This window comes from Balaenoptera ricei, chromosome X (genome assembly GCF_028023285.1).
Source record: "Balaenoptera ricei isolate mBalRic1 chromosome X, mBalRic1.hap2, whole genome shotgun sequence".
NCBI lineage: Eukaryota > Metazoa > Chordata > Mammalia > Artiodactyla > Balaenopteridae > Balaenoptera > Balaenoptera ricei.
In genome coordinates this window covers 40558019-40630107 of record NC_082660.1, presented here as the reverse complement: position 1 = coordinate 40630107, position 72089 = coordinate 40558019, and the positions used below count along the sequence as shown (strand labels likewise).

Genomic DNA, 72089 nt, shown 5'->3' with positions numbered 1-72089 from the left:
CGCAAATTATGTAGCTGGCTCTGATGTCCCCTACGGCATTTGGCTAGAGTGTGTTTCAGGGAAGTGGGTAGAATTGTCAAAGGGCCTCTGTGTTCAAGGGGTCTTGAAATTAAATTCATGTCTCTGGTTCCAATGACTAAAAAAACCACAAGACATAGTCCTTGCAAGTTTGTTCTTTGTTTTTGTTCCTCACCCATACTGGATGTGTGGTCAGGTCCGAGGGATTTGAATGAACCACTCACATCCTTAAAGGTTACAATGACAATCACTTTTGTTTCTATAATATTCACCAATGGCACCTGTGCTAATAGTTACGTGTGAAATTAAGTCAGGAACAGATGGAGTTCTAAGGCCAACTGTGGCCAGTCATGGAAAACCTGCCCTCCTTAAATAGCCTCTGGTGTAATTGTCTGCCCACACTCTGCCCACTTTTCAGGTTTAAATACAAGGCGACATTTGGTATGCATTTCCTGTAATAAAGAAACATGTGATGATTATTCCCAAGATGTTATTTTTAAGACTGTTGTTAACTTTGGTCTGTCTTTGGTTTCTCAGTTAAGGAAAAAGCAACTTGACTCAAAGCATCTTTGATTCAAGCTGGGCAACCCCAGCAGAGCAAATCTCCTGAAAAAACGTGAATGAGGACACATCCCCCGCACCCATTTTGTAGACAGTGAGGTATAAAATAAGTTGGTGACTCCTGGGAGAGATCAAAGCTTACAATGCCATGTACAACATTGGGAATGCAACTAACACATGAGGCTCTCTGTTTCTACAACAGTCATAAATAAATATATAGTTATTTGAATATACCATTTCGAGGATAGGCAGGCACCTGCAGCCTTGGTTTTTCTTGCTTTTTATTTTTATTTTTTTCTTGGTTTCTACTTTTAGTATTAAAAAAATAACTTGAAAATCAATCACGTTGAAAGGTAATAGCTAATTTTTTCTCTCAATATGAAGGAAGGAAAGACAACACAGACTGAAGCCATTAATTAAAAGAATAAGACAATGTTTGCATTTAAATTGGGAAGGGGTTTGTAATAGAAAAGAAGTCTACGGTCATGGAGTCGGAACATAGTTGAGTCTGACTCATGCTTAGGTCTTCTGTCTTGTGCCCAATGCTTGTCTTAAGAGATGGGTGCCAAAATAAGCAACGAGAAGGGTTCAAGTAGAGGCTAACACTCCCTGGGGAATGCTAAGAAATGCCCTGCAGTCTCATTCCCATTAGTAGTGAGGTGGTGCCTAAAGGGTGAAGAAAGACCTGGGCTCACTGCAATTTCCAGGAAGGCTTTGAATCTATGAAAATGATTGCAATCCATTTACTCAGCCCTGGAGTGGACATTCCCAGATAAGTGTGTTGGAGATTAAGTGCAGTTTATTTAAGAAGGTATCTGGCCAAGGTTAAGAGTGAGGCAGGGCCTCTTTAAATCTGTATTGTATCTATAAAATCCAGCCAATGTTCATAATTAGTGTTAGGTTGAACCATATGAAAATGCTGATGGAGATGTCATATGGTTCAACTTAATACTTAAACATTTCTACTTGCTATTTTCGCAAAAGGATACCTTTATGCTGAAAAGGGAAATGTATTTGGATTGTACTCTGTTTCTGCTCCCCCAGTGTTAATTGTGCTGGCAGTAAGGTGAGTAGTTTTTCTCATACAGTCTTATCCTAAGTCTCATATGGTTCTGTGTCACCCTTTCAGGCCATTCTGGTATGTAATGATCAGTTGTCGGATATATCGCAAAAAATTTATTGTTAATAATAGCTAAAGTGCTGACATTTGTGGATTTTTAACTTTTTTATTTTTAATAAAATAAACCAGAATTAATGTTATGCCTATAATGATGATACTCTCAACCAATTGCACAACAGGCTTTCTTGAGTGGAGGAGAAAAGGCTACCCGCGGAGTGATGCCCATGGGAGAGAGTCGCACATGTGACCCTCATATGATAAGAGTTATGGCAGAAAAATCTTGGAAACAGTAAGATGCTTGCCCCGGTGGTACAGTGTCAGGGATATAAGTATGATGGTGGTTTGCATTAAGAAGATAGAGATGGGAATGGAGCAAAGAGGCTTGGATTGAAGTCTCTAGAAGTAGACTCTGACATAAGGATTTGTGTGCAAGTGGATTTTTCAGGAAACTCCCAGAAGATGTCAGCAAGGAAGTGGAGGAAATAGGACAGTGGAGAAGCCAAGCGTGGTGGGTTTGTGGGCAAAGTCCCATGGAGAACAGCCGCCCTTGATCCTGTGGGGAGCTCTGACGAGTAGGTTATACCTCAAAGTCGGCTCAGCTCAGGGCAGAGAGGCTGTACTTTCATACTCCCATACCTGTTAGTCTTTGGCTAAGGTCTGGTTGGGCAGGGTGTGGGTTGAAGCTGGGAGGGATGGAAACTCCTAGACACTTCCAGCTGTCGTATTTGGGCAAAGCCCTTCAGTAGCTGGAGGATAGTCCTTTGAAGAAGAGTCACAAGGCCATTATTGGCAAAAGCACAGCACAGCCAGTAGATAGGCACATGGGCATAAGAAAAAGGGCTTGAGGGGATCTCTGATCACCCATAGTGTCTGCTACACATCTGAATTCAGAAATACACCATAAAGAAAAAGGAAAAGGGCACAGCTCTAAGCAGTGTTCTACAATGCCCAGGGTGCTACAGAACTTGTGCTGTGTCAATCATGTCCTCACAGAAAAACAAATATTTTCAGTCAATCCACTTTGCTCCACTGCCATCACTACCTCCTTAATGCAAGCCACTGTCATCTCTCACCCTACCTGGCTGCCAGACGTGGTGATTTTAAAAAATACAGTGGTGATGCCTGGGGATGAGAGTGAGTTGAGTTTGAGGCATTTTAATCAGCCCATAATCATCACTAAACCTGCCCCCTCTCCACATCCTTTGGTAGACACAGTGGACGTTTTCTCAACTTTATGCAGCGGTATGCAGCTTTATGGCACCTCTCATCTCCCCCCTGCCCACCAACCCTCCTCACCTCCCTCCAAATAACTCCCCTCGTAAGCATCCTACCACTTTCAAATTCTTTCCATGTAGAAATTCTGGAACCACCAAAGTTAAAATGTAAATCTGGTCGTGTGGCTCCCCTACTTAGACCACCTCAGCTGGCTCCTGTCCCTCCAAGGGGTGTTTTTTCCCTTCCACTAATGTGCCAAACTCCCTCTCACCCGACTGTCTCTGCCTTTGCTGTTTCCTCTGCCCTGAACTCTCATCCTCTTTCTCCAATTTGGTTTCACCTCAAATGTCCCCTCCTCAGAGAGGTAGTTCTCCATAATCCTTTGACCACTACCTCTGTCCAGCCCCCTTCGAACATGTTACACCATTTGATTTGCTTCACAGAACTTACTGCTAGCTTGCCCATGGATTCGTTGTTTATTGTCTGTCCCCCTGGCTAGAGTGTAAGCTCCAGGGGGCCTTGTCTGCACAAGGTCTGTAGACCTCTATAGTAGCGCCTGGCACAGCTATAATAGGTGCTCACTAAATACTTGCTAAATCTGAAGTCAGGCTACCAAAGAAGCATTTGTTTCTAGGCCTGGGCAAAGATTTCACAAGCTTTATCATCAAATCTGTGAGAAATCATTTTTACCGCAGCATTTCAGATGCAGGTAGATAAAGAAGGATGAGTCCTTCTTAGAAGTCTTTTGACAAAGGTAACTGGACATAATTGGATGCACCAACTTCCACACACCCTACTGGTCTGAGCCTACCTAGAGAATGGTGTTTATTTCCAATGGTCATGCTTTATAATAGGAAAGGTGTCCACAGTCATGTAGCTGAGTAGAGTCAGCCAACAGGCTGTAGCTGCCGCATCTTTAGAATCCACTGCCACATTCACACTCTGGCATGACTGAGCACAGCAGGGGTACTTCAGTTGGGCCGTTTCAGCCTAACATGGGGCATCTCTTACAGGAAAACTTTATTCTAACTCTCTCCATCTGCTGAGACTTTCTCAGAGCTGCGCTGCAGTTTGTGGCTCCTGCTACCCAATATTCCTTCCTTCCCGCTCTCCCTTCATAGGTATAAAACCCGCCTCTTGGTCTAAGCCTCTCCCCACCTACTCCTGTTCCCTTTCCCTTTTTGCTTTCACACAAATTTCCCTCAATAAATCTCTTGCACATCGACTCTTACCTGAGCAGCTGATTCCTGAAGGACTCAAACTGTCTTAGAAAGCCTAAATCTTATGGAAAGAACGTATTGATCCTGCGTATGGAATCATCTGTAGAGCTGAAAATATCCATTCGCTTTCTTTTTCTGCATCAATGAAAGTACACTAATATTAAGATCCTTGAAAATCATGGGTCCTGAAACCCATTTTTTCTCCTATCTGGGATCCCAGTATGGTAGAATTGCTCTAAATTAATTCAGTGAGAATCAATGATTGTTTGGCCAATAGAAAAAGTTGGTTCAATCTGGGAATCCTAAAAATGATTTGTACATTTCTGAAGCTTTTTATTTTAACTCAAAACATATAAATTTGCATTAATCCCCCAATCCTTTGATGAAGGACCAAGGCTTTTTCTTGAGTGTCTCTCTCCTTGCACAAACCACATTCTTCTTTAATCTCCACTTGTTTCTTTAAAGTGAAGCAGAAACTAAAAGATACCTGTCATGCAATCAGAGTGCAAAACTTTTTCATATTTTCCTTAAATTTCTACAGTTATATAAAAAAATCACGGAGCCTTAATTAAGAATCTGAAGAGACTCCAACTTTGCAACTTTCTTTTTATGCTCATATTTAATCAAATTTTCATGTTTTTAACCAAATCACAGAAATATAATATCTTGACATGAATAGGATGGGCAAGAACCATCACTGAATCTTGGTATGAATCAACTCCATGGGTGGGACCAAAAGTGTGGGATAGTGCTGGGCTCAAGGCTGAGGCAGCAATGAGTGTCTTTTATAGATGAAACAGAGAGCATTGCTTAATTTGGAAAGTTCACTAAGGAGTGGTCGATCAAGAGGACTTTTACTACATGATGCTTGATATAAAATGCTTTAAATTATTAATGGGGAATTCCCTAGCGGTCCAGTGGTTAGGACTCTGTGCTTTCATTGCCGAGGGTGTGGGTTCAATCCCTGGTTGGGGAACTAAGATCCCGCAAGCCACGTGGCCTGACCAAAAAAAAAATTATTAATGATATTACTTCTGTAGTTCCTTTGGCTCCCTGAGCTGCCCCCATTAGAGGCGGACAGTGATTGATGCTGAGTCTATGGTACTAGAACATTCTTTTACACTAGTTAGTCTTGTTCTTTTTTGGCTCATGAATTCTGTTGGAAATCTGATGAGTTATAGATCCTCTTCTAAGAAAGATGTACATTCACACACACACATACAAAATTGTAGATGGGGTTTTGTCCCTGAATCTCATTTGAAAACTCCTTACTCATAAATTCCATATGCTATAGACTGAATGTTTTTGTACCACCACCACCCCCAATTCATATGTGGAAAACCTAATCCTCCATATGATAGTACTTTGAGATGGGGCCTTTGGGAAGTGATTAGGTCATGAGGGTGGAGCCCTCATGAATGAGATTAGTGCTCTTATAAAAGAGACTCCAGATGGCTCACTTGCCCCTTTTGCCACGTGAGGGCACAGTGAGATGGTGCTGTCTGTGAGGAAGCAGGCCCTCAACAGATACCAAATCTTCTGGTGCCTTGATCTTGGACTCTTCAGCTTCCAGAACTGTGAGAAATAAACGTTTGTTGCTTATAAGCCATCCGGTTTACGGCATTTTCGTTATAGTAGCCCAAACAGATTAAGACACCATATTGCATTATTAAAACATACAGAATAAAATAGGCAGTACACTAGCTTGTCATTTTCTAACCTGGGAAATAAAGCATGGACTGTATTTGCCTGATAAGATTGATTCATCGTAAATGTCACTGTCTAACTCTTGGAAAAAGACACACCCACATGCACACTCACATTTGCTTAGTTCCCACAGAGAGTGGCAAGAGTCATGCCAATCTGATTCATCTTTCAGGAAGGAAGAGGGAAGTGCAGTGTAAAGCCACAAGCAAGGCCGCAGAGAAGACTTGGTCCTGGAGAGCAGCAGAGGTTGGGGCCATCCAAGGGCAGAGCAGTGGTTGTCAGTTGAGTAAGACTGTGTCACTGAACCCCAGATGGACACAGCCTAACAGGGCCTTGGAGATCATCCAGGCCAGCTCATTCCATAACTCAGTCCCATCAGATGCAGACTGTTACAGAGTTACAAACAAGAGACCATTCTCTCAAATCTACTATCAACTCTAGGAGGAGCAAGAATTGCTTTCCTGGCCTTGATTAGCATGCAGGTAGTTGGCGCCAAGTGTCTTCCTCCTTGTCCTGAAGATAAAATTTGAAGGCATCATGGTTAGTGCCTACAAGTTAGTGATAAAAGCTGTGTGGGAACTCAGCCCTTCTCCTTCTCTTTCCATGTTCTTGCTACCAAATCCCACTGCTCCAGGCCTTGAGGATGCTTTTGCAGTTTAGCTAATCTTATTAAAATGATTTGAATGTAAAAACATTTCAAGGACATTCTCATTCCATCCCCACTCTCCTCACTTGTTCCTCTGTTCAGGAACAGCTTTGAGGCCTCAGGCATAACTTCCCAAATCACAAATGACATTACTGCTTCTATTTCGCAGGCCTGACAGATCAATCTGAATGATGTTGAGTTCCATTTCATAAGAGCCGCTACTAACTTTGTACAGAGTGCCAAAACCCCAAAGTCAAGTGGTTAACACTTGCAATCAAGTGCAAGGCAGCTTAAAAGTGGTTAGGATTGCCTCCTTCTTTTGCTATCTTTTTCTAGGGCATTGAAGTGTGACTCATTCATTTATAGACTAACTTAAAATGAACAAGCGATTATGTACAAAATGAGGTGATAATTGGTAGAAAGCTTCTTTCTCAAGTACCAATCCTTGAGCTGAATAAAGACCTGATTTAAGAGTAGGCATAGAGGAAGCCCAGTGGTAGAAGGAAAGCAGACTTTTATTTGTGCTTTTGGCCACAATGGAAGGAGGATAAAAATGGGGGTTGTGGTAGGTAGAATAATGCCTCTCCCAAAGATGTCCATGTCCTAATTCCTAGAACCTGTGAATATGTTATGTTAGATGACAAAGGGGAATTAAGGTTGCAGATAGAATAAAGGTTGCTAATCGGCTGATCTTAAAGCGGAAAGATTATTCTGGTTGGCCCAATGTAATCACAAGGGTCCTTAAAAGTGGAAGAAGTGGGAGGGAGACACAAGAGGGAGGGATATGGCGATATATGTATACGTATAGCTGATTCACTTTGTTATACAGCAGAAACTAACACACCATTGTAAAGCAATTATACTCCAATAAAGATGTTAAAAAAAAAAGTGGAAGAGGGAGGCAGAAGGGGAGAGTCAGAGGGAGATGTGACCATGGAAGAGGTCTGAGTGATGTGATGTGAGAAGGACCTGATCTGTAGTTGCCGGAGGAAGGGGCCATAGACCTAGGAATGTGGGTGGCCTCTAGAAGCGAGAAAAGACAAGGGAATATATTTTTGCCCTAGAACCTCTAGAATGAATGCAGGGCTGGTCACATCTTGATTTTAGCTGTGAGACCCATGTCAGACTTCTAGCCTATAGAACTGTAAGAAGAAATTTGTGTTGTTTTAAGTCACTAAGTTTGTGGTAATTTGTTACAGCCGCAGTTAGAAAAGTAACGTGGAAGTGATGAAAGTAAGGGTGAAGGAGATGTTCCTGTTTTAAGTATGTTTCAGGCAGGCTGCTGCCCCCAAGAGAACTGAGGAAGATATACCAAGAGTTGAGGGCCCACAGGCAAGGGTGGCTATGAGACTAGAAAACTGGGAGGAGAGACGCAGAAGGAGCTTGGGATAGGGGGCAACCCTTGGAGATTCAAAGACCCTAATCAGGAGTGACCTCCAATGACCAGGGAACAGCTAAATAGATATGGAAACCAGCAGATATAATGATTCTTATGTGCTACTAATTCACTTCTTTCTCTCACTTTGGTTAAGAATCAACATGCAAAGTAGAAATAGCCCTGACCTTAATATTCTCTTGCCAAAGAGTTACACAAGAAACAATATACTTTTACAAGCATAAAAACACGAACTGAGGTGTACCAGTTACACAGGGTGGAAGAGATGGTTAGTTGTCCCCCATATTTGTTTTTCTCTTCTTCCATCCTAATACAGTTTTTAAGCTGGCACAGGGTGACCCAGGCTTACTTGCTTAGGGGTACAGCCGTGTGACTAAGTTGTAGCCAATGGCATGTGAATTGGTGTGACAAGTGGACACTTGTAAAAAGAAGAGTTGTACCTGTCACTTTTCCTCCTGTCCACTGGCTGAAACGAGGATGTGGTGGCGAGTTGTCTTGGACCCTTCAATGAGGGCAACACCTGGAAATGGTGAGGCAACGAGACAGAAGAAACCTGGACCCTGACGGCTTCTCACAGAGATCCCCCTATGTACTTAGGTTTTATATGAGAGAGAAATAAAATTGTCTCTTGTTGGATCCACTATTATTGTGGGTCTCAGTTTCCATGCCCTAAACAATACCGAATATTTCCCCAGATAAGTTGGGTTGAGGTTCTTTCAAGTCAAAATCACTGTGATTCTCTCTGCTTTGCCCAGAGGTAACTTAGACTTTCATAGGCTCTGACTTGACAAAAGAGTTTTGCCACTGTTAGTTTTCTATGGCTGTTGTAACAAATTACCACAAGTAGTGGCTTAAAGCAACACACATAAATTACCTTACAGTTATGTAGGTTAGACATCCGACTTGGGTCTTACTGGGTTAAATCAAGATGTTGGCAGAGATGTATTCCTCTCTGGAGGCTATAGAGGAGACTGTGTCCTTGCCTTGCCAGCATTTAGAAGCCATCCACTTTCTTTGGCTTGTGGAACCCTTCCTCTACTTTCAAAGCCAGCAATGTCAGGCTAAATCCCTCCAATGCTTCCATCTCTCTTCTGCCTCCCTCTTTGCTTCGAAGGATTCTTGCGATTACATTAAGCCAACTTATCAATCCAGGATCATCTCTCCACCTGAAGGTCAGCTGATTAGCAACCTTAATTCCATTTGTAGCTTTAATTTCTCTTTGCCATGTGACCCACGATATTTAGTTTCTGATGATTAGGTCATGGACATCTTTGGCAGACCATTATTCTGCCCATCTCGGTCTTTTTTCTTTTTTCTTCTGTGCATTCTCCAACCTCCAAAAATTCTGTTTTATGTATATATATGTATGTTCATATGTATATACATACATCTATTTGCTTCCTCTGTCCAATGAGAGGGTCTAGAAGCAATGACACTGTAGTAGCAATTGAGTATACCTTGCATGAGAGCTTTGGTTTCTATCTCCAAAAAAGAAATCTGGACTCCTTGAAGAAATAGGTGATTCCAGGGTGGAGCAGAGAAAGTACAAGATGAGTCTGGAACATCTTATTATGCCAGAAAGTAACAAAGTGCTCAAAGAGCTGTGGAGACAGGTCAAGAGGACATAAGAACTACCTTGAAAGGCCTACCATTAGCTAATCTGAGACAATTTGAGCTTAAAATAAACAATGATAATAAAGGCTTATAAACCATTAAATAAAATAAGAATCCATGTGTCCATGTGTCTAGTAAAAACTCTCTGTTTTCCTTCATTCTCACACTGAATATTTCTGACACCAGATGTGTGAGGGTTTTCCCACACTGACCAATTCTCTGACATCAGCTGGGTGCCCTAAAATTCAATTCAGTTCTGACCCTAATCAGAGTTAGTACAGACCCCGCAGGTTAAGGGCTCAGTTCCACAAGACTGCCCCCCACTCCAGATGCCAATTGATAGTCCCACCTCGTCACCTGTACTTCTGACTAACCAGCTACAAAGCAAAGGTTTCCATGACCCCTTCTCGGGTTTGATAACTTGCTAGATTGGCTCAGAGAATTCAGGAAAACTGTTTACTTACTACTGCCAATTTGTTACAAAGGATATTTTAAAGGATGAAAAGAGCAGCCAGATGAAAAGATACATAGAGTGAGGTCCAGAAGGGTCCCAAGCACAGGAGCTTCTGTGCCTGCAGAGTTGAGGTATGCCACTCTCCTAGCACATGAAAGTGTTCACCCACCTGGAAGCTCTCCTGACTCTATACTTTTGGAGTTTTTATGGAGGCTTCATCTCATAGGCATGATAGATCATTAACTCAATCTCCAGCCCCTCTCACCTTCCCAGAAGATGGAGGGTGGGGTTGGAAGTCCCAAGCATCTAATCATGGCTTGGTTTTTCTGGTAAACTGTCCCTATCCTGAACCCAAAGCAATCTACAGATTTAATGCAATCCCTATCAAAATGCCCATGACATTTTTCACAGAACTAGAGCAAATAATCCTAAAATTCACATGGAACCACAAAATGCCCCAAAATGCCAAAGCAATCTTGAGAAAAAAGAACAGTGTTGGAGGTATAACCCTCCCAGACTTCAGACTATACTACAAAGCTGCAGTAATCAAAACAGTGTGGTGCTGGCCCAACAACAGACACAGATCAATGGAACAGAATAGAGAGTCCAGATATAAACCCACACACCTATGGTCCATTAATCTATGACAAAGGAGGCAAGAATATACAGTGGAGAAAAGACATTCTCTTTGACAAGTCGTACTGAGGAAAACTGGACAGCCACATGTAAAACAATGAGATTAGAATATTTCCTCACACTATATAAAAAAATTAACTCAAAATGGTTTAAAGACCTAACTGCAAGAATGGAAACCATAAAACTCCTATAATAGAACATAGGCAGAACATTCTTTGACATAAATCATAGCAATATTTTTTTGTATCAGCCTCCTAAGGCAAAAGAAATAAAAGCAAAAATAAACAAATGGGACCTAGTTAAACTTACAAGCTTTTGCATGGCAAAGGAAATCATCAACAAAAGGAAAAGATAACCTATGGAATGGGACAAAATATTTGCAAATGATGCCACTGACAAGGGGTTAATATCCAAAATATTCAAACAGCTCATATACAACTCAATATTAAAAAACCAAACAACCCAATCAGAAAATGGGCAAAAGACCTGAATAGATATCTTTTCCAAAGAAGACATACAGATGTTTAACAGACAAATGAAAAAATGCTCAACATTGCTAATTATTAAAGAAACACAAATCAAAACAACAGTGAGCTATTATCTCACACCTGTCAGAATGGCTGTCACTAAAAAGTCTACAAGTAAGAAATGTTGGTGAGAATGTGGAGAAAAGGGAACCCTTGTACACTTGGTGGGAGTGTAAATTGGTGCAGCCATGATGGAAAATGGTATGGAGTTTCCTCAAAAGACTAAAAATAGAGCTACCATATGATCCAGCAATTCCACTCCTGGGTATCTATCCATAAAAACTGAAAACGCTAATTTGAAAAGTACATGCACCCCAATGTTCATAGCAGCACTATTTATAATAGCAAAGACATGGAAGCAACCTAAGTGCGCATCAACAGACGAATGGATAAAGAAGATGAGGCATATATATATACAATGGAATGGTACTCAGCCATAAAAAGAAGAGTAAAATAATGCCATTTGCAGCAACATGGATGGAACTAGAGAATATTATGCTTAGTGAAATAAGTCAGATAAAGACAAATACTGTATGATGTCACTTATATGTGGAATCTAAAAAATAATACAAATAAATGTATATGCAAAACAGAAACAGACTCACAGATAAAGAAAACAAACTTGTGGTTACCAAAGGGGAGAGGGAAAGCGGGGAGAGACAAATTAGGGGTATGGGATTAAGAGATACAAACTACTATGTATAAAATAGATAAGCAACAAGAATATACTGTATAACACAGGTAATTACAGCCATTATCTTGTAGTAACTTATAATGCAATGTAATCTGCAAAAATACTGAATCACTATGCTGTACACCTGCAACTAATATTGTAAATCAACTATACTTCAATTTTTTAAAAAAGAACGCAGCAGAATAATATTCATAGCGGCATTATTCACAATAGCCAAAGGGAGGAAAGAGATGTCCATCAATGAATAAATAGATAAACAAAATGTGGTATATACATGCAATGGAATATTATTCAGCCTTACAAAGGAATGAAATTCTGACACATGCCGCCGCATAGATGAACCCTGAAGACGTTATGCTGAGTGAAATAAGCCAGTCACAAAGGACAAATACTGTATGATTCCACTTATGAGGTACCTAGTATAGTCAAATTCATAGAAACAGAAAGTAAAATGGTGGTTGCCAGGGGCTGTGGGAGGGGATAATAGGGAGTTAGTGTTTAATGCGTAGCGTTTCAATTTGGAAAAAGTTCTGGAGATGGATGGTCGTGATGACTGCAGAACACTGTGAATGTACTTAATGCTAATGTACTTAATGCAATGTACTTAACTATATACTTAAAAATGGTTAACATGGTAAATTTTATGTTACGCATATTTTATCACAATAATTAAAAAATAAGTAAAAGGAATAAAAGAGCCTTTCTCACTGAAGCCCTCAGTGGCTGGTCAAGAGCTTAGCATCCAACAAGACCGGAGGCACAAGAGGTGCTCAGGGAATCTGTGTTAGGTGCACAAGTCAGTGGTGTCACAATATGTCTATTCTCGTTTGTATTTCAAAGGAACAATCATTTCCTGAATTAGCAAACATTTTGTACGATTTACAATGCTCCCTCTTTCGTAATTTTGGACATTTGAGGATGATGTGCAAAGCTTATTGGACAGAACATTCTAATTGTAATTGTGATTGCAATAGTGGCCCTGAATAAACCACGCCTCCCTGTACTCTTGCCTTGTGTAGTCCCTTTCACATTGACCCTGGGCTTCAGCATATGACTTGCTTTGGTCAGGAGGATATTGTCAAGCTCTACACAGGCAGAGGCTTGATAAATGGTTGCACACTGTGGCTTTTCTACTTGGAAAGCTCGCTCTAAGAGCCAACCGACCACCATGTAAGAAGTCTGACTATCCTGAGATCACTATGCTGTCAGGAAGCTGGCCATGTGGAGCAGCCAAGGTACTCACTGTGTTAAACAAAATAATGGCCCCTGAGGAGGTCCAGGTCCTAATCTTTGGAACCCGGGAATATGTTAAACTATGTGTAATGTTACATGTTATGTTCCATGTTAATGTCATACAGCCTATCCGCTGTGCTGGTAGGAACAAAATGTATACATGTGTAACAGGCTGTAAAATATGAATAGAGTAATATTACTGATTTTTCATATGAATTAAGTGCTCTTGTATGTGCATTAAAAACTGGTATTGCACAGTATAAAGATAAATGGTGAAATTCATATCAGTAATTTAAATTTTAATTTTTTGTGACAGATCTTTTGATGGCAAGTAGCAGAAAATTACATAAACTATCTTAGGTTTAAAAAAAATGCATGAGGAGGATTTATTATAACAATACAGAGGCATCTCAGAAACCAAGAAACCAAGGCAGAGTACAGGAGGCCCTTGAACCAGGACCTGAAAAGCCATCAGAAGCACAGCAGGGCTCCTCCATCCCTCCAGGGCCACATGCTCTCTTAAACCTGCTTCATTTTATCTGCTTTGTCTCTGTCTCTGTCTCTGTCTCTGTCTCTCTTTCTCTCTCTCTCTCCCTCTCCAGGATGACTTTCTCTGCTTTTTCAGACATTCTGGGTCAAATAGGATAGTCCTAGCCCAACCTTTTCTTCGTTTGCAGTCTTAGCTCCCAGTACAATGGCCAGTACCTCTGAGTCTCAATTCTAAATTCCTTGGAGAAAGAAAGTGGTCCAGGTGGGTCAATTATGCAGCCCTGGTCCAATCAGCAGTGGCCAGGAGGGCAGGTTCAGCTAGAATAAACATGGCCAATAGGGCCAGTGTGTGTATGTGTGGGGGGGGACAGGGAGGGGGCACCTACACGTGTGGCTGTGTGCGCATGCATGAGCATGATGGCATTTTGAGGCAGGCAGATACGCTAGAGATGTTCCTATAACCCAGCTCGTCTAGGCGATAGGAATCTATTTGTTCCTGGGGCTGTAACTTTGAAGAAAGTCAGAAGAGCAGGGCAGGTGGTCCCAGATGCCAAAGCCAGGAATTCTGGGAGTATAGAGCCAGATACTTGTCCAGGGAAAGCCTGAGTCAGAGCATGGGCTCCTGGGATGCTGCTTCCTGGAACTCTCATACGCCACCCACTCACTCTCAGCTCGGGGAAGTCCAGACCAGTGGGACATCTGGGGCATGGGCATTCAGGAAGCTGAATGTGTGGTGTGGGTGGTGAAGAAACAGACAGCCTGTCTGTGTTTAATCTGTCTCTAGACAACATGCTCTTCTTTGTTTCTCCACCTTTCCTAACGCATGTCTCCATTTGAGGAATCAAAACTCCCACGCCTTTTTAATTGTGATTACATCTTCAAAGTGAATTAATTATTGTGATTCAAATCAAATCTGTAATGATTATATGGATCATTCATTTCTAAATAAACATCCCTCCAGGAGATTTTGAAGCATCTCTTTGGGAGAATGGAACGCTCTGTCCCCTGCCCCACACCAACTGTATCCCACCCCTGGTTGAGAATAACTGATTTCAATCATAAAATAGTCAATTCCATTCCACAGACATTCTTATTCGTGGTAATTATTATTAAATCAACACTTTGGGGATCTAAGAAATGGCCTTAGGGTGAAGATTCATGGGGATACATTTCCTTGCAATGAAGAGATAGCCTTGAGCCATTTCATTTTATTAAATTGCCCTTGTATTGGACATTTTTATATCTGCTGTTAAAAAGTCAGCTATTTGAGATATGCCCACACTCTGTGTCATATTTTCTGATGTATATATAAAATGCAGTTTGTGCAAATGAATAAAATCTCAAATTATATGGCTAGCTGATCTATTTATGGCTGGGATAATAAGTTTTCCTAGTACGGTACTCCCGCCTACAAACCAAGTGGTAGTCAAGAGCGTCATTGTCTTTATTATTCTAACATCTCATCATTTATTTAGAATTGGGGTTATTAAGGCCACCTATTATTGCCTTGAGTATTATCAAAAGACTTCAGAAATCATGTTATTTCAGCTTGAAGACTAAGTGGTCTTCAGCAAATACTGAGAAAAAGTTGTTGTGTAAAAATCTTTTTCCTAGAACAATTAAAACAAGAATGCGTTGGGGTGTTCTCTTCTTGCAAAGGTCTAGAGTATTATTTCCCAAAACGGGTTCTGTGTGGTGTTATCAGATATGATGCAGAGAGCAGGGAATGAGGGTCTTTGTTCAAGCAAACACTAAGAGCTTTACCGCAGGACAATTCAGAGACTTTAATACACTAATGCAGAGAAGGATAGCCAAGAAGAGGACACACGTGCACTGCTTCAAAACAAATTGGATCACGGAAGTCCTTTTTGAGGACCATGCTGGGAAACTCTAATTCCATGAGATATAAGTTTGAAGAAGCTCATCTATTGTATGGTGGCTTTTTCAATAATTGAGGTGAAATTCACATAACATAAACCATTTTCAACCGAACAATTCAGTGGCATTTAGTACATTTACATTGTTGTGCCACCACCACTTTCATCTAGCTCCAAAACATTTTCAACATTCCCCAAAGAAAACCCTGTACCCATTAAGCAACCTTTCCCTATTCCCGCCTCCCCCAAGCCTCTGGCAACAACCAATCTGTTATTTCTACAGGTTTAATATGGTGGTTTTATTTTTTAATAGACTTTATTTTTAAAAGAGGTTTTAGGTTCACAGCAAAATTGAACAGAAGGAACAGAGAGAGTTCCCATACACCCCCTGTCCCCACACACACACAACTATCAACATCCTCCACCAAGTGGTACCTTTGTCACAATCATATGTCGGCTTTTTAATGGGATTTTTTTTAATTTATTTTTTTGTTTGTTTTTTTAAAAAATTTTGTTGTAGTATAGTTGAATTACAATGTGGTGTTAATTTCTGCTGTACAGCAAAGTGACTTGGTTATACATATATTTATTCTTTTTCATATTCTTTTCCATTATGGTTTATCACAGGATATTGAATATAGTTCCCTGTGCTATACAGTAGGACCTTGTTGTTTATCCATCTTATATATAATAGTTTGCATCTGCTAATCCCAAACTCCCAATCCATCCCTCCCCCCTCCCACAAGTCTGTTCTCTATGTCTGTTAGTTTGTTTCTGATTTGTAGGTAGGTTCATATTTGTTGTATTTTAGGTTCCATATCTAAATGATATCATATGGTATTTGTCTTTCTCTTCCTGACTTACTTCGCTTAGTATAATAATCTCTACGTCCATCCATGTTGCTGCAATTAATGGGATATTTTAAATGGTTCTTTAAAGCCTTGTTTTCACAGCTCAGATATTTTTATCAGCAGATATGCATGACAAATTTCTACAGAATTGTACTATAGTTCCACTTTTACTGCTATTGTCCTCTATTCCGCTAATGATGACTACCTGAGCTTTTTTTCCCTACTCATCTGCGTCAAAAATTCTAATTCATGACTGTGAAGATGAACTGAAAAGATATTTCCTTACAGGTACTCAGATAACCCTTTGTTGTTGGGTCCCTTCATCTCTCCAAGGTTGGCATTATGGCTTCCATAAAAGTAGAAGACTAAGCATATGCTACACCTCCTCACCTCCCTGAAACAAGAAGTCTGCTTTTTGAGTAGAATAATGAATGGGTTGTAAGAAAAAGGGAGAACATCCAATTTTAAAATGTAGTCCTCTTTATCTTTGTGTGAAATGCAAAACTTCAGGCCGTTGTTGTTTTCATCTTAAAATAGCCACTAACTGAAAATTTCAAATTATTTAATTGATCATTCAGCCATTCAAAGGTTATTTGGCAGCCATCACCAAGTCTTCTAGATGCTTTCTAGGAAAACAAACAAAATAAAATTTTAAAGAAGATACCTGTCTTAGTTTGAGAGATGTTGCATAGTAGTTAGTAAAGTTCTTTAGGCTTGATTAAGCCCAAGTACCCAAAACATGCAACTTGTATTGATTTACTGTAGTTTTCCAAACCTCTTTTCTATAACTGCTCTCTCTAGCTTTCACCCTGCTTGGTAAAAGAAGCTCAACTGTAGTTAGTTTTGCATAAATTTAGTCAATCGAGGGTTTTCTTGATCATTTCAAAGCTTTCCCTCTCTGTCCTTGTCTTTGGCGTAGTAGCTAAGTTCCAACAGGCTCAGTAGGAGGCCAGGTTGGGGGAAAGAACTTCAGCAGAGGAACCAGTGTGGGCCTGCTCCTACTGGTCTCTGCACATCATTGGCATTTGCACTCACTGGCACCTGCCCAGATATTTCCATCTGGCCTCTGGTCAATGGTCTCTGCTGGTCACTTGTTTTCATCTTTATCCAAACTGGGAATACTGAAGTTCCACCATTATTCTCTCAGCTACCCCTACCCTTGGGAAAACCTAGCATGGCTTCTTGTGCCATGCTAGAGTGCATGGGGTCCCCCAGGTCTCCCTTAGGTCCTTCTGCCTGGACCTCTCAACCTTCAAGAGCCACTGTCACTTGTCTATCCTCACTCCACAGAGGAGGGCTTGGGGAGCCTCCTTGCAAGAGTTTACTCCAACTGGAAGGGGAGTGCACGTTCCCATACTCATCTCTCACTCCCTGCAAAAGCCCCTCCTCCAATCTGAATCTCTTTGCTTTGCCCAGTCCAGGTCATTGTGATCTCTTCTCCAGGCTGGTCCTACCGTCCGTCCACTTCTTTTGTTTAGCATAGACTTTGTGCCCTGAGATGCCTTGGCTTTTAAAACAGAAAAAGACCATACTCTTGGAAGTCAAATCTTTTGCTCTCAAACCATTGTCTCTGCCACAAGTTTCAAAAGCTGATTTTTAAATTAAAACCCAAAACTGAGTACATTTTGCCCCTTTACTCTGCTCTAACAATTCATTCTTTCCTGAGTTGATGATGCCTGTCACTGGAAGGGCAAGGGGAAGGACCCTCAGATCGTATTTCAAATTGGTAACTTGTTTCTCTCTCTGTGTCTCAGCAGAGTGTGTTTCTCTCTCTAAGAAGAGTGTAAAGATTAACTAAAATATAAGGCTACATTACAAAAGATGTCACAGAGCCATATTTGGTTATTGACCAAAATGGTATAAATACTGTGCAGTCAGTGGCAGGTCAAATCAATATGGGATGGTCTCAGGGGTTTTCAAAGAGGAGAGGAGGATTGATTGGTTTGTGATTTGTAAATCAGTGGAAAGGAACATCTAGTGGATTCCATGTTGAACCACAGAAATGGAAATATACAAAATGTGGTGTTACAGAAGCTGGGGGAGAAGATTTCAAAGAGGAAATGGTCAACTGTATTAAAAGCTATAGGGGAGTAAAAGAAAATACTTATTGAGAAAAGGCAATGGTGTTAGTTGGAAAGTTCCCATGCATTGGTGTTGGAAGGGCATCCAGTAACATTCCCTGATATTTCAAAGTTATTGAATTCTCAACAGAGCTGGATATATGGAGATTGTAGTAATGGACAACGAAGGGCAAGACATGTTGGAGTCATGTTGGAAAATGGTCCCTGACCCAGAAGACTGCCAGAGCCCACTTCCACTGGTCCCTGGGGCTCTGTACCCATAATCACATACCCCGGCGGGGAAGGGATCTATTTGACTTATAATAAGCATGCAAATGAAAAGAAAGGAGTAATAATATTAGTGTCTGAATACAAACTGGCAAGGTAGTATGTGTAAAATCAACCTTACTTTAATCTATGCTTATAACTGGGAGTTCTATCAGCTGTGCTCAACCATTATTTATTTATTAGTATTCTAGATGGGCTCTCAAAGCCATATGTCTGCAGCAGAAATGCACAAAAGGATTAGCAGAGAACCAAGCTGCAGTATTAAATTTTAAATTGCATGGCATATTCATAATATTCTTGGATCTCCTTTTTTTCTTTTTAAAGAATTCCTTTCTGTTCAACTTATTTGAAAAGAAAAATGACTTTCACTAGATTATTTTAAAATGAGCTTTGGTTTAACTAGAATGAATATCTTGAAGCCATTTTAGTCTTGTCTTTGTACTGTACATAAAGTGAATACAGAAATCTGCTCAAAATCATGAGTTTGAAAAATCTATAGCTTTAAAGGGCCAATCTATTTTAATTTACTTACTGAATGATCAGCTGGATATGTGATGGAACCGTAAATAACATCCATTTTGAAGTAACTACATGGTGGACATTTTCTGCTAACCAAATAAGCATTTTGGGGACTTAGTGATAAGAATAAAATCTTGCTCTGAGTCAGGACACTATTAGAGCTGAGTTAAGTGCCTGCCTGCCCAAGAGCTGGATAACAGCTCCATGGGGTGATTGGGAGTTAGACCTCATGGCAAAATGAGGCGGTGTGTCCTCAGTGACAGAAAGAGGAGTGTGAAAAAAAAAAAAAAAGAAAGAGGAGGAGTGTGTAATTGAATGAGTGAACTCGAATGATTGATGGATGACTGTGGAGACATGAAGAGAATGAAATTTATTTAGAGAAGTTCTCAGGTACAAACTTCCATCTACACATGACCATGGGGGTCATAGTCTTTCTGCTTACTTTCCCTATGCTAAGCGCTGACTTGGTGGCCGCACTCCTTCATACATTTCACCAAGATCAGGCAGTGACCTAGAAGTTTGAGAGGCATCAGGAAGTTTCAGGAAGGGGAAAAGAGTCTGAAAAGTACAGAGAATGAGTATCATGAAGCACACCTTTACCAAAATAAAGTATGAATTCTGAAAGTTTTTTCTATTCTCATCACCAGGCTTTCTGGATTCATGTATCTGTGATTGAAGATGTTTTTATTGAAGTATAGTTGATTCACAATGTTCCAGGTGTACAGCAAAGTAATTCAGATTTTATATATATATATATATATATATATATATATATATATATATATATGTATATATATATGTATGTATATATTCTTTTAGATTCTTTTCCACTGTAGGTTATTACAAGATATTGAATATAGTTCCCTGTGCTATACAGTAGGTCTTTGTGGGTTATCTATGTTATATATAGTAGTGTGTATCTGTTAATCCCAAATTCCCAATTTATCCCTCCCCCCCTTCCCCTTTGGTAACCATAAGTTTGTTTTCTATGTCTGTGAGTCTATTTCTGTTTTGTAACTAAGTTCATTTGTGTCATATTTTAGATTCCACATATAAGTGCTATCATATGGCATTTGTCTTTCTCTGTCCGACTTACTTCACTTAGTATGATAATCTCTAGGTCCATCCATGTTGCTGCAAATGGCATTATTTCATTCTTTTTTATGGCTGAGTAATATTCCAGTGTTTGTGTGCATGTACATATATATATATATGCCATATCTTCTTTATCCATTCATCTGTCAATGGACATTTAGGTTGCTTCCATGTCTCGGCTATTGTAAATAGTGCTGCTATGAATATTGGGGTGCATGTATCTTTTTGAATTAGAGTTTCATCTTTTCTGGATATATGCTCAGGAGTGGGATTTCTGGATCATGTGGTAGCTCTACTTTTAGTTTTTTAAGGAACCTTCATACTATTCTCCATAGTGGCTGCACCAATTTACATTCCCACCAACAGTATAGGAGGGTTCCCTTGAAAAGATTTTTTATAATGGAGGACTCGATTAAGAAATCAGGTCAGTTATAAGTGACAGAGTCCACATTGGGACTGAGGACTCATTACACTTCACCACACCTGTTCGAACACAAGTGACGGAAGAATCTCAGTGGGTTCTGATGTCTGTTGCCATTGCCTCCTTATAGGACCCATTCACCCTCACTTGATTCTTGAATTCTCAAAGCAGCTCAATCCCTCTCTGCCCTGGACCTGCATGTGTGTTGTCCCTCTACCTGGGATGCTTTCCCCTCTTCGCAGGCCACTTCCGTCTCATCCTTCAGGTTATAGCTTTAACTGGGCTTCCCCACAGCAGTCTTTCCTGAGGACTCAATGTGGACAGTCCACAATTTGTAACTATTTTTTGTTTGTGCTTATTTGCTCCTTATCCTCTTGCCGGCAGGTGATTTCTTTGCTAGGAGCGCTGCAACAAAGTACCACAGATCGGATAGCGTCAGCAACAAAAACTTACTGTCTCACAGTTCTGGAGGCTGGGAAGTCCTATATCTAGGTATTGGCAAGGCTGGTTTCTTCTCAGGATTATGAGGGAAGGATCTGTTCCAAGACTCTCTCCTTGGCTTGTAGATGACCTTCTTCTCCCTGTGGCTTCACATTGTTTTTCCTCTATGGATGTCTGTGTCCAAATTTCCCCCTTTTCTATGAACACCAGTCATATTGGATCAGGGCCCACACTAATGACCTCATCTTAATTTGATTATTTCTGTAAAGACCCTATCTCCAAATACAGTCACATTCTGAGGTACTGGGGAATTAGGACTCCAACATATGAATTTGGGGGAGGGGGTGCGGAAACACAATTCAGCCCATAACGCAGGAATTGTGTAATTTTCTCATTATTCACTGTATGGCTGCTCAGCACCTAGAACAGTATCTGGCACATAATAGACCTCAGCTAATGTTAGTTGATTGAACGAACGACCTACTCTTCCCAGTTGTTTAAGGGATGAGTTACCCTGCAGGTCTAGCACTGAACTTTCTCTTCTGGGCCCTGTGGTTCTTGTATGCTGGGGAATTCTCTTATTGCTTCAGGGTCCTTAGTGGGTATAGTCGTTACTTTATACAGACCCTGCATCTTTCCTGGAAACACGTCAGCTGACTTATTGGAATGCACAAACTACAAGATGACAATGTTTTAAGTGGAACAATTGCATGTCACATAGGTTCATACCCTTGTTTACAGAGGTGGACATAGGTTGTCTCCAAGCTTTCTAGTTTACATGGTTCATAGGGTCCATCAGATAAAAACAGGTCAACTGCTCAGGACAAGAGCAATTACCACTGGCTGTTGGTGTTAAGAATGGACAAGAATTTCTCCTGGGTGATACCCTGAAGGTGGCATTGTGTATCATGACAAACTTTAATGCATTTATAATTTCTTTTTTCTTCTGTTTGGTTTTTTTTTCTTTAATTTTTATTTTATATTGGAGTATGGTTGATTTACAATGTAGTGTTAGTTTCAGGTGTACAGCTAAGTAATTCAGTCATACATATACATATATCCATTTTTTTTCAGATTCTTTTCCCATATAGGTTATTACAGAATACTGAGTAGAGTTCTCTGTGCTATACAGTAGGCCCTTGTTGATTAACCATTTTATATATAGTAGTGTGTATATGCTAATCTCAAACTCCTAATTTATCCCTCCTCCCCTCCACATTTCCCCTTTGGTAACCTTAAGTTTGTTTTCGAAGTCTGTGAGCCTGTTTCTGTTTTGTAAATAAGTTCATTTGTATCTTTTTTTTTTTTTGAGATTCCACATATAAGTGATATCATATGATATTTGTCTTTCTCTGTCTGACTTACTTCACTTAGTATGATAATCTCTAGGTCCATTTATGTTGCTGCAAATGGTATTTATAATTTCTGATTATATTAGAGTACATTTTCATTGAAGAAAATATGAAACTTGCAGGTAAGCACAAAAAAGGCATTATAAATAACCCAAAGTCCCAGCATCTAGGAAAAAACCATTGTTAACATTCTGGCGCGTGTTCTCCTGTTTTATGTTATGCATGAATAAAATTTTTAACAAACGTTTCAAACTGCATATTACTTTTCAATCTGTTTTTAATTAAACTATATTTCATGCACATTTTCCCAAGCCATTAAATATTCTTTAAAAATATTTTTAATAGCTTCTATGTATTTCATTAAAGGCATTTATTTATTGAGCCAATCTTCTATTGTTGGATAATTAATTGGTTTCCAAGATTGGCTACCATAAGAAATGATGCTGTGGGCATACTTATAGGTAAGTCATTGCAAAAATTTATAATTATTTCCTTAGGGCAAACTCCCAGAAGACCAGTGGTCAACATTTAAAAGTTTTTAAACATAACTGACCACTTTTCTGTATGAACTTCATAAAATTTACACTCTGGCCAGCTGTGTTCAAGGGTACCAGTTGCTTACACACGTGACAAAACTTTGTGTACTATAATTCTATTTAATTCTTGTCAGTTTGATACACAAAAGGTGATATATACCCCGTTGTTTTAATTTGTACTTTATTATTAAAGAAGCTAAAGTTTTCTTAAAAATAAAATGATTGGCTCTGCAATTTTGTGAATTACACTTTCATGGCCTTTGCCAATTTTAATTGTTTTTGCTTTCTGAAAGCTCTTTATTGTATATATTTACTTTTAAACTTCATGTGTAGCAGTGATGTGTTCCCAATTTTGTTTATGCTATTCCAATAGAAAAGCACAATATGCTTAAACTTTTAATATATACTGCTTTTCCTTTATGCATAGGAGTGTAACATTTTTATATAGTCAAATAGACCATTTTTTAAAATGATGTTGCTTTCAGTGTCATGATTAGAAAAGCTTGCTGCACTCCACGATTAGATAAATGTGTATCTATATTCTCATCTGGAACGTTCATGTTTTTATCTTAAAAATTTACATTCTTAGCCCAGCTATTCTGGAATATAATGAAGTTAACTTAATTTTTTCCACAAGTATTTAGTCAAATTATATAATAAATATGATTTAAATGACACTACTATCCTATGCTAAATTCTTTTTGTTTTGTTTTGTTTTTTTTGTTTTTTTAAACATCTTTATTGGAGTATAATTGCTTTACAATGGTGTGTTAGTTTCTGCTTTATAACAAAGTGAATCAGTTCTTAAACATTCCTGCATTTGTTCTGGACTTTCTATTTTTCTTACCTTGAATTGTTCATCTAGTCCTGTGCCCATACCACATTGCTCAAATTGTTGTGGCTTTATAATATATTTCAACATTTGGTTTCAGATTCCTTCTCATTTTTCTTTTAAAAATTTTCTTGGTTATTCTTTCATGTTTATTCTTCTGGATAAACTTTGAAAGCATTTTGTCAAGTTGCAAGAATGTTCAGTTGGTATTGGATTAGATTAGAAATGTATCACATTTATAAAGCAAACTGGGAAGAATTAACACTTTAATAATAATGGATTTTCCTATCCAGAAATACAGTGTCTTTCTCCATTTTAAACTCTTGTTAAAGTATTTTTTGATTTTCTTTACACAGTATAGCACATTTTGAAACTATGGTATATTTTTTGCTTCTTTTGTAGATGAAATATTTATTTTTTAATATATAAAAGTCATTGACACTTGTATACTTATGTTCTTATCCACCACTTCCTAGTAGTTTTAACATTTTCATGAATGATTTTCTTGAGGTTTCAAGGTAGGTTAAAAAGAATGAAAATAGCATTAGTTTTGTTCCCTTTCTAATATTTATACCTCCTATTCCTCTTCTTGTTTTATTATATTGTTTGGAACTCACAAGAAATAAAAAAAGAATAGTGATTATTTTAAGCATCTTTATCTTATTCCTGACCTCAGTTGAACAGCCTGTCAGAATTATGTAAAGTGTTGGTTTGCAAAATATGCCATTTATCATTTTAAGAAAGTTTTCTTCTAGTCCTAGTTTACTACACATGTTTATGATTAATGGATATTTAATTTTATCATCTATTAATTAATTGGGGACATCTATTGAAATTCTGGGTCTTCTCTTCTTGATGTGATAAATTATGTTAGTAGATTTTAAAATATTAAATAATCCTTGCATTCCTGGTATAAACTCTTTTTCATTGTGGTGTACTATTCTTTTATTTTCATGCTGGATTCAGTTTGCCAATGCTATGTTTAAAGATTTTTGTTTCTATATATTCACTAGATTATTTAAAAAGCTTTCTCTCTGAGTGTTTAATCTTTATCAGGTTTTAATATTGGGTTTTGTTAACTTCATAAAATGAATTGGAAGCTTTCCATCATTTTTCCTACTTTGGAATTATTTAAATAGCATTGGAATATTATAAAAATGAAAATAATGCAATAATTCATTTTTGACAAGGTTTGTGATTTCTTCCAGTTTCCGGTCTATTCCAATGTCTTACTTCTTGAACCAGTTCACAGGACTCTTTCTCAGAAAAGTGCTTCTGGAACGTTAACGTGCATGCAGATCTACTAGGGATCTCATTGGTATGTAGATTCTGATTCATTAAAACTGTACCAGGTAGTTCAAGTATCCCACTCTCTAGAGAGTCACTTTAATTCACAGAAAGATAGAAGAATATCTAAGGAGAAGGATTATGTCTTAGGTCTTGTTCTCTAGAAGCAGACACTAATTTGAGGACTCATGTACATGTGATTTATTTAAAAAGTGTTCCCAGGAGAAACTGGCATGGGAGTGAGGGGAACAGGATAGAGGAGAGGAAGAAGCTGAGCAAGGGTGTGTGTTCAGGTGATGCCCCAGCCTCAGCTTGATCCCGCAGGGAGCTCTGGAGGAGGAATTACAAGTTTGTCCGGACTCCGGGCAAAGGAACTGTGCTTTAGTTCCCCTGCACCGGCTAAGGGCTGTGGGGTCCAAGGGTAAGGTGGGAGTGATGTAAACTTCCTGGTAATTCCTGCTCTAATGCCTGTGGGCAAAGTGGTTCGGGTGGCCTGAGGTCAGTCCTCACAAAAAGAGTTGCAAAAGTTGTGGGAGGGGTTGCACACTGTTAAAAGGTATCCAAGGGGATGTGGGCAGAGCAATGACAGTACTGGCTTGCTACAGGGTGGATTCCGTATCCCTCAAGTAATCCTGCTAGACACTGTTTATTTCAGACAAATATTCAGTTTAAAATAGGGCAACAGAGAGTTTAAGACTGTGCTCTCTGATAAGTTGTGACGCTTAGTCCTCCCATACTGGAATACTTTGGCAGAGATCAATTGATCAATCGCCTGGGAGTAGGGTTGATATCCTTCTGTGAAAAACGAGGAACCATCTAACAAGAATGTGTGCCTGCATGGAAAGCCATAGTAACTTTGCTTTAAGGTGAGACATGGGAAAACCATGGGCAAGGCCAAGATTCTCCTAGAAAATTGTTTTTCATTTACTATGGTGCATAGACACACGGACAATAAGAGCCTGAAGCTCTACTTCTTATAATTTAACAAAAATATCTTTAGCCTGGAATTTTTCAAGGCTTTGGACATTAAAAATATCTCAGTAAAGGACCCAAATTATTTCCAACAATACAAGATAACTAAATAAAATAATGGTTATGGAAATTTAATCTATATACTAGTTTGTAATTTGAGGAAAGTCTACCAAAAATCATGTCTTTAATTTTAGAAAAGATTATCTGTTGCATCTCTTCTTTATACAGTTATTAGCTAGAGTTTCAGCCATCTGTTCAAACCATAATATCTGTATATGAGAATATATTTGTTATTCTCATCTCTATAGTAGGAGGGCATACAGCTTGTCCAAAAGTAGTATCTGAGCCTTAACAAACAACCATTTGCACTATGGCAGGTTATACTTTCCAAAGATGGCTGCTATTTATGTGTATATATACATATATACATCTATATCTTTATCTGTATCTATATTTATATCTATCTATATCTATATCTATATCCCATTCTTTGTGCCCTTCTACAATATGCTATTGACACTTCTCCATCAAGAGGTGACATCTGTGTTCCCTGCCTCAAGCTTTACCTGTGTTCTCACAGGTGTGAGACTGTGTGACTTCAGAGTCTAGGTCACAATAGGCAATATAGCTCTTTTTCTTGCTGCATTTACCCTTAAACCCAGCCACCATGTTGCAGGGATGTCCAGGCTATGTGAGAGGCCACATGTGGGTGTTGCAGCTGACAGTCCCAACTAGGCCCCCTGCCCATGGCCACCATCGTCAGCCTCAGACATGCAAGTGAATGAACCTTTAGAAGACTCCAGCCCTCAGCCTTTGAGCTGCCCAGCTGAGGCCCTAGACATCACGCATGATGTGGAGACAAGTTTTTCTGTGATGTTCTGTCGCAATTCCTGACCCACCAAATCTACAAGAGATGACAAATGATTGTTGTCGTTTTAAACCACTAAATTTTGGGTTAATTTGGTTAACTGAGACATGTACCGGTAATCCATCTTTCCCCACTGATTTAAGACATTGTCACATATTAACCTTCCAAATAGACATGGGTCTATTTATGAACCCTTTTATATTTCACTGATCTGTTTAGTCATATTTTTGAGGAAAGTTTCTTTTTGTATCAGTGTATACGTATATAATGCTATGGCAAAACAAAACTCCCCTAAATCTCTATGGTTTAGTATATCAGACTTATTGCACATTCACACGAATTCCACTGTGGGTCAGGCAACTCTCCAGTCCAGTTGTCTTCCATTTGGAGATTCAGTGGCACAGGCTGCTTCCCTGTTGTGATGCCACAGTCTCAATATATGGCCTCCAGGTCACTGAAGCATGGGAAGACAGAAGTGAAGAGTGTGGATCAGGATGTTAAATGGTTTGACCCAGAAGTGACACCTTTTCGGCCCATTGGCCAGAACTAGTCACACAGTCCCATGCACAGCAAGGGGGCTGAGAAATGTGGAAGAGTACATGAACATGGGGTGAGTAATAGATGTTTTGCCACACCCTTTATTATTCATTGTTTATTTTTCCAGAAATTTCTTGGCTATTCTCACGCATAGATAGTTCCTGACAAATTTTGAAATCCAATATATTAGGTTCTAATTGTTTTTATAAAAAATCAGCTCTTTCTATTTTGGGGGGAAGGAATAAGCTAAAACAAAGAGGGACAAGAAAGTTTCCCTATTTTTACTGTTGGACATTTGTTGCTCCCTTCCTACCAACCAAGACTCTTTCGGTTCCTGATTAAGCATTACTAATCATGATTTAATGTCTAGTTCATTTAGCATAGGCCATAACCAATTCCTGGTTCTAGATCCAAAAGTTGAGGAAAGGTCAATGCCATTTTCAAATTTCCTTGATGATTTGCTGAGTAACTGAAACACTGGTCCTAGAAACCTAGACTTGAAACAGAAAATACACATATCATGTGAGGGGAATGCCCAATAATTTAATAGTTCTATAGTTTTGGGGGAGAAGAGAGTAAAATACAGCCCTATTAAAGATAGGATAAAATGTTGCATTCAAAAGAAAAACAAACCTTGCTCAAAAAGCTTTGGAATAATTATATGATTTTAATTGAGGTCTCTGAAAGAGTAAGCAAAGTATGGAATTTTGTCAATTTTATATTTAAATGACAGGTAATTCTCCTTAGCTGAGTGAGGGAAAAACCATGCTTTTAAAATATTATGTTCATCATGTTTTGTATGTGTAGAAATATTCCCCCTTTACCTTGGAAAATGACACTTCAGATCTATCTCAGACCTGCCTTATGCGGTAAATTGCAGGTATTATTTTTAGATTACATTGCGCTTGAATGTTCCTTCTTTTTTTTTTTTGCTGTAGGCAACCAAGAGTCTGCCTGGAGAAGCAGACATTAGGCCTGCTCCAGGCTTCTAAATATTGACATAACCCAGGCAGGGTTCAGTTTGCCAGTTTGCATTCCTTTTTTCTCTTACATTTGCTCCTAAATTGATCCAGTCCCATGGCTTTGTAACAGAGAACAAACCTGACTCCATATTGGATCTATTCCTTCAGCTCTAACCCTTGTGCTATGTTGCCTGTGCTGGCTTTACACCGTTGTAAAAGAATGTTGCCTAGAGCCTGAAATGTACAGGATAGCCCATTCTCGGGGCTCTGACCTTTAAAGGTATAACAATTTTTCATTCATACAGAGATTAAAAGTTGCAGAACAGAAAATAACAATTGTCTCGTTGGAGGTTTATAGGAACATTGTGATCAGACCTACATGGACAGCTGCCAGAACAAAGGATTCCTGTACCAAGAAGTTTGCAGCGACTAGCCACACCCCCTCCCCTTTTAGAACAAAAGAAGCCTGAATGCTGACTTTGGGACACTAGTCCACCATCTCCGTCTGCTGGCTTTCGAAATAAAGTCACTATTCCTTGCCCCGACAACTCATCTTTTGACTCATTGGCCTGTCGTGCGGTGAGCAATGTGAGCTTGGACTCAGTAACAGCTTTAAAAGGCACCTACATCCTGGCGACTCCAAAATTTATATCCTCCATCCAGATCTCTTCCCCGAACTCCAAGTGTTGTCCGCCTCTCTGCTTGGCTGTCTATTAGGCATTTCCAAATCAGAACTCTTGATTTCACTTCCACCCCACTACCCGTTCCTTCAACCTTCCTTATTTCTGTCAGTGTTCCATTGTTCAGGATAAAAACCTATACATACTTCTTGACTGCTCTTTTTCTCTTTGAATAATAAAGTCAATCCACCAGCAAGTTCTTTGGGAAATCTAAACTCAGAGTATTTCTAGAATCCAATCACATTTCACCGCTCCACTACTACCAACTCAATCCAAGTTTTTATGAAGAGGTAAGTGTTAATTTGCTCACGAATTATCCCCTGTAGAGAAGGAATTGGCCTCCTGAAAATCTCCATAGAAATTGGCTAAGACTAGTGCTTAAGGCAATCAATCCTGGTCAACAACAAGCCTTGGACCACAGCCCTCCCTGCATGCCCTGAAAGAGGCTGGTACTTTTCCAGTCATGAGCACTGATGAGGCAAATCCCGCTGTTAGCTTGTCTTTATCATACAGCTGCAACAGGTACCTTGGATCCTTCTCTTACTTCAACAACATCAGAAGAGGAGCTGTCAGGACAGGGATGGAAAAAAGTTCTGCTGTATCCAATTGCCACTGTCTCCTGGTCCCTGATCACCCCAAAGGAGGAACTGGCAGGATAGAGATGGAGCATGGTTCTACTGTGTTATATTGTTATTACATCCTGGCCCCTCATTATATCAGGGAAGAACCTGTTTCTTCTTTAACCATTCAACTTAAAAGCCCCACATCCCAAAAGTCACATCCCTCTCCCACATCTGGCATCTGTGGTGAAGCTACCCCAGAGTGTGAGGGGCAGCAGGGAATTCACATATCTGCCCTGGTCCTGTCTTCTTGAGTTTTTCCTGATGAATGATGTTCCTACAGGTCTGATCTACGTGCCAGCAGATCATTTGTACTTGTTGCACAATAGGTGCTCTGTTCTGTCCAAATCAGAGCTCCTGATTCTGCACTCCCATCCACTGTATTCCTCCTCTAATCTTCCCTATTTCAATTAAATGAAGAACATCAATCAATCACCAGTTCATACCAAAAACCTAAGTGTCATCGTCAGTTCCTCTTTTATATCCGTACCATAAATCCGATCCATTATCAAGTTCTGCAAGAGCTCTATGCTCAGAATATAGTCAGAATTCAACCATGTTTCACTGCATTGGCCTCCTAATCCGACTGCCTATTTCCACAAAAGACCCAAGGTCATCTTTCATAAACTTGAATCAGGTCATGTCACCATCTAGTTCTAACCTCCCCAGTGGCCTCCCATTCCATTTAGAATACACTCTACATGTCCTATCGTGGCTACGAGGCTCTACATGATTTGGCCTTTATCTCATTTTCTTCTACTCTTGCTCTTGTTCACTCTGCTCCAGCCACAGTGGCCTCCTTTCTTCATCGTGAACATGCTAAGCTTGCTCCCATCCCAAGGCTGTCCCTCTGCCTGGAATGGTCTTCCCCTAGCCCTTGCATGACTTACTTCACCCATATCTCTGAGTTCAAATACCACTTCCTCCTGGGTGCATTTCCTGACCACCCAATCTAAAGTAGCATTTTCCTTCATGCTAGATCCCCTTATCCTGTCTGATTTTTGTTCTTGCACTTATCATCACCTGAAAGTATATTATATATTTCTTTATGAGATTGCCTGTCTCCCTAATAGATTTTCAGCTTCATGAGAGCTGGGACCTTGTCCGTCTTGTTTGCTACTCTATCTCCAAGGCCTAAAACAGGGCTTGGCACTGCTCAAAAATTATTTGTTGAATGAATGAACGAGTGGGACTAAAAAAGTTCTGAAAATCATTTCTCAGATATCTGGGAAAATCGGAGGATCTTTCTGAAAATATAATGATTCATCAATTAGGTAAGGAAAGGCAGGGTTTTCTGTACTCAGTAAGTGTTTAATAAATACAGATTGAATAAGTAAATGGATAAAATGAAGCTGCCTTTATTCATTGCATAGAACAACTATGGAATACCTCTAAGCCTGTTATTTTTTCTTGACTCAAACCACCAAATATGTTTTTTAAATTAAGTTTTAATTGAAAAAGTCATACTTTTGGGGAAGACGAACTGTTCAATATGTGAAAAAATTCTTTTGGGAAAGATAAAGAAGTGTCAAATATGATGAGTAGTATCAGGTATTTGTGTGTAGGGGGAAGATCAAAAAATCTTTCTTTGAACATCCAGTCAATGACTGTTCATCCTTTCAAAAGCATACATTAATTACAAGCTGTCAGTACAAACTCTTATAATAATTCTTTCTCTGTGAAACTGACCTTAAATAGGATTAAAACTGACCTAACATGAATTTGTTGAGCTACTAGTGAATGTAGTTTGTCCATGATCACTGAGACATGCAAAGTTAATGAAAAATCCCTTATTTCTAAATGAAGGTCACATTTTATACAAAAGGAAGGGAATATTTTTCAGTCTTGTGAAATTTAAGAATTTGAGAAAGTTAAGATTTGACAGTAGAGTCTATTATTTTATAGCAAGAACATAAGAAATTGAAGTTCCAATATGACTGAAACCATTCTGTTTCACTATGGAGAAAGTTATTACTTCCCAGCCTGCCAGTAGTTTTATAGGCATCATAATATGGGAGTCGAAGACCTTGGTCCTGTTTATAGCTGGGACTGAGTTCACCATTTCCTTAGGTGTTCTCCAGCAGGGCCTTGCCTAACAACGACACAGAGCAATAATCTTTGAAATCTAAAGCAGTGTCAGTTCAATGTCTCAAATAACCTTCACACCGAGCCTCTTAAATTGTTTTTCTTTACCCATAAAACAGATGAAGTAACTGAGTTTGTAAGAAGCTAACAACTTTCTCCAAATTACAGAGCTAATAAGATTTTCCAGGCTGGGGCAACTGTGGTGCAATTGAGTTAAGGATGCAAAACATGGAGCAACATGAAAGGAGACGATAATCAATTGGACTTAGTAACCCAGTGAGAGGTGCCAATGAAATATTTAAATGGTGAGTTCTCGGGAATAAGTGGAAATTCTTGTTTTGAAGTTCAGAAAGTAGACTAAGAACGGAAATGGACCTTGAGGTAATATTTGAGCCATGAACTAGATAAATCACTCAGGTGGGTTAGAAGAGAATTGAGGCCATGAAGGAAAGGATGCTATGGTAGGAGTGGATCCTATCACAGGATGAAGACTAAGAGAAGGATGAATTTTAAGGAAGAGTCGCTCATTTGTGTCAGATACTATTGAGGGGTTCTATGGGGTGAGGGGAATAAGGTCTTTGAAATAAAATGGACATTGAGGTCCTTACCTCTAGCAAGGAGCCCCAGCGATTTGGCAGGGTACTGATGATTTTAATAGCCCTATTTCTCACCTAATTAAAGAAGGGCTAATTTTAGAACCATAATGAAGCAAGACAACACATTTTGTTAGAGGATTTGTTTCCTCCTTAAATATAAGTCCTTTTTTTCTCAAATGTTCTTTGGACTGCTTTGAATCCTTGCATTTTTAATTTTGGGTATAAAATAATTTTTCATTATCCTTATGGAGTAACTCACGGACAGAAAGATGTATTTTAAAAGAAAAGGGCTAGATAAACATCTTAGTTTTTCTATGACACTAACTATGTGGCTCTTAAAGTGATTTTTATAAAGTTCAAAAGGTGCTTAAATTTAGAGCTGAGAGTCTTTTTTCTCTCGTCGTCTTTTTATAAACCAAAGATTGTCTCGAGTTATGCCTTTGATGAGATGTACAGTATGTTGTAAGAAAAGATGTCCTCTCAACGCTTTGAAGATGCTCATAAAATGGTGGAAAAGATGCCAAAAAAGATTATTCACTAAAATTAGCATATATCTAGTGGTTCATTAGCTTGAATTTACATTATAAAATGGTTTATTGAATTGATTGACTGGGTACTTTTATAATGGCTAAAGACTGGTTCTTGACTCTAACTGAGCTTTAGAATTGCCTGGGGAGTTGTTGTTGTTGTTGTTGTTTTTTTTTCCTGAAGCTGTCTCCTTTAATTGGGTAATATTTTTGCAGAAAGAAGGGAGCATGCCATATTGTTGTTTTTTATTAAAAAAACAGACTTAATTTTTAAAGCAGTTTTAAGTTCACAGCAAAATTAAGTGGTAAGTACAGAGAGTTCCCATATTTTCCCTGTCCCTACACATGCAGAACATCCCCCAATATCAATATCCTGCACTAGAGGGTACATCGGTTACAACTGATGAACCAACATTGACACCATTATCATTCAAAGTCTATAGCGTACATTAGGGTTCACTTTTGGAGTTGTACATTCTATGGATTTAGACAAATGTATCATGACATGTATCTGTCATTATAATATCATACAGAGTATTTTGACTGCCCTAAAAATCCTCTGTGTTCCACCTATTCATCCCTTCCCCTCCCCAACCCCTGGCAAATACTTATCTTTTTGCTGTCTCCATAGTTGTGCCTTTTCAAGAATGTCATATATTTTTGGAATCATACAGTATGTAACCTTTTAGTTTGACTTCTTTCACTTAGTAAGATGCATTTTTTAAAAATTCAGCTTTACTGAGATGTAATTGACATATAAAATTGTAAAGAAATACACATTGAAGATTCTCCATGTCTTTTCGAGACTTGATAGTTCATTTCCTTTTAGCAGTGAATAATATTCCATTGTTCGGATGTACCACAGTTTATCTATTCACCTACTGAAGGACATCTTGGTTGATTCCAAGTTTTTGGCAATTATGAATAAAGCCACTCTAAATATCTGTGTGGACATAAGTTTTCAGCTCCTTTGGATAAATACCAAGGATCGCAATTGCTGGATCACATGGTTAGGGTATGTTTCGTTTTGTAAGAAACTGCCACACTGCCTTCCAAAGTGGCTATACTATTTTGCATTCCCACCCATAATAAATCAGAGTTTCTGTTGCTCTCACCAATATTTGGTGTTGTCAGTGTTCTGGATTGTGGCTATTTTAATAGACATGTAACGGTATCTCATTGTTTTAATTTCCATTTCCCTGATGACATATAATGTGGAGCATCTTTTCATATACTTATTTGCCATCTGTGTATCTTCTTTAATGAGGTATCTCTTCAGGTCTTTTGCCCATTTTTTAATCAGGTTGTTTGTTTTCTTACTGTTGAGTTTAAGATTTCTTTGTATATTCTGGGTAATCGTCCTTTATCTGATGTGCCCTTTGCATATATTTTCTCCCAGTCCATGGCTTTTTTCTTTTCATTCTCTTAACATTGCCTTTGCAGAGCAGGAGTTTTAATTTTAATGAAGTCCAACTCATAAATTAATTATTTAATGGATTGTGCCTTTGATGTTGTAAGAGGAGCTTTATTTATGTATTTATGTATTTATTTATATTCCTCATCTTCCTTTTGTTTTTCCCCCTAGCTTTATTGAGATATAATTCACATATAACATTGTGTAAATTTAAGGTGCACAATATGTTGATTTGATATGATATATATTTCAAAATGATTATCACCATAGCATTAACTAACATCTCCATCCTGTCACATAATTACCATTTCTTTTTCATGGTGAGAACGTTTAAGGTCTACTCTCCTTGCCACTTTCAAGTATATAATACAATATTGTTAACTATAATCACCATGCTGTACATTAGATCCCCAGAACTTATTCATTTTACAAGTGGAAGTTTGTACTGTCTGACCAATATCTTTTTATTTCCCCAAACCCTCAGCCTCTGATAACCACCACTCTATTCTCTGTTTCTAAGAGTTCGGCTTTTTTAGATTCCACATATACATGAGATTATACACTATTTGTCTTTCTATGTCAGACATATTTCACTTAGCATAATGCCCTTAAGTTTCATCAATTCATCCCAAATGGCAAGATTTCTTTCTTTCTCACAGCTGAGTAATATTCCATTGTGTGTGTGCGTGTGTGAGTATATAAATATATATATATATATATAAATATATATCTCACATCTTCTTTATCCATTCATCTATTGGTGGACTCTTAAGGTGCTTCCATATCTTGGCTATTGTGAATAATGCTACAGTGAACATGAGGGTACACATATCTCTTTGAAGGTCCTGTTTTTATTTCCTTTGGATAAATACCCAGGAGTGGGATTGCCAGATCATATGGTAGTCCTATTTTTAATTTTTTGAGGAAGAGAGGAGAGCTTTTAAAAATATCAAATGCCCAGTCTCCAGCCCTAAAGAGTCTGTTTTGGTTAACCTGAGCGAGGCCTGGGCATCAGCATTTTAAGGCTCTCTAGTTAATTCTAAATTTGAGAAGCAGAGGTCTAATGCCATAGTTTCCTTTCTCTACTTTTAGGTAACAACTATCTATACTTAAAAAACAGACAAACGAAACGTATTATTTGTTTTTCTGGAGATGGCCCAATATCCTAATTTTCCACTTACCGCTCTGATCTCTTCTTTTCACTCTCACTCAACATAGGTGACCTCCAGAGCTCTATCCTAGTTCCCCATCTCTCTTTAGCTAGATTCTCTTCCTCAGCATCTCCATCAGCTGCATAGCTATAAATACCCTCCATAGGTTGACAATGTCCAAATGTCTTTTCTCCAGCTCTGAAACTGCCCCTGAAATCCAAACTTGTATATCACATTATCTTTTCTGCATTCCAACTTGGATGTCTTATAAGAATGTTAAACAGAACCTGTTCCAAACTGAATTATATGCTTCCAGCCCCAACCTTCACAAAACCTGTGCTTCCCTTAGTCCACCATGGGGCAAGAATCAGATTGAAGTTTCCTCTTTTTGTCTTCTCCCACAAACAATTCAGAAGTAAGTCTTGTATATTCTACACACACCCCCAAGTACATCCAAAATCTGTCCACTCCACTCCTCCTGAACTACTTCAACCATAGTGCAAGCCACTGCCTTCTCTTCCCTGGGAGACTTCAGTGACCTCCCTCCTTCCACTCTTTGTCACTTCCCACTTCCTCATCTGCCCGTGATCCATCTCTACATGTGAACCAGAGTGGGTTTCTAAAAAAAATGTAAATCATTGCTTTAAAACCCACCAATGAATTGCCATCCTTTTGCAAACAAAACTGTGTTTGTTTCCAAGGACTGCCATATCAAAGTACCAAAACCTGGGTGGGTTAAACAACAGAAATGTGTTGTCCCACAGTTCTGGGGGCCATAAGTCTGAAATCAAGGTGTCAGCAGGGCCATGTTTTCTCTGATGGCTTCAGGGGGAGAATCCTTCCTTGTCTCTTCTAGCTTCCGGTGTTTGTTGGCAAACTTTGGTCTTCCTTGGCTTATGATGCATTACTCCAGTCACACGGCCATCTTCTCCCTGTGTGTCTTCACATCTTCCCTCTGTGTATGTCTGTTTCTGTGTCTAAAATTCCCCTTTTTATAAGGACACCGGTCATATCAGATTAGGACCCACCTTAATGACCTCACTAATTTATCTCTATAAAAACCCTATTTTCAAGTGAGGTTGCATTCTAAGGTACTGGGGGTTAGGACTTCAAAATATTTTATTTGGGGGAGACAATTCAACCAGGAACAAAAACCCAAACTGCCTACAATCAAGCTTTACATAATATATATGGCCCTTGCTTTCATCTCTGACCACATCTCCTGCCACTTGCCCATCTCACTCTGTTCCAGCCACCTTGGCATTTCTGCTTGCCAACTTTGCTCTTAGCATTTACGTTCAAATGTCATGTCCACAGAGAAACCAACTCTGGTCACGCTATTAACTCACCCCTCTTCCTGCACTACTTCAGTTACTCTCTAGCTCATTACTATTTCATTTTCCTCATAGCATTTGTCACACTCTGAAGTCACCTGGTGTTTATATTGTCTCTCTCACTGTGGCAGATACTACTGGTTATCTACTCCTACCATTCCTCCTCTTTCATCACCAAGAATCTGACTATGTCTAGTCTGCCATGCACCCAGCTCTAGGGCGTGGATCATGATTGGGTCAGACTAGTCATGACAATTGTGCTTCCCTTTGCAGAGATTACTGTTGGAGTGGGAATGTGGCCGGGTTCTGGTCAATGGGATGCAAGGGGAAGCCCTTGGGGTTTCTGGAAAGACTTTCCTCCTGATTGAAGAAGCAGACAAAAAACAAGCTCTTCTCTCCTTCTGTCTTGACTCCTGAATTTCAATGTGATTTCTAGAGTTCCACCAGCCATCTTGCGTCCATGAATTGATCTGCTAGAGGAGAACAGAAGCCAACAATGTTGAGGAAGTGGGAGGAGCTTGAGTTTTTGATCATACCATGGCTACTGTACCAACCCTAAAACTATTACTTCCTGATTGAGCGCCATAAATTTCCCTATGTTTTAAGCCATCGATATTCAAGTTTTTTGTTACTTGCCTTGAAAGTGCCCTTGCTGACACACTCCTAGACCATTACCATAGATACTTTGTCTGTCTTATCCAATGCCGGACCCCAATGAGAATGACATCTGGCAGGTACGAAACACTGAAAGAATATTTGTTGAATGAATGTATGAATGAATGAAAGTACCTATTGGCATCCCTGCCATGCTACTTATCTTTGCTCCTCTGACTCAGTCTTCTTCCACTTACAAAACCTCTCCTTTTTCTCAGACTGCCTTCCTATTCTATTCTCTCTTTTTTAACCTCATCTGGCCCCAGCTCCTAGCCTGGTTCCTCCTCTGCTCCCCACATCCTCCTGGCTCACCACAGTATAGGTTTAGGCCCAGCCAAAAGTCGGACTGTGTGTCACTCCACAAACTCATCTTCATCCTCTGGTTCCCACCCTGTGGCTTCAAAGCCAAGACCCAGGGGTGTCGTCTTGAATGAACCATCCTGATCACGTTATACCCTGCAGTGTCTTCATAAGTGAAAGTTTCTTTCTTCCTTACAGTATCACAAACACCTTCAGAAATGGATCTATGTCCTACTTTTAGTCACATCTCCCACAAATAATAGAGCATTACTGTAAAAGCACAGTTCAGTGAATTTCTGTTGAATAGGGGCAGCATGGCATAGTGGTTAAGTCCTGGCCTTTTAAAGACAGCAAAGCCAGGGCTCCTATCTGCTATTTGCTTGCTTGGTCAACCTCAGGGAAATCACCTGTCCACTCAGAGCTTCAGTTTCTCCACTTACAAAATAAAGAATAATAGTATCTACCTTATAGGATTACTGTGTATCTCTCTAAAAGAGATAATGCATATAGATATTTGGCACAAAGCCCAGTAGAGAGTAAACACCCATTAAATAGTTGCTATTATTATTAATAGATATGTTTGAATGAATACTATTATATTCATGAGCATGGTAAAGACAAGTATTCTCATAGATAATTGTAAATCATGCCTAGCAGACTGTGCTGGTGTGTTGGGATTTTACACACACACACACACACACACACATCCCCGCCACACCCCTATCTGTATCCATGTAGATATGATATCAAATGTTATTGGCTTTTGGTGGGTGTCTTGATAAGTACATATTATATATATGTATCTTGTTATGTATCCACCTAGAAATTTTCTACTTTCAAAATGTTGTAGCAGAGACTATAGCAGACTGACAATGAATCTGAGACCATTTGTTTGTTTGGAAAAGTAGCTAGGAAGAAGGAGAGGCTACATTTCCATTTGTATGTTAATGATGTTAATTTACCTAAATCTGGAAAATGCAGTGTTCAGGTCAGGACTCCTGGTTGCCAACCTCAAAAACTGTCTCTAGCTAATTAAAGCAGAAAGGAATTTATTGGCAGGATTTGTGGGTGTGGTGATGGGGGGCACTTCACAGAATCACCAGGAAAGCTGGAGATCCAGGCTCATAAAATGGTGACAAACACGGATGCAGCCCAAAAGACCAGAATGCTCCAAATGCCATCATGGGTGGACCCTGTGTCCCTGGAACACCCTTTGTCACATGGCTGGGCTCTCTTGCACTTGACATTGGCTGCCGTAACCTCTGGGCTCTTGATTCCAGTGCGCCCATAGGGAATAACCTCTGAATGTCTGCAGGTCTTGGCCACTCCTCCTGAATGGCACATCTGGTGAGCCAGGCTTGGGCACGCCTGGCTCTCCAGCTGCTCTGAGGAGGGGAGAGGAAACACCTGCTCCCTTCAGATCCTGCCTCCCACCTGCCTTGGGAGTCCCCATCCCTTCGGGGGTATTTGGATGCTGGGCAATTCCTGTAAATATCCACTAGAGCTACCAGGAAAGAGAGAGGCAACCTAAAAGCAGAACCAGAAATAAAAGGCTCAGGAGGGTCCCTTAAAGAATTTCCCATCCAGCTGATAGACATCTTCTTCTCCAAACTCTTCCCATCCTGAGTGCATATGAAATAACAGCAGGAGTATTTTCATCCCCTTTGGCATAGATAGAAATGTAAAGAGAGTCCTTCTTTCTCAGGAACGTTAATGATGGCTGGTAAAGTAACCACATGTGGCACAGTGACCTTTCTGAAAAGCATGGTGATGTGATGAAAAGAGTTGCTGGTGCCAGATACCCATTGATAGGCTCAGAAACAGGTCCTCCGGAGCCCAAGAGGCGGAGGCAAGCCTCCCTCTTGAAAGGGGCAGCAGATGGTATTCTTCGCCACCCCTGACAGAATAACGGCTGGAGGGAGCAGTGGGGCCCCATCTGGGAGAGAGCCTGTCTTCTGTGGCCAAGCAATCAATGTGTTTGCAATTTTTACACTTTCTGTGGTGCCTTGCAGAAGGGCAGCTTGTAGGAGGCTGGAAAATTCCAACCAGGAAGAACCACACCTTTTCATGTTACTTCAGAGCAGATAGAGTGGTTCTGAGAACCCAAAGGCAAAAGATAGCAGAGTGGAGTGGTGAACATATGTTGAGAGAAAAACACAAATTATCAGGAGAAATGAAAATGTTGATGGACGTCAAGCTCTGATATTTGAAAATGTTGGTGGCCAAAGGATTTATCCACCCTCTCGATCTGACCCACAAAATTGAGCCAGAAAATGTGTTCATGACTATTTCCATGGCTCTTACTCAGCTACAAGTCATTTCCCCTTTCAGATTATTTCCATTTTTAAGCTCCAATTTCCATTTGCTTTTTGATCTTCTGCTTTTAAGACATTTCGGCCAATATCATCATTGGCCAAGTGCCAGGTTTTCTTTCAAGGCTTTGAACTTGTCATTTATCCTTTATCCTTGTAGGTGGATTCTGTTTTGTGACTGGCTGGTCCCAGGTAGACAGGGTTTTCCTGGTAAAGCAAAAGAAAAGGGGCTTCTTACTAAAGGGTGGAGATCAAACTGAAAAATTGAGGACACCTCCTGTAAACATCAGTGACTGAAGTAAAGGTTCTGTGGAAAAGTAATAATGTGATTACCAATTTATGAATGAATAATAAATGACATGATCTAGCTGAACCTGACAGCTTCAGCATCAATAATTAAGTTTTATGACATATTTATCACTTTTTTATATTCTCAGTTTAATTCTTCATCAGTGTTCATTAAAAAAAAAACGTTCTGGAGCTGGGTTCATCTGACATAAAAAAAAAAATTATAAATGGTTCAATGGTTCATTGTGTTTTCCACAGAAGTTACTGATGGCTTTCTGTCTTCATTTTCAGCTTTTAAGGGCAAGAATTAGGAAATAGTTCCCTTTGTATTCCTACAGCTCATAACAGTATTATCCAGCTAGCAGGCATTTAGCCCACACACGTAGTTACCTTTGTCATTTTTCTACTAGTTGTGGTGCCGTGGGTTGGCTTTACCTGTTATTCTCACACTCACATAACTCGAGGAGTCAAGGACTCCCACTTTGTCATTGTGTCTAAATCAGATCTAGTGTTTTATTCTAAATGATGCCAAAGAAGGCGCTGATTTCAGTACTGTTGTGGATTTAATCATGGATCTGCTGCTAAAAATCATTCACTGGATGAACAGCTCAGAAAAGAACTCACACCACCCACCCACACCGTAATAAAACAGGGCAGAGTTTTGCACTTGCTTCCACAGCATTGCCCGAGAAAGAGTTCTGATTCCCATGTTTCTCCTCTCTTACTGAGAATTTCAACTTCATCCCGGTCAGCTGCTGAATCATTAAGCAGAATGCCACTCTGTATTTCCGTGTCTTTCGTGCGGACGGCACCTCTTTAGGGCGGCCGCATGCTTGCCAAAGAACTGAATCCCGAAGATCATTTAGCCCCTTATTATTTCCATAACACCACAAAAGAAGAAGAAGAAGACGAAGAAGAAGGGGGTGGGGGACTTCCTCGCCCTTGTTACTCCTATGCCGTTCCCATCGTAAGATGCTCCGTGGAAGGGAGCCTAGCGGTGGGCAGCGGCTGCGAGTCCCCGATACCGGGCGCCTCACATTTCCGTGGCATTCCCATTTGCTAGTGCGCTGCTGCGGCCGCACGCCTGATTGATATATGACTGCAATGGCACTTTTCCATTTGACATTCTCTCTCTCTCTCCCTCTCTCTCTGCCTCTCTCTCTCTCTCTCTCCCTGTGTCGCTTAAACAACAGTCCTAACTTTTGTGTGTTGCAAATATAAAAGGCAAGCCATGTGACAGAGGGACAGAAGAACAAAAGCATTTGGAAGTAACAGGACCTCTTTCTAGCTCTCAGAAAAGTCTGGGGAGAAAGGAGCCCTGCGTTTTCCCCCAAGGTAAGCAGGAAAACAGCGCTGACGGCTTGCCTAGGAAATTACTTCTTTCCAAAAGGAGCATTTCATCCTCCTCTCAGACAAAGAGACAACCTTTAAATACCACTTAAATTTGCATTAATTGAATTTGCATTAATCTGTAGTGGGCTAGCATTGTGTTTTGTAAATGAACGGGTCTTTGAAGTCGGTGACAGGGCAGGGGAGCCTCACAGAGAGGCTGGAAAATCTCTTTGGGTTTGACTGAAAGAGATTGGATTTTCAAACTCTGCGTAGTTAGATGTAACTTTGTAATGGTTCTTATATTTGACCCCGTGAAAGGAGACTGAGAAGCAGCTACTCGCCGACATGGATTCCTGGAGCCCCAGTATCTTCCCCGCCGCCCTCATCCCTCTTAGAACGGGGGCACTCTGAACGCGGGCAAGACTGCAAGTTTAAAAGCGCACTGTTTACTTTTATTACTACTTATGTATGCTGCTGATCTCCTGCCAGGGCTCTGCCGGAGCGCTTAGAATGACTTCAAACAATAGGCAACATTTATTTCTAGCTTTCTGTGTCACGCTTTACAGGAATCCTGTTCCTTTGCACCTTTCTCCCAACTTGCAACATCTTCAATTCCATAGATGCAGTCAGGAGCGCCGGGGAGAGAGGAGGATGGATTTACTATAGGATTTTGATTGGGCAAAAAGTCCGAGGAAATGCATGCTGTTTGCCTTGGCCTTATTGCAAAGGGTTATTTTTAGTAATCAGCTCGTCCCTGCAGCCGACCGATGCTCCCCAGTCCAAGCAGTGACCGGGAAAGGATGCTCGCGACCAGCACAGGGACCGGGACCTGTAGGAATGACTCCTACAAACACCTGAGGAATATTCGGAGGGTTCTTGCAAGCTCCTGAATACAAGTTCTCTCTTTAAATGAACAATTGGGCTGTAGGAGGCCTGGGCATAACTCTTTCTTGGGGGACGGGAAGTTTGACTGTGTACAGAATGTTAATGACTCAGAACACCCTGTAACTGAGGCTCATTGTGATCGAGGAGGCGAGATAAACCTGCATGAAAGAGGTAGACTCCCTCCTCTGCTGAGGTTCAGGTGCAGAGAAGGAAGCTATTTGGCAAGACGGGAGTCCCGCGTTCTATGCTCTGTAACTGTCATGAATAGCAGATATGGATGCTGTGAAACATGTCTCTTTTCATGTATGATATTAGTGTATTTTAATTACAAGGAGCCGGCGTTGGCAGATTGCTCCAACACATAACATTAAATACCAGGTGCATTTGAAAATGTAGACATGCCTAAAATGCAGAGTTGGCTCTAGGTGTCTATCAAATGCAGTGGGGACTACAAGATGCTTCTCAATTGTTTCGACCAAATGCAAATATCTGCCCTTTTTTTTTTTTTTTTTTTTTTTTTTTCTTACCAGTCTGGCTTCTGAAAGTAAACTCTTAGCTTCCTAGAGACCAATATTCATCGTGGAACGGGAACTTGGTTTATGGGGGAACTCCTCTGATTTTCTCTAATAACTAACCTAACAAGCGTTGTTGAATGAGAATCTGGCTTTTGAATGAGGTAATTTACAACCCTGGGATAGTCATTATTTATTTGAGAAAGCCTGAAAAGATACCATGGATTCTATTGCTGTACAATTTTAAGCTACTGCTGTTAACAAAGCATTTAGCCGATCCAAAACAGTTTTCTTAAACTATGATTCAGACCATTATATGAGAGGGTCTGAGCACAAAATGCAATGTTTTGCATCATTTACTTTAAAATACATTTAGTTCAGGTAAAAGGAGTGCTGGCTGAAGCCTTCTTGATGACCATGTACCAAGCAGCTGACACCCACAGATGGAAACACGCCTGTGGAGTTTTCAATCTTAATTCATGTTCCAATGACACTGTCAAGGGGAAAATAAATCATTTTTCAATACATTTAACAATTTCCAACTCATTTATTTTCCTCGGCCCTTGAAAAATGTGGCGAGTTTCTCGGAATTATAGCCACCAGTGGTGGCTGGCAATTTTTACTGTATTTTAAGAACTCACAATTCGAGCACTATTATTCTTATTGGTTAATTATTCATGCCATCATTCTTTCAATAACTTATGCTAGTCCTGATGGATGCAAAGGTGAACGAGACATTGTCCTGCGCCCTAATTCTCAGTCTGTATGCCATCTCCAGTTAGATTTTGGAACAGAAATAGACTTCGCCAGTGGGTAGACTGGTCAATGAGTTCCTTGTTAGAAAGAACTATTTCAAATATCTGCTGGTACCCAGATTTACTGGAAATGATTGTCGCTTATCGGTGGGTTTTCTTTCCATTTATGATAAAGGGGTTCCCCTTAGGCCTTTATCACCGGATCCTGGGGACACGTCACTCACAGCTAGCACAGCCTGGATCTTTCCTTCCTGGGCAGGAGAAGCCTAGAAAAGGGGCAGTTTATCCTTTCTCTGCTCCCTTGAGCCCCCTTTGGAAAGGACCACGTGCTGTCTGTATCGGGGATGGCTGTGAGTCACCTACTCAGCGACTGACATCAGGGCCACTTGATGAATCATTGAATTAGAAACATGCATGGAGGAAGATGTAGTCACTATCTCCCACCACTTACTTGTCCCACCCCCAGGATCGAAACCAGTGACCTCTGGGCCTGGCCTAAATTCAAGAGGACCCTGGGAAGGAGTTGCCAGAAGTTGTTCCCCAAACCCAGGTCTCCGTCAGAGCCACTAACAGTGTTGCTTTCAAATAATCCGATCTTGTGTTTTCTGCCTCGGATAGGTTACTGGGGGGAAATACCCTGAAGACAGCATCACCAGAGTCCTTGATTTGGTCCTTATCAGCAGATAATCCCCTGTGGTTGGATTAAAATGCCTCTGACTCCCTGGGGGGCCTGACTCACCCTAGCCAGCCCTCAGCTTCTTGGCCAGCGGCCTTCCAGGCCATCCTCACCTCCTCCCATGACAGTCAGCTAAGGCGACTTTGTCCGGGCCCCCTGCCTGAGCCGGTGGGAGCAGGAGGGATGGGACGGCAGGTGGCAGAACGGAGAAGGGCTAAAGCAGAAGAGGGAAGCTGGGCCATGGGAGGGTGGGTGAGCTCCGAGGCCCAGATTGCTGTGGCCTGCCCTGGCTGTGATCAGCTGTCATTTCCTCTTCGTGTATGACACTGTGGAACATATTAAAATTTCTCTGGGATGGTATGTTTGGAATTCCTCTGATGCCCCACCTCACCAACTTACCCGGACAATAAAAGCAAGGTTGTAAGCCTTTGAACAGCTGGCAGGCTATATATTTCCCCTCTTTCTTTCGCATAATCTAATTCAGAAAAGAATCCAGCTAGACTGGCAGTGCCATGTCTGGGTACTTGTTTCCTGCAAGTCCTTCCTCCACCACCTCCTCCCGCCCTCCCTGGAATCTTCCTGGGTGGCATGTGGCTTTTCTTTGCTTTTGCTCTCCACCACTCCCACCCCGCCCCCTTTTCCCCTCGCCTGAGCTCCTTCCATTGTGAGCTCGCTCTTTGCTCTGCCTGTTTTCCAGACAGCCTGGGTCCTGTTCCATCTGGGGACAACAGCCCATGAGGTCTCCCCATCTCCATAGTATTCCCAGGATGTCATTCTTGGCAGCAGCTCTGCCGGGCTGATAGGATCGGGGGTCCTTTCGGAGCGCCCCGAGCCTGAACCCACTCGCAGAGAAGAGCAGCCTCATGGCTCGGGCTGCCCTTTAGGCTGCTGGGAGCAGGGCTGGAGTGAACCGGGTTGGCAGGGACAAACATACCATCACAGTGACCCGCACATCTCCGGCAAAGGGCCGGGGGTGGGAGTGCTATGGGAACGCCTGGATGCACTTCGGCCTACATTAAGAGAAATGTGGTTATTCTCTGTTTCAAGGGAGAGAGACAAGTGACTTGAAACAAAGCTCCCTGGATCCTTGGGCCGCGCCCTGCCCCCTTTCTCTGTCCTTCCCACATCCTTCCCTTCCCAAGGAAAGAGAAGGACAGACGGGACTTTTAATTTGGCTAGCGTGGGCCTGAATGTCTTTATGAAACCCGTTTTGTGAAAGGGAGAGGGGAGAAATGGATCCTGGGTTGAACCGAACCCAGCATGGGGCTGGGGAGATGGGGAGGATTTTTTTCTTTTTTTTCTTTCTTTTAACAGCCGAACAACAGATCGGTTTATGAGTTGCAAATGGAAGGAACTGGACTTCTCAATTAGACATTCCCATTTAAGAGCTTCGTGTCACCCCCTGTGTGCAACATCCTTAAAAGATGCTGCTAATGTCCTCGGGGCCAAAAGGTATTAAGGAGCGCTCTACAATGCAGGTTCCTAGCCCTTTTCTTTTCCTGGGGGCTTTGGTAGTCTTTTCCGAATTAGCTAAAGTTCATTAAGAGACCCAAAAGGAAAAATTGAACACAGCTGAATTAAAATGAGTCTTTTCCTGTTAGCTTGACAAGAAGGGGGGAAAAAAAGAAAGGAAAGAAAAGAAAGAGAAGAAAGAACCAACTCCCCTCCTCTGCCACTTCTTGGGTTTTAATATGAATTATTCCATACAAGTCCCTAGGCTAGAGAATCTATTTAAAGACGCCTGGCAGCATGAAGAGAGAGGGTAAAAATACAACCACTCTTTTGTCCATCAAAGGTTTTCTTTGGGAGGACATTAAGAGCCTTCCTATTTTCCTGTCTGCCCCTGCCAGTGGCAACATTCCAGCTGGTAGTACCCACTCCTCACCCTTCAGATCAGCAACCATAGAGCTTCTCTGTTTGCGTCCAGGAGAAAACAAAGGGTGGCGAATCCTGCTGAAACCCCCGTGCATGTGCAGTGGGGTGGGCGAGGCAGGGACTGGCTTGGCTACGCAGGTTGCGTGCTGCAAATTCACACACCCACACATTTGAGTTTTTGAGGAAGATTGCGCCGATGGCATTCTTTCTGATGCCAGATGCTCTCACATCTGCAAAGCCTTCTTCTTGTGTGTCTGGCAATAGCTTGCTTGGTCCCCCTTCGCGCTTACTGTGCCCCTCATCAGAGGGTCTCAGAGTCTGATGGGTGAGCCTATAATTGCTGAGAGTCACACCCCCAGACCCATTTTCCATAGTCCGAATGTAACACCCTGGATGGGGTTCACAGTCTGGGACAACCACTTTCTTGTTAGAAAGACTGCTGACTCAGAAAATGCAAAGAATGGGTAACTTTAGGAGGCAATATATCCCTCATGCTTAGAATCAGGAATTCATCCAATCAGAATCCATTTCACCCTCATGTCCGAATCTGCACACGAACATGGACTATATAGCTTTAAACTCAGTTCTATAAGATTTGCAGTAGATACGTTTTTCTTTTTGTTTTTCTACAAAAGCTAAGAATTTTTTCATACCATTTTCTCTCCTCCAAGGCCGGGCTCAATCCCAACTTTTTCTTTTAAGCTGTGATCCAACCAATTGCCAGATTCTTTAAAAATGAAAGGGCAACAGGTTAATACATTCAAGAAAGTTGATGAGGTGTCAGAAAATTCTCAGGGGCGACCCTTCTGCAGTGCCACCAACCAACAATAGCCCTAAAGATCGAGTCTCCTCCCATCCTCCCATCAATAGGGAATAAAAATAGGCAAAGAGCAGACCATGGAGAAGCAAAGAGAAGGAGGAAGAATTATTTCTGATGTTTAAAATCTGCCACTGGAGATTTTCAAATAGCACAATTTCAGAAAGGGAAGCTTCCCTTAATTTCACCTACTCCCTCCCAGGAAGAGGGGTTTGAACTCTGAAGTTGCCTTCTTTACTTGACATTAGAAAAGGAAGTCAACTCCTACAGTGAAGAAAATATCTCCCTTCCTTAACTCGAAGTAAAATGTAGGCACACACATTCTTAATATGGATGTGAAGAGTCCAAGAAATCCAGTTCTTAAAATCCAATTTTTCTTTAAAGCGCGAGGCAATATTCAAGGACTTCATACATTTCTGTGATTCACCCCCCAAATTACGGAAAATGACTTTTTTTCAGAATTAAAATGTTTCTGTTGAGGTTTGAAATCCAAAGGCAGCAGAATGGAAGTGTCACAGGGGAACTGGCAATCAAAAGACGTAGCCAGAGTGTGTGTGGTTTAAGCAAAGCAAACTACGAACAGAAAACCAAAAGCCCAATAAATTCAGAGTGATTAGCAATAAGGGAAACATATTTTTATGTGATTGGCTTTTTTTTCATTTTTTAAAAAATTTGTATTGGAGTATACGTTAATTTACAATGTTGTGTTAGTTTCAGGTGTACAGCAAAGTGAATCAGTTATATATATATATATATATATATATATATATATATATATATATATATATATACATTCTTTTTCAGATTCTTTTTCCATATAGGTTATTACAAAACATTGAGTAGAGTTCCCCGTGCTTTTAACCTTGCCCCTTTGACATGAGTCTGTGTCCACAAGTGTTGCTTCCAAATTGCCACCGGATTGAATCCAGTATTCAAGTCCCCTCATTGGGCAGAAAAGGCAAATTGAATGGGGAATGGAAATACTGAGTTGCTCTATTGTTTATGCCCAATTTCTAACTAAGGGCTCTACAGCTGTTAGGTGAGATCACTACCCATCATTCCAAAGTGTGGGTGAGGAGATTCAGATGCAGCTTTGGAAACACTTTGTTGGACACTTTGAAGAAAAGCCAACATACTCATTTGGCTCCAGGGTAAAAGGGAGCTTGTACCCCGAGCTAACATTGGTTATCTCTCTTCTCCTAAGGCCATACCACAGCCAGCAGCCCAGTGGCAGAGCAAGTGTCAAATTAACTCAGCACCAGGGTCCCCAGAACACCAGGGCACCTTTTCTTTTCCACAGGGAGAGTGTACATTCATGTGTTGGCGAGACCAAGTGCCCTGGGTTGGGTGTCTCAGAACTTTCCTGCTTTCCTTCCAAAGGGTCTTACACAAGGTAAGTGGTAGAGTGTTTCTCATTCCTCATGTGAAACCCCCTTCCTGGGAGGGAGTGGGTGAAATGAAGGGAACCTTCCCTTTCTGGAATTTTGCTATTTGAAATCATTGAAAGGGTAGTGGCAGATTTGAAACATAAAAATAATCCTTCTTCCGTCTCTTCTGTTACCTCTTTTGTGGCTTTCTCTCTCCCTATTATTGGTGAAAGGATGGAAGGGGACTCCATGTTTAGGGCTATTGTTGATTTTTGGCACCCCAGAAAGCCCACCCCTAAGCCTCTTCTGACAGCTCGTCACCATATCAGTCACAGCTTTTAGTGGAGTGGTAGATTTACAGAAATAATCCAAACCCCCAGAGGAGAAGACTTCAGCCGTATCCTGCTTCTTGACACATGGGTAATCAGACTCGGTCATTTCCAATTTATGCAAGGTTTGTTCTCTAAAAGTCAGTTATGTCAACTGTTAAGAACTCAGAATGAGTCTTTCCACAGAAACTGTAGAAGCCCGCAGAAGCCCAGCACAGGAAACAAGACCCGTACCCAATGGGCAACTCTTTTCAACCCAAGTCCCAGCCTAGAGCTTCAGGTACCCTAGCACAAAGGTTCCATAGATGCTTTACTAAGCGGACTGCCTTGCTCTTAACCACATCTGCAGAGAAGAAAACTCTTCTAACCAATCTTCCTCTTCTATCCTGAACCAGAGCATCATAAATGGCCCCACTAGGGCATGAGGACCTGCGGCTCAATCTGTTAGGAATAAGGGTCATTCCTAGGAAAGGTGCAAGAGGGTTGAACTCAGCCTATATCCTCATCATCACCAATTGAAAGAAGTTTAATTCTACCATGATTGACTACTATTCGCTTTCTCCTCTCCCCATTTGGTAGAGACTGGAAAGAAACACTACAAATTTTAAGACAGCTTTAAGAGAAATAAGAACCGGTTAAGTATCCTCGCTAACTGCTTCCTATTATTAACAACATGTTATTAATTTATAAACCGTATTTGGTACATTCAAACACCAAGTCAACTGGTTATGACGGGCTATTTTTATTTTGGGCCACCAATACAGCCTCACCAAGGGGCTTAGGCACCACATTAGAACTTGTTTGGACTTTTCCCTGATCATTAACTTCTTGAGTAAGCAAGGAACTCTTTGTGTCATATTTCTTTGGGGAACATGTAGCCCCAAAGCAGGCAAGTACTCTGAGAAGCTTGGGTAGAGTTAGAGAATGTTAGAAACGGATAGAACCATAGAAACATCTCGAACAATCCGTACATTTTGTGAATGAGCAAACTGAGTCCAGAGAAGGCAAGTGACTTGCTCAAGATCACACAGCCAATGACGGGAAGGGAGGGCTCAGAGCTTGCGGCTCCTCAGATCAGCCTTCCTTCCACCAGAGCAGACAGCAGTAGAATGCTCTTCTGGTTTCAGAAGGTTGCGGAATAGTTATCCAATGTTTCTGGCAAATGAATGCAAAACACCGGGACATGGAACACAGGCTAGAAATGGGTTGGGGAGGAAGAGATGAAACCTGTAGGGAAGTGGGAGTTTGGATCACAATGAGAGGTTTCTCTGGATTTCCTGAAAAAATCAGGATTTGAAGTTTCAGTCAGTCTCTAGGTCCAGTCCTCCCACACCAGTCTTGCCCCAGACAGTAAAACTATTCAATCCAAGGACACACACGCAGATGGGGCCACTTGACAGTTGACCAGAAATTACTTCTATTCCTAATCCTTCTTTTTCACACCCTTCTTTACCCCAGGCTTGTGATTTATTGCTTCTTCCCTGGGCTCTATTTCTCCTTCCCTTTTGCTTCTCCCATCTCTTTTCTTCCTCCATCACCATCACCGCTGAGTTTGGCCATGCCTGCCTAGTAATGCAGGCTGGGAGAAAACAGACCATCCCAGACTGGAGAACTGTGGTTTAATCCCAAGGATGTCCTCTTTCTCCTAAGATGGCTCTATGGGGGCAGGCGTTGCCTCCTACGCTCTGCCACCTCTAACTGTAGAACAGACACCATGAGGTGACAGGGGCAGGAGCTGCTCCCTCCCCACTGACCTTGTAGCTGCCCATCCTTGGAGATACCAGGGGCTGGCAGGCTGGAGGGCTGGCAGCGTGTGTGGTCAGGACGGCTGCCTCTGGGGCAGCCCAGGCTTGGCTTCTTGGCCACTACTGATGTGCTGCCAGATAGGAATAATATCAAAAACCATTCATTGAGCACATGAGATGCTTTATAAAATCCAACAGGCTGTTTACAGTTTATAAATTAAGTGCCTTCGGAAGAGGCATCTGACTTATTCTCCAAGGCATCTAGTTGACTAGTTCCAATTGGAATTCTTTGAGTTCCTGGGAAGGGGCTACTTAGCACTTCACACTCTCTGATGAGACTTTGAGTTTCTTGCTTTTCTAATCCCAGTATGAAGTGTTACCTAGTGGCAAGCTTTCTTCCACATTTAAATCTCTGATTTTTTTTTTTTTTTTTTTTTGCAATTCCTTTGAGAGAGGCTTTATGTTCTGCCATCTTTACCTTACTCATGCCTGATATGATAGTTTTAAATGATAGTAAATATCAAATAATTCTGTCTGGCACACTGATGGCATTCCAAAGTCACTATATTTCATCTGCTTAGCTTGATCTTCTTAGAAATGAAGCAAAGGATGTTGCATATGAATTAGATGTTAAATGAGTTCATCAGCGTGTCTAAAAAAATTGCCCAGGAAAACAGCGGGCCAAGACTCTTTGCTTGTGCATGCAGTGAGTTGGAAGAGGGAACTAGAATAGGACCTATTTTCTCCCCTGACCCTTGAGTCTCATCTGTTAGAGCAAAAGGAAACACATAGTAGGTGCTCAGTGAATATGTGTTAAATATATATTTGTAGAAAGAAGCCACGGGAGGCAATACCTGCATGTATTATACTGAAAACAGCCCCCGGGGGAAATACGGATACTGAGCACGGCCCTCCCTTGTCTGGCAAGCAGGGCGAGAATAAGGCCACTCTTGGCACATGCCACTTGTCTTAGCCAGTTGCTGGAATAACTTGTGTGAAACCAGCACTTTACCCTTTGCCAGGCAGAAGGTCAGCCCAAGAGTGAGCTGATCTGTAGATACAACACCATCTCTCACCCAGGAGGCTGGGTCTGCTGTAAGCTCTGCTATATTATTTCGCTGAGAATGACAGGTGGGGAAATCTGGGCACCAGTTGTTCTTTTCCACTGGTATCGTTTGGAGGGTAGCTCCAAAGTCGGGCACGCCAGCCTACGTGCCTCTCCTCCAGCAGAGGCTCCACATTGGAGCTATTAGAATGTGGGCTCTGTACATCGGCCAAGTCCATGTCTCAGAGAGACTGTACTGTACCCAGAGCACGGAGCAGCCCAGGTCTACTGAGTTCAACAAGAGAGTCTCTTTCTCATTCAATCCATCACTGACTGGGCTGAGGTTCTAAGTCTTGATAGGCAGCATTTGATTTTTATGCTACATGGCTTTCACAAAATTAAAGCAAGTTAGAATTAATTTAATTTTGAGAAAAATGACAGAAGCTCCTACAAGACAGACGTAGATACCCCTAGGCTGCCATAAAATTGGGATCTCGAGTGATGAAAACTTCCTTCATTATTGATTTTCCCCTTTGTGAGTGCTTCCCTGGGCACTCTGCACAACCTCACCTGTGCACATCTGGACCAACACAATGTTAAGGCAACTTGACTTAATTAACATCACTCTTTTCTTGAGCATTCTGTTCATTTCTTCTTCAACACAACAGTGTTGGTTCATTCAATTTGAACACAAGGCAAAAATCTCAGTGTTATGTTGCAAGGATCATACCTTTATGCTTCGAGGGTTCTGTGAGTTCTGTGGCATATTTACACTGTTGCTGGCATTCTCATTTCAGAGTTTAATATAACAACTGAACAGAAAGTATCATGCTTTATGAGCGTGTTGAAATGGAAAATCTATTTCTTATTAGTGGTGAAGCAATATTTCTTCTGTCATTCTTTTATACTTTATCACTACTTCTGGGTTCAGCTTATCATCTTTAAAGAGAAAATCAGATAATAAAGTTACATTCTGTGTGACATTAACTAGCTCTTTATCAGTATAAATGTCATAACATTTGCTTGCAAAATTATTTTATTCACCTTTCAGGAAAAAAAAATTTTTTTAACTGTGCTTGCAATTCAGAACGTTGCTACTAGGTGGCAGTAGTGCACAAGAACAAAATGGTCCACCTGGAAGAATATTTGACTAAGAGATTAGCATGTCTTCCCATATTTATCAGGAATAAAAGTTTAATACTATTAAAACACTCAAACTGGCACAAACTTTAAACATCCATTAACTTAATTACTATTTTTAAGCCAAGCTTTGATTTGAAAAGAGAAAGTATTATTTGTTAATGAAATTCTGGATAGGCAATACATTCACAAGTTCAGACATCTACAACTTTAAAAAAGTTATACAACGAAAAGTCTTTCTCCCGTGCCTGTCCTCCAACTCCCACAGGTAACTAACTGTACAGTTTCTTGAGTAAACTTCCAGAGCTTCTCTATGTAAATACAAATTAACACAAATATATATTCTTATCCCTCCTTGTTTTAACACAAATCAGTAGAGCTTCTGCATCCTTCCTTATAGAGTTGCATGGTATTCGACTGTATGAACGTTGTGTAATATATTTAACCAGTCCCCTACTAATGGAAATTTTGTGCTGTTTCCAATTTTATGCCATGACAACCAATGCTGTAGTGAATAACCATATGCTTGTGTGATCTCACATGTAGGATAGTTCTCCGAAGTGAAATTGCTGGGTCTAAATTATACAGATTTTCAATTTTAATAGATATTGCCAAATTGGCCTCTACAGAATTTGTACCAATTTTTACTGTACTTTCTCCAAAATAGACCTGTTTTCCCACAGCCTTGCCAACAGGGTGCATGATCAGACTTCTGACTGGTTGAACAAAGTGTCTCAAAGTGCTTTAATTTTCATTTCTCTTAGGTGAGTGAGGGTGCCCATCTTCTACATTTAAGGGCCGATTATATTTCCTTTTCTGTGGAATAAATGCAAATGCCAACACGTATATAGGGTTTTGTTGTCAATGTCATTGCTTGTTTCTACCATCATTCTATGCATGCTTTTCTTTCATTTGCGTTGCTCATTTAACCATATCTCCTGGCCATGGCTCCAAAAAGAAGTTGCTGGCAGTGGAGAGGGAAGGTCAGGACTGGAATGTCTGCTTTTCCCCTTCATCCTCTTGCCATTGACTCCTGGGGGAAATATCTGTGAACTGGAATGGTGAAAGGAGAAATCTAATAAATTCTCTTTCGGAGACTAATTAAGGCTTCAAAGAGACAGTTAACCATTTGGGAAAATACAGTCATATTGAAACTCAGGAAATGGTCAGCAATACTGTAGCCTCTGAACGTGGAACCCAAGAAAGCTCTGGCTCTTTGAGCTGAAGTCTTGCTGAGTTTCAATGTAATGTGCAGAGGAAAACCTAGAATATGCAGCTGAAATGAAAACAAAAAATGCTCTTCTGCATCCTCTGCTGATTTGGAGCTGTAGGCTCAGGTTTGATCAATTTTAATGAAATATTGCCATTAGCATGCACATAAAGGAAAGTGGTGCAAAGTTGCATGAAAATATGGTATCCTCAACTTTAGGATTATCTTCTGCATATGGACATGGCAGTAACTGAATCCATAAGTATCTAAAATGTTGGCATTTTAGAGCAAGAGAGGGTTGCAGATGCCATTTTTCCCACTCCCCTATTCTACAAATGAGGAAACTGGGGCTGGAACAGCTTAAATGACCTGTACCAGGTCCCCCAGCTAATCAATGGAAGTGCTAGAGTCCAGGTGGGTCCCCTCATTACTGTTCCCTGCTCTTCCTGCAATTTACAGGGCTTCCCTGAAACACACGTGCTGAAGTTTTGCCATTGCCAGGGATGCTCCACTCTGAAACAGCCCTGTGTCACACACTCTTTTCCTCCTGGGGTCCCCTGCCCCACTCTCGCAAGACAGCTAAACTGAGGTTAAGGGGGTCTGGGGCCACTATATTAGAGCAAATCTAATTGACTTATATGGACTTGAACTTCTTCATCTTATCAGTGCTTTGCTCTGTTTATTCAGACTGTCCATGCGTAGCAAGCTTAAAAAAAAGGTTGTACTATGAAGCAAAATAATCAAACTTTTATCTGAAATAACTTTGAAAGTTTTTCTGAAGGTTTAATTATTGTGTTCCTTTTGCTTTAGATGTAATGTCAAGTCCCCCAATCTTCCTAAATGTTTGAAAATATTTTTGATGCTCTCTGTTTGCTGGTGTGATAGTGTTGGCCATGCCTTGGGGGGTGGGGTTAGTGAGGTGATTTGAGGAGATTCTGGACCCAAGTCCTTTGTCCAAGAGGTATATGCTTAAAAGAACAAGGCAAATTTCAGATATGGCATGATCCCACTTTAATGATAAGTCTCTGCTCCAGCAACCACTTACTTTTTCAAATTATACGTGTGCTTGGGCTACAAAGGCTCTTCAGAAATGCGTGAGTCTGTTGGCAAATACACATGTGTTGCCTTAACCGCACTGGAGGCCAGTTAGCGTAATGTGTATTTCCGATGCAGCTTATCATCGGTGCTGGGTGGCACGGGGCTTCACACAAAAACAGGATGAGCCCAGAGCATAGAAGTGGAAAACTAGGTGGATGGGTGGGTTGGACTTGGACATGGAAAATGTACTTCCTTCCTGTGGGACGTGGCGTGTGCTTGTTAGCGCTGACCTGCCTTCTCTCTAGCCCTGTAAGCTGACATTGACATCAAAGCTTACTGAGAAACTGAATAGACCCTCTCGTCCCCACCAGCCAGGGATAAGGATGAAAGCACCCAATCGAGTTATGCTCTGGCCAGAACCACTTGACTATGGGGTCAAACTATCCTCCAGCAATTAAAGTCAACAAGCGCTTCCATTAAACCATTGTGTCCGCTTCCAAATGATTATAAATATGTACCGTAAGCTATGGGGGAGGGGTGTGAAATGGATGATAGCTTATGCTAATGACACTCTAGAAACCAATATTCTCCACTCAAAATGACATGGAAAAATTCTACTCAATACCTCCAGGGTTCCATTAGTTTTTCTGGGTAAACGTTTCTGGGGAAAATAATTTCTGTTTTCATTCCAGCTGTGCCTCAGATACAGTGATGATGGATTGCGAGTGCAAACTGTAAGACGAAAACTCCGGCATACAAAGAACAATGACAACCAGAAAGCTCCAACCGGATCCTGCCCTTTCCTTGAAAGGAACTGGAGCCTAGGAGGTGAAGGCATTTCCAATTTTTAGTCCTTTGCCTCCCTCTGCTGTTCCTCTTGAGAAGTTTTCCCTTACAACAATGAGAAATCATGTACTAGCTGCATCCTTTTCTATGCTCTCCCTGCTGGCGCTGATGGGAGATACAGACAGCTCATTCATGATGGACTCCGATCCTCGACGCTGCATGAGACACCACTATGTCGATTCTATCAGTCACCCGTTGTACAAGTGTAGCTCCAAGGTAAGCTCGAGATCTCTGTGAGAGTAGCCTTACTCCCAGAAACAGGAGACAAGCCCTCTTCCTTTGACAAGGGACAGAGAACTATATGGCTGACCCACAGGGCTTGCCAGAGAATCATCCTTTTAGGGTTTCCCACCGTGCTTTGAACTTTTGTCAGTAAAGCTGCCTAATTGACCATGTACACACCCAGCCAGCTTCTCTCCTTTCAGCCTGCTCAAAGTCAGTAGGAAAGGCTGGAAGTTTCTCACAATAAAATTGTTGCTAGGCACAAGGTTGGAGGGGTGTGTGTCGTCCCTGGCTGTGAAAGTGTAGGAGCAGTGGTGTCCTTATTCAAGAAAGAAAATGGCATCTACAGGTTATCATAACTCTTTCTATCTCCACCAGCAATAAAGAGGAAGGGAATACAAGAAATATGATTGAGCGGTGAAACGTACTTCTTGGCGGGGGTGGGGGGGGCTCTTCAAAGTGTTTCCTGGTCCATGCCTTTCTCTACCTGCCATGTTTATGTTAAAATGGTTTCAAAACAGAAATGGCATTTTGATAAGTTATCATGTTTACCTTGATCAGCCACGTCATTCTTGTTTGGAGTAGGTTGTGTGTCTTTTTGCACAGGCAAAAGTGATGTCTCAGTGTTGAGACGGGGTGTATGAAGGAATACTATGCTTCCAAGGCCACCTGGACCACCCAGAAGGGAGGCACATAGTAGGGAAAAATAGACCCAGAAGCAGACTTCTCACGACTCTCACTGCCCCCAGTCATACGAATGAAAATGAAATTTGCCCACATTTGGTAAATAAGAATTTGTTTAGCCCAACCTCAGAGATTTTCACTTCCAGTCCTGAGACTAAAACCACTTAAATATTCTCACATGGCAAGTATTTTTTTAAATTACCAGTATAATTAAGAAGTTTTGGTAATATCAACCACTAAACTTGAGACCATATAAGTTAATGGCTCTACCCTCCGTTTAAAAACATTACGATTTCTGTCTGCCTTTAAAATTTCCATAACTTCTCTGATTATAGCTCAATGATGATGGCTTGTTTTAGTTTAGGGAGATCAGAATTTGGGTTAACTCACTTTAACCCAAACTTCCTGGCTCTTATTTGTACTTGTCGAACCAAAAAAAAAAGAGTAAATAGATAAATTTTTGCAAGCCTGCAATCCCTTCTTAGGACAAAATATAAAACAAACTGAGTAAAAAAGATAGGACATGTTTTTCCAACTGATTGCTCAGAAACTGTAGGCCTGAGGTGAGGTTGACTAGAGCAATTATTAGTTTCTCCTCCACTCCCCCTGTAGAGAGCACTCGTATTTAGTGTTTCTTATTCCACGGATGATTTCTCCCTCTGCTGAGTTGTCCTCCATAATCATGATTCTTTAAAAAAAGAAAGGAAATAAAATTATTTCAGGGACTTCCCTGGTGGCCCAGTGGTTAAGACTCTTCACTTCAAAAACAAAGAAAAAAAGACTCCACACTTCACTTCGAGTGCAGGGGGCACGGGTTTGATCCCTGATCGGGGAACTAAGACCCCACACGCCACGCGGCCTGGCCAAAAATAAATAAAATGTTTAAAAAAGAAAGGAAATAAAATTATTTCAAAGAAAGTGTTCATGTGATGATAGGAAGGAACAGGAAAATTGGAGCATCTCTGAAAACTAAAGAACAATCTGGAAAGATTTGATGAAAAGATGGAGGAGCGCCTTAGCAATTATCACATTAGTTAAGGAAAGGTCAAAGAAGATATAGCCTTAACTCAAACGCAACAAACCCACAGTGCTTGAGCATGAGTCCTACAAACAGACTTTAGTTTACCTTTGTTCACCTCTGTTTCTTCCAGAATACCATGATAAATAGAGCAAAATTGTGATTGTAGAGAAATGTTTGTAATTTCATGGCAACAATCTGTTTTCAAACATCCCAAACTATCCCAAATATAGCAATAGTTTTATGTAAATGGTGCTTGCAATTATAAACCTTTCTTCCTTGGCCATAAAATATGCCTGGCAGAATCTCAACTACCCAGACCTTTTCTGGATTAGATTTTCTCTATGTAGCCGGGAACAAAAACTGTTTTTCATTTTGAGATATTCTATAATTCTTAATTCTCACAGACTCAGGCTGGTTTTCTCTCTAATGGGTTTCACTTAGAAAAATTGTTCATCTTTACAGATTTGGGATATAAAACATGTAGCCTGTGCCTCAGAAACGACCAATGGGGATTTTTGCAAAGAGGAGACTAGGGTAGATTTTTCCTCTCTGCAAAAATTCTCCCCTCAACGTGAGGTTCAAAGCCCATTATTTACTACTGCTTGCCTGTCAGTTGTTAATGCTTCCTGACTCCCATTTATCCAGTGTCTGGTCTCGGGAAGACAGATAAAGGCGAGAATGTGACCCAGGCTCAGGGAAGGGAGAGCATCTGCTTGAACACGTAATAGGTGTCAGGCACCTCATACTATATGATCTAGTCGTTGCTGACAAACCTGTGATGGAAATCATTATCATTCCCGTTTTATTGGTAAGGAAAACTGAAACCTGAAAGAAGAATTAAGTAGATTGTTAGATGTCATTTAGCCCAGGAGTGGCAATGTCTGCCTCAGAGCATGCATCTTTCAATTCATCTTTCATTCATTTCATTCAACTCATTCATCTTTCACTTGGCTCTTCCTACTGGAGGAATGCAAATAGAATGTAGGAGCCATCACTTATTTTTTATTATGATTTTTTAAAATGTTATTGAAGTATAGTTGATTTACAATGTTGTGTTAATTTCTTCTGTATGGCAAAGTGTCTCAGATATATATATATATATATATATATATATATATATATATATATATATTCTTTTCCACTATGGTTTGTCACAGGATATTAAATATAGTTCCCTGTGCTATACAGTAGAACCTTGTTGTTTATCCATTCTATATATAATGGTTTGCCTCTGCTAACCCCAAACTCCCAATCCTTCCCTCCCCCAACCCCCTCCCCCTTGGCTACCACAAGTCTGTTCTTATATCTGAGTCTGTTTCTGTTTTCGTAGATGTGTTCCTTTGTCGTATTTAAGATCTCTTTCTGACTTACATCACTTAATATGATAATCTCTAGGTCCATTCATGTTGCTGCAAATGGGAGCCACTATTTAGAAGTTCAGGCTCAACTTCCAGTCTGTTGAAAAATCATGATTTACACTCAGCAATCTTTGTAGAAAAATAAAAATAGTAGTGAAAGCTTTTCTGGGAGCCTTCCATGAGACTATCTGAACTTGCATCTGGCCAGACCCGGGGACCTGTCGCCCATCTCCCAGCAATTCAGGAAAGGGCTGAGATGGAGTCAGGCAGAAAAGACTGGCCACAGTGGTCCACGAAGGAGGTCAGTGTGGCCACAGATTAGGATGCGCCTGATGGCTTTCAGTGGTAACACCTCCTAGGAGTGGGTACAAAAGTTTCTGGGAGTGGCAGCTTCATTGACAATCTTCACTGAATTTTTTAGTAAAGGTGGTAAAGCAAACAAGCAAAGGGTCAGTGGTTAGTGGAAATGAGATATCTGGGGAATCTTCAAGGGAACTGAGATCCCAGGCTTTGAAGTGAGAGAGACCTGGTTTCAAATTCCAGCTCCACAGTTGGCCAAATGGGTGACTTAGGGGGAAGTGAAGTCATTCTTTAGTGCCTCAGTTTCTTCCCATGTGAAATGGAGCTAATGCTGTCTCCCTAAAAGTGTGGGTATGGGTATTGGTGATAATATTTGTAACGCATCCAGCCTAGTGTTCGGCATATAATAGACATTAATAGATGATAGTATGATCTTGATGATGAAGTTATAAAGTGGACAGGTGTTTAGACTCACTTTTCTATTTTAGTCAACCACTGAAACCTCAATAACTATTGGGATCTCCTATAGCCTTAAAGGATTAGGAAAATGAACCTCACTGAGGTTCTCGTTAAACACAGAAACCTGGCAGGGCTGGGGGAGCACGCAGAAGGGCAAAGTAAATGTAAGCCACTGTGCTGGGTGCTAAAAGGGGGGGATCAAAGGCAGAGAGAAACAGATCCTGCTGTCTGACCTCCCTTCCCACGTGAGAGGAGGGAGGGATTGGAGGGGGTGCATTCTGGATTCAGGCCAAGGAGGGGTTTTCAGGAACCGAGACTGGGAAAGTGAGCCAGCTGGGCAGGCCTGTGAAGTCTGAGTTGGGTGAGGAGTAGCAGATGGTGGCCCCGAGCCAGGAGAGCGAAGAACCAAGGCATACGGTTGTCTGAACCCTGAAGGGCCACAGGAGCAGCTAGGGGGGTGGCCCCAGAGGAGAAGGAGGAAGAGGGTTCGGGGCACAAAGCCTGGGGAAATTCCCTGAGGAAAGGGGACCTGTCATGCGCAGGGCTGCCCCCGAAGCTCACAGCATGGTAGGAGAAACGAGGGGAGTCGGGAGTATTGCGTTTATAACACAATTGACTAGTGGGCAGATATGACTTGATATTTTTTAAAAAAAGGAACAAATGTATACTGTGGTGGGCAGTTGAGGCACAAAAGTAGAAGAAAACACAGACTACGTTTCTGCCCTCATAATGATTACAAGTAAATGGAGGAGAGAGGGAAGGGAAGCATTCTGGGTGCAAAGGTCTCTTCAGGTCAGTTTGAGTTGTAACCAGAGTGAAGGGACCGGCTTCTAGCTGCAGGTTGACCTGGCTCTCTGGAGATGATCTGAACAGTCATTTATTGAGGGTGCTGGTGAAGTGAGGAATGGGAGAAGCAGAGGTGAATCATGTTCCTGAGGAGAAAGGGGGGTGTTTCAAGGGGTGCCATGGAATAAGGGATGCACAGTATTCACTGTTGAGAAAAAGGCAAAATATGTTTCTCACTCGATTGAGGTAAAATAGCCAAAGCTCTATTCTAGGATGGGACAGGTGGGTCTTTATTCTGATATTGATGGAGACCATGGCCTGAGCCAGGAATTCACAGGGGCCCCACGTGACAGGAAAGGAAAGTGGCTTTGGAGATGGCAAGTCTTTCAACAAGGGGTGATGAAAACCATCTGTGTTTGGATTTTCTCTCACTCAGAAGACAGTTGTGTATTGCATCAAAAGGCCTAACTGTCTAAGAACTGTGGTAGGTCCCCAGAGAGAGAAGGAGCCTGAGGTCTCCGGGTGCAGTCCTTGGTCTAGACCCAGGAATCACAGCTGGCTACAACCCTCACAGTGTAGCCTGAACTTGCCCTTGACCGACTTTAGCATCTTATGAAACTCGAAGGCTTGAAAGGCTGACTCTCATGGCCTAATAGTATAGCACCGTGGTTAGGAGAGAGAGCTCAGGAATCTGGCTGTCTCGGTTCAGAATCCTGGCCCTCCATTGTACAGCTATGTGACTTTAGGCCGGTAACTTATCCTCTGCCTTTGAATTTCTTAATTTGTAAAGTGGGGAGAGTTTACCTTTTGAAACAGTTGTTAAGTATTAACTTGCCTGTGAAGGGCTTGGCACAGTGCCTGGAGCCTAGTAAACGTTCAATACATGTTACGTATCATCATCATTACTATTCCTTAATTATTACCCAAGGACCTTCCATTACTCTTAACCTCAGCACATGGAAATCAGATTGAACGTGAAAGAGTCTATCCTTGAGCTAATACCCTGAACCCAGCAGCTCTGTTCGTGTTAGAAGGAACTAGGTATCACATCCAGCTGGAGCCAAGTGACTCCAGGGTTGGGGGGATACAAAAGGGCTGCTGGAGAAGTTGCCTAGCTTCCTAACATCAAGCCAGTTGTTGGGGGGGAACATAAGATAGCAAAAATTAAACTGGACCAAAAGCAGATAATGTGTATCTGTCACCCACCTGAGTCGTGAAAAGTCAATAGGTTTTTTTTGGTTTTTTGTTTTCTATTTCTTTATTTTATTTATTTATTTATTTGGCTGTGTTGGGTCTTCGTTGCTGCACACGGGCTTTCTCTAGTTGCGGCGAGTGGGGCCACTCCTCGTTGCGGTGCACGGGCTTCTCATCATGGTGGCTTCTCTTGTTGTGGAGCACGGGCTCTAGGCACACAGGCTTCAGTAGTTGCAGCACGTGGGCTCAGTAGTTGTGGCTCACGGGCTCTAGAGCGCAGACTCAGCAGCCATGGCGCACGAGCTTAGTTGCTCCATGGCATGTGGGATCTTCCCGGACCAGGGCTCGAACCTGTGTCCTCTGCATTGGCAGGCGGATTCTTAACCACTGCACCACCAGGGAAGCCCCTCAATAGAAGTTTGTATGAGCAATAACCACCTATTGAACACACTCTTTTAGTGGTGCAGCTCCATGTGGGTTCTTTGTCCAAAAAAATTCATTTCTTGATTTGATAGTGGAGTAGCGTGTATGCTCTTCATTAAGAGCAGTTAAGCGCAGTGCAAAATGCAGAGCAGCTAATAAAATACAACCAAGTCACCCACGTATGAGGAATGTGCATTGACCATAAACTGGGGGCCAATGTGTTTTGGCAGGTGAACAGATGTCTGAAGGTGTCAAAGTTTTATTGAACTGAAGGATGAATTGGTTAAGGAGTTAGAGAGTATGTGGTATCATCCAATGAACTGCTGGGAGTCCCTGGGAGTCCTCAGATCCCTGGGGGATGGAGCAACGGGCGAGGGTCTTGACAGTGGAGGAGATATTATTTAGGACTGCCATGGTTCTTAGAAGATTCAGCTCTGCTTAAGTTTGGAGGTGGTGATGATGTGTCCCAAGAAGCCCGTAAGAAAAGGGTCAGACTCGTGTGGTTATGATATGGTTACAACTCCCAGAGACAGGTCAAAGAAGATTAGAGTAGGGTGTGAGTTGGCACATGCCTCAGGCAAGCACCTTAATAGCAGGAAGCAGGACATTATAGTGGTTTAGACCAGGGGTTTGGTTTTAGACAGACCTGGGTTTGATTTCAGTGTTGTGCTTTACCAGATATGTGAGTTTGGGCAATTTACTCAAATTCTCTAAAGCCTCAGTTTCCTCATCTGTAATAACAGTACAGATAATAATTTTACCTTTCACATAGGATTGTTATGAGAATTAAGTGAGATTAAATGTTGTAAGCACTCAATAAATGTTGGCTGCCATTATTATTATTAGCGAAATGATCACTATCTAGTGATGTATCTAGAGCAGAGCCTCTCAAACTTTCACAGGTCCAGAGCCTTGCTACTCAAAGTGTGGACGTTAGCACAGCAGTACCGACATCAACCAGAATCTTACAAGAAACGCAGAATCTCTGGCCTCACTCAGAACTAGTCAAGCACAATCTGCATTTTAACAAGATCCTCAGCTGATTTACATGCCCATTACAGTTTGAGAAGCTCTGGTCTGGAAGAGGTCAGAAGTTGTTCATTAAATCTGTAATACAGGTGAGGCATGGCCAAGACTAAAATGTGAATATCAAGAGTGAATCTGGGGACTTCCCTGGTGGCGCAGTGGTTGGGAGTCCACCTGTCGATGCAGGGGACACTGGTTCGAGCCCCACTCTAGGAAGATCCCATATGCCGTGGAGCAACTTAAGCCCTTGTGCCACAACTAGTGAGCCTTCACTCTAGAGCCCACGAGCCACAGCTACTGAGCCCACGTGCCTAGAGCCCATGCTCCACAACAAGAGAAGCCACCACAATGAGAAGCCCATGCACCGCAATGAAGAGTAGCCCCCGCTCACCGCAATTAGAGAAAGCCCGCGTGCAGCAACAAAGACCCAACGCAGCCAAAAATAAATAAATTAATAATTAATTTTTAAAAATGATTCATATATATGTATGGATACATTTTTTAAAAAAAGAGTGAATCTGGGAAGCAGGTATTTATACCTTCCATTCCTAACGACACTCATTCATGGATCTTTATCTTCCAAACTCCCTGCTTGACTCCTGCAACACACACACACAAAACAGGGCTAGATAGAGATGGCATCTATATACAGTTGAACTTTGAACAACATGGCTTTGAACTGCACAGGTCCACTTACATGCGGATTTTTTTTCAATAGGAAATGTTACCACAGTACACGATCTGTGGCTGGTTGAATCCTCGGATGTGGAACTGCAGATAGGGACGGCCAAGTGTAAATTATATGCAGATTTTGGAATACACGGAGGGTTGGTGCCCTTGACTCCCCATGTTATTCAAGGGTCAACTGTACTGGGAATCTCCCAGAGAGGGGATTTGCATGTATGTTGAGAACGTCAAGGGCCAGATAATCATTTCATGGTGTCTTCTTGGAGGAGAGGGCATTTGAATTTGGCAGTGGAGGATAGTTGGTATTTCATTAAGTACAGCCAGGAGAAAAGGACATTCCTGAGAGAGGAAAGGCAAAGGCAAGAGGCAGGGAAATTCAGGGCAGTTCCATGGACTCCTAAGTAATTAAGCTTGATCCAAATAGAGAGTGGGTGATGAGAATGAGAACAGTTGTTGGTGAGATTGGAAAGATATGTGAAATCCAGGTCATGGAGGGCCTTAATGCCTGTTCAGGATTTTGGATTTTATTCTGAAGGCTGGTGGCAGCCACTGAAGGTGTTTATTGTACATGTCTCTGCATTCTCCTTGCCCAGAAAGTCCAGCTCCTGAGGAAGAGGGACCCACTGGAGGTGGCCCCAGAGTCTTCAGTGCTGGAGTTCTTGTCCTTCAGGATGAGCTGAAGGCAGAGCTTGAGACCGTGAAGACTTTTAGTGAAATCACTATTAGGTTAGTTCTACAAATGGCCCTAGATTGCTGACTTGGTCATATTATGGACAGTGTTAGTTGCCTGATCATTCAAGGTCAGCATTTGGTTCACCTGTACGTGTATCATTTGGGTACGATGCACTGCCATGTCTCTGCCCTTCTGAATGAAGTCTGTTGGCACAGGTTAGCTATACCCATCCAGACTGAAATTGAATCTCTAAAGACTCCATTTGGGGAGGTGATTCTTTGAAGAACTGCTTAATCTGCCTAATAGATAATGCACATTAGAGATGAGCAAATTTAACATTACTCCAAAGTGAGATGTCAAGGAACTATTCCCACGTACTAGAAAGGGTGAGAAGGGACTGGGAAGACCTCGAACTCTCTCTCTCATTAGAGGGATGGGGCGGGCACCAAGAACTGGCCTGTGTAATATAGACCTATGGCATAATCTCTCAAAACCCATTTCAGATCATGTCTGTTTTCCCTATCAATGTGAAGGGCAGGCAGGATAGAATTGAAGCTTTAATAAAATCAAAATGACTTACAGCTACCATTTTCTCCCTGCCTCTGTGGCCTCTCAGAGAAAATAAATCAGTAGGTCTAGTCCAACTCATTCTTCACCAAGCCCTGCTAGTCGTTTCCTAATATCGCATGTTGTCTTGTTTGTTGTTAAGAGATTGTTGGATTCATCCCAGCATCTTTTCAGATAATGATGTTAATGATCTATAATTACCAGAAGTCATCTTCTCTTCCTTTTGGAAAGATGGGCAGGCCATTTCCTACTTTTAATTCTTGGGCATTAAATTCTATCCTATAGGATGATATCAGACTTAATAGCTGGTGAGTTTCAATAATAATTGCTAATTCCTAAAATACTGTGAGGTAAATGTCAAACAGTTTCATGCATATTTATGTATCTTTTAATCTTTTATTTGAGTAGTTCTACTTTTTATGTTCTTGTTGTGGGTTCTGGAATTATAGGGCAACTTTTTCTCTATCACTTAATATGAAGTTCACCAAGCAAGACCCTCCCACATAAACATACACCAATAACCTCAGGTTTCCCCCCACCTTCTGTGCCTCAATGTATAGGGTTGTATAGCTTAATGAATCAAGCTGCCCACCCTACCCCCCCCATGACTGCCACTCCCAGGATACCATTTATGTATGGGACGCATAAATGAGCCTCTGCTCCATCCCTTTAATCTATATGCAAAATATAAAGTGTGTGCTTATGTCCATTGTTTGGGGGATACCTTTGGTAGTTTGCACCAGATTCTTAAAGGATCTGTTTACTAAAGCCACACTAAGAGCCACTATAAAGAACATGCAACCTCTGCTACTTCAACCCAAGCTTTATTATCATCCTAACCTACATTTGGAAACGGAGATGGTCAGAAGGAATGCATCCTAGTATTTGCCCTAAATGACTGAAAACCCAATTGCACAAATCTCAGGATCCTTCAGTGTATAAGCCCAGAAGTGTGATTCCAGGTCCCAAAACATACCCTTTTTCTATTTCACTCTCTTGTTTCAAGTTGTGGTGCCCAGAATATTTCTTCCTAAGTATCACTAAGTTATCCTCTTTTTCTTCTTCAGAAACCATATTCCTTTTCTTTAGTAATTCTCTGCACATAGCAAATTCCTTTTCTCTGTAGTCATTCTTTATTTACCCCCTGATGGCAATTTGGAATGACTTTCTACATTTTCAGACTAATAGAACTGGCATGGGTCCAATGGTAGACTACCACCTGACAGTAGAAATTTCTTTTGTTCTTTGGTTTTTATTTGCACATCGTGGTGGTGGGCCATGTCCAGTGGTTCTAAACCCTCAGCACACTTTGGAATCACCTAAAGAGCTTGGAAAACCACGAAAGCCTGGGCTCAACTCCAAAGGATTTTAATTCACTTGGTCCGAGATGGGGCCTGGGTGTTGACATTTTAAAAGCGAATTTGCAGCAATGTAGGTGATGCTATAGTACTTTATATTTTTGCTTATAATGACAGCTACCAATTCTTTTTCACTTAAGTTGGGAAATTTCATTTAATGGCAGCTGAAGGGCCATTTTCAACTGGAAAAATTTATTTATATCTGTGGTAAACTTTATCTTGATAAAAATTTGCACTAGTATTTTACCACCAGATGAAAAAACAGATGAGCATCATTTAAAAATTAATGTATTTGGGCTTCCCTGGTGGCGCAGTGGTTGAGAATCTGCCTGCCAATGCAGGGGACACAGGTTCAAGCCCTGGTCTGGGAAGATCCCACATGCCACGGAGCAACTAGGCCCGTGAGCCACAACTACTGAGCCTGCGCACCTGGAGCCTGTGCTCCGCAACAAGAGAGGCCGCGATAGTGAGAGGCCCGCGCACCGCGATGAAGAGTGGACCTCGCTTGCCGCAACTGGAGAAAGTCCTCGCACAGAAAAAACGAAGACCCAACACAGCCAAAATTAATAAATTAATTAATTAATTTTTAAAAAAAAATTAATGTATTTAAAATAAAGTACAGAGAAAAACATGTTTATATTATATCAGGCTTTGTTTTGAATGAATCTTTTTCTCCAATCCTTACTGTGAAGATCTTGCGCTATAACTTTTAAAGCCATACAAATAAGAGTGCTAAACTGTGGACTTAAAAGTAGGTGTATAAATATTCTTAAGCGGTATTACTTGGAAAATAAAATATAACAACCACATAAAATAAACCAATATCATATTTTCTTTACCTGTTAAATATTGAGAGACATTTACCTTTTTAAAGTAAACTTTAAAATCATGGAAAAAAAGAAAAGAAAAGCAAATTTGCCAGGTGATTCCAATGTGTGACCAGGGTTGAGAGCCACTGGTCTTCTCCAGCAGGAACTCATCCAGCCGGGAGTGTTAGGGCCTTTTAAAGGATGCTGCGGGACCTGGCTGAAGTTTTGGCTTCCCCAGTGGGGGTAATCACTTCTTTTCTCTCCCCAGATGGTACTCCTGGCCCGGTGCGAGGGGCACTGCAGCCAGGCGTCACGCTCCGAGCCCTTGGTCTCCTTCAGCACTGTCCTCAAGCAGCCCTTCCGTTCCTCCTGTCACTGCTGCCGGCCCCAGACGTCCAAGTTGAAGGCACTGCGGCTGCGCTGCTCTGGGGGCATGCGACTCACGGCCACCTACCGGTACATCCTCTCCTGTCACTGCGAGGAGTGCAGCTCCTGAGGCCTGCTGTTGAGTGGCTTCTGGATGGGACAGTCCCTCCCCCTCGCTGAAGCAGTTCAACCAGCCAGGGAAGGACTGGCAAGGGAAGAGTTAAGGCAAAAAAAAAAAAAATAATAATGTAGCAATTCCCACGGGATTCTGCGTATTCTAGTAATAAAGACTCTACATGCTTGTTGACAGAGATACTCTGGGAACTTGTTTTCCATTCCCATCTCCTTTCCCTGGTACAATTTCTTTTGGTTCCTTTTCAGATTCAGGCAATTTCCCCCTTGGCGCTGAATGCTGTTTGGGTTTCCAACAATTCAGCATTAGTGGGAAAAGTAGGCCCCCATGCAAGAGTGGGTCAGGCTGTCACTGTTTGGTGCAGATTAGGGAAGCATTTGCTTTCGAAAGCAGGAAAGCCCAATTCTTTCTGGGACATCCTCTGGCTTTTTTTTTTTTTTTTATCTTGTCATTTGGTCTAAGGTTGCCATTGTTGCTAAAGGTTACCAATTTCAAATTCCAGGCACCAAGCATGTGGATATGTTTAGCCAGGTTCATTCACAGCCAGCTAACTGACATTAAAATCACTAACAAACAGATTCTCCTATGTGATGCTGGAACTCCTGATAGCCATCATTATTATTCAGAAATGACTTTGGGGAAGTAAAAGTGGCTTAAAGAATTTGTCATCTTGAGGCTCTCTCAGATAAATTATGTTAACATGTTGTAAGGGAGCAGACTTTTAAAGACCTGCACAAATACGGATCCTGCACTGACTTTGAAAAAGGCATATATGTACTAGTGGCATGGAGAATGCTCTATACTCATGCATGCAAATTAGACAACCAAGTACGAATCTATTTGTGGGTGTGCTATAGCTTTAGCCACGTCGTGGGCATCATTCTCTAATATCCACTTGTCCGTGGGAAGCTTGCTGCCGAAAATGGTGGCCTGGCTCGTCTTCTGAACATTTGGTTCAAATATATTTTGGTCCTTGAGGCTCAAAATTTGAGTTATTCCCATGTTTTGAAATAAAAAGAGAGTATCTTCAAAATTTTGACGGTGTAAGGATTGTTTTTTCCTACTCAACATCCTACCAGAGCGCATCCCCTATGGTGTGTGTGGGGGGGGGGGATCCAGAAATAGAGGGAGATCGGGTTTCAGAATGCACGGTGGAGGCATTTTTTTGAAATCAATGTACTAGGGTGGGGGGGGGCTTATGAAATGTGGCCTTTAGTCTCAGAATTCAGCTTGCTGAATGAGCACAAAATCTGATGCATTCTGGCTCCCTTAGCCACTATTCTCAGAAGAAAATAAGTATCCATAAATGAAGTCTGAAGAACCAGAAGGAAAACAAATAGTTCACAAACAATGGTTTCTGTGTCATTGACCGTCCAGTGATCCAGGGCCAATGGTACGCATGAGCCTTTGCAAGAATACTCATGGTGCTAGCATAGTGCTATATCCACTTCAGGCATCTCAACACTAACCCAGACTGGCAACTCAGTTTCTAAGGCAACCTTGACACCATGCTGTCTTGGTTCACCAGAGGTGATGGTGCACCCCACTGTTAGTACAGCCAACCTGTGGGAAATTAATTCACACACCATCATCTCTGGGGTTAAATTTATATTTGTGGCTTTGGAATGCAATGAAACTAATACTATTAAACCTTGACCTTGATCTTAACCTTCATAGTGACAGAGCCAGCCAGTCCACTAAATTGGAAGTTCTCCCCATTCTGAAGGCAAATGTGAAATGGTAATTTGGACCATTACATGAAGAGAAATTTTGCCATAAAAAAAAGAATTAAATTTAGTACCTAAAGTTAAATGGTTATAGTTCTTAACCAATAATGAAAGTATTAACTGCTGGTCACATTCATAGCTATTCTTTCATGTCACTAATCAAAAAGTGAAAATAATACTTCTAGTCTTAAAATATCTCTTCCTGGCTTTGAAAACTCAATTTGCTTTGAGAGTCATATGCCCCAAACTCCAGTCTTTATTTCCTTACTACCAATTTGGGACTGGAGGGGGGCAGTTATATGAGTCATTATTTTCCAAATTCTCTTGAAGCCATAGAAAGTGTTCCCTTCAAATTCTTTTATGTGGTCTATTGTCAAAGTTTCCCCCATGGCAAAAAGTAGAATATGCTTGGAACATTAGAGAATCATAGAATGGTGGCATTGGGAGGGCCATTAAAAAGCTTCCATTCTCCTCTCTCGCTAAATAGATGAGCAAATGTAGACCTGCAGAAATCCAGGAACTTGCCCAGAGTCACACACGTCATCTTGGCTTTGGAACTAGAACCCAGACTTCCTGCTCTCTGCAGCCATGGGTTCTTCCCTTCCCCTTGCCAGTGAAAGGAGCCCCGCTTTTCTCAGGATCTTGCATGCTGATTATGGTGAATGGGCTGGAAAAGAGTACAGTGAGAGAGAGTAAAATTTAATGGGGGCAGGGCTTCCCTGATGACGCAGTGGTTGAGACTCTGCCTGCCAATGCAGGGGACGTGGGTTTGATCCCTGGTCCAGGAAGATCCCACATGCCATGGAGCAGCTAAGCCCGTGCGCCACAACTACTGAACCTGCGTTCTAGAACCCGTGAGCCACAACTACTGAGCCCACGAGCCACAACTACTGAAGCTCGTGCACCTAGAGCCCGTGCTCCACAACAAGAGAAACCACCGCAATGAGAAGCCCTCGCACTGCAACGAAGAGTAGCCCCCGCACACCACAACTAGAGGAAGCCCGTGCCCAGCAACGAAGACCCAAAGCAGCCAAAAATAAGTAAATAAATTTATTTAAAAAAAAATTTAATGGGGGCATATCAAGGCTGAGAAGGAGGAAAAAGAGTTATAGTTTTCCTAAAGACCTAAAAATAGCCCTGGGAACTGAGAGAATTTAGACATTATTGGATATTAAGTTACTATGGAATTTGCATTATATCTTTAAAAAATTAAACATATTTAGCCTTATGTTAATGTCTACCCCTAAGGATTGAGAGAGAACCAAATGAAAACATTGATCATTTAAAAACACTACTTGTGGAATGCCTAAGGAATGTCTTCCCCCTTTGCTCTGTATGAATAAAGGGAAATTAAAATATCTTATAATCTCAGTAGCTTACATCTTAAAAATCTGTGTGATAATCCACAATGGTGCAGGGCAAGCCTCTTGTAAACTGATCTTGCTCTCATAATTCATAAGCATTTAATAATAATGAGTTACTAGTATAGTGGAAAATGGAGAAGTTTATGGACTGAACTGATTTTCTTGGGATCTCAGTTTCCCAGACCAATCACTTCAGATTTATTCATGTAACCTCCTGAACTTTCCCCAGAAGTTTAGAATGAAGGACAAATCAACTGTGCCTGGTCCTGAGGAAATAGCAGTTGGCTTTCTGCTAAACTCAAGTGTTTGCTAATCCACTCAACACATTATTTTGTATTAGGTAGAACAGGCTGCCTACACATTATGACTGGGGAACTGTTTGAGGAAGTTGATTTCTTCTTTGTGACGTTGGAGAAATTAAGGTACAGATTTGCTTTTGGTCGCTTCTTCAGGCCCCGTTGAAACATACACACTCGAGCAAGAGAGCTACCCAAGATGGAACGCCAAATGCCTGGGGGACAGGGGTTTGGGAAGGCTTAGATGGGAAAGGGAAGCCATATCCTGCTGATGCTGCCTTCTTCATGACCCCAGGGCAGAGCCACATCCTGGTAGACAGACAAGCCCATTCCCTTCCTGAGCTAGAATAATGGAGAGACTTGGATCTGGGAAGAGAGGTTCTGCCCATAGCTGTATCATTACACCCCAGGAGGACGATTTGCACATTGAAACAGGCATTACTAAGCCTGTTTCAGTGTGCTAACAGGTACCCAGCAACTACTTGCTGAAGGACAATAGTTCATGAGAAAATGACATCATATGCCAACAAATCAATGTTTGCCCGTAAGTCTTCACTATATTAATGAAATACTTTGGTATATTCTACCATAAATCTATGAAAACGTGGGTAATTTCTTTAACTCAATTATGAATGTAATTCCAAATTTCTCATTGATTAAAGACATGCTGTGCCC

At 41.2% G+C, this 72089-nt stretch overlaps 1 protein-coding gene across 1 annotated transcript; it reads left to right on the top strand.

Moving 5' to 3' along the window:
• The first annotated feature begins 41485 nt into the window (after positions 1-41485).
• On the top strand, positions 41486-69060 carry NDP (norrin cystine knot growth factor NDP). The gene is made up of 3 exons (XM_059910805.1): positions 41486-41724; positions 55808-56177; positions 67797-69060. The coding sequence occupies exons 2-3, from the start codon at positions 56016-56018 to the stop codon at positions 68022-68024; spliced, it is 390 nt and encodes a 129-aa protein (XP_059766788.1). The 5' UTR covers positions 41486-41724; positions 55808-56015; the 3' UTR covers positions 68025-69060.
• Positions 69061-72089: the final 3029 nt, after the last annotated feature.

Bases quoted from the DNA above. Each gene is read 5' to 3' on its own strand.
- NDP (XM_059910805.1), top strand. From the start codon at position 56,016: ATGAGAAATCATGTACTAGCTGCATCCTTTTCTATGCTCTCCCTGCTG. The intron at 56,178-67,796 runs GTAAGCTCGAGA...TTCTCTCCCCAG, and splicing joins TGTACAAGTGTAGCTCCAAG to ATGGTACTCCTGGCCCGGTG.